Source organism: Callospermophilus lateralis, chromosome 13 (assembly GCF_048772815.1).
Source record: "Callospermophilus lateralis isolate mCalLat2 chromosome 13, mCalLat2.hap1, whole genome shotgun sequence".
Taxonomy (NCBI): Eukaryota; Metazoa; Chordata; class Mammalia; order Rodentia; family Sciuridae; genus Callospermophilus; species Callospermophilus lateralis.
This window is the reverse complement of record NC_135317.1, coordinates 107,646,868-107,709,143: the sequence shown is the minus strand read 5'-3', so window position 1 is coordinate 107,709,143 and position 62,276 is coordinate 107,646,868. Positions and strand designations below refer to the sequence as shown.

The 62,276-nt window shown below is 55.7% G+C and overlaps 1 protein-coding gene across 1 annotated transcript; it reads left to right on the top strand.

Annotated features, from left to right (window-relative positions):
- The first annotated feature begins 16,807 nt into the window (after nt 1-16,807).
- Styxl2 (serine/threonine/tyrosine interacting like 2) lies at nt 16,808-45,613 on the top strand. The gene is made up of 6 exons (XM_076831993.2): nt 16,808-16,914; nt 17,889-18,013; nt 32,709-32,803; nt 36,172-36,403; nt 37,923-38,140; nt 42,431-45,613. The coding sequence occupies exons 2-6, from the start codon at nt 17,904-17,906 to the stop codon at nt 45,223-45,225; spliced, it is 3,450 nt and encodes a 1,149-aa protein (XP_076688108.2). The 5' UTR covers nt 16,808-16,914; nt 17,889-17,903; the 3' UTR covers nt 45,226-45,613.
- Nucleotides 45,614-62,276: the final 16,663 nt, after the last annotated feature.

The window sequence follows — 62,276 nt, the reverse complement described above, 5'->3', positions numbered from 1 at the left end:
TGGAGTCCTGGGAAAGGGCAGGGCAGTTCAGCCCCCGGGGCACACGTGGGCAGCGGGCTTTCTGGGATCCCTGGGCCTCTCTTGCTGATCACCCGCCCCTTGTCTCCTCCCATTCAGTCAGACAGCCAGTGCTTACTGAGCACCTGCCGCGTGCAACCACCCAGCGCTCCCAACTCACTTTCTTTTCTGTTTTCTTTTACTTTATTTTTATTTTTTTGATATTGAGGATTGAACCCAGGGGCACTCAACCCCTGAGCCACATCCCCAGCCCTTGTTATGTAGAGACAGGGTCTCACTGCGTTGCTTAGGGCCTTTCTAAGTAGCAGAGGCTGGCTTTGAATTCGGGACTCCTGCCTCACCGCTGAGCTGCTGGGAGGACAGCGTGCAGCACAGGCCCAGTTCCCTGTGTTTTCTTGACTCCTGGCTTTGGAAGTCATTTATTTGCTGATAACTGATTGTTGGCCTAACAGCACATGGCGGAGCTGGACCCGGACATTCCAGCCAGGCTGCTTGTCTTCTAACCCCAGTTCTGCCACTCACTGCACGGGTGACCTTGAGCATGTGCTTGACCTCTCTGTGACCCCATTTCCTCTTGTGCCTGCCTCCGAGAGCTGCAGTCAAGGCACAGCAGGTAGCTCAGGCAAGGCAGCAAGGGTTTTGACTGGGCAGCCTCGGCCTTGCTGAGCCTCTGCTTGGCTCCTGCTTGGCTCCTGGCACTCGGGGGTGGGTAACTCGGGGGCTCTTCCCCAGGAGTGATGGGCTGGCGGGCAGCCACACTTGGCAACCTCTAAGGCCAGCGCTGGGACTGCCTAAGACAGGCATCACTTCTAGGCGTGGAGGTCGGGGGCCTCCTGAGAGAGAGGCTAGGAATCCTGAAAAATAACAAAGAACTAGCCAGCGGAGGGCTGGGGGCTGGCTGTGCCGGGAGGAGCCAGTGGACGTTTGGGGCAAAGGGACCAGTCGGTGATCAGTGTGAAGGAGCTGGAGGGAGGATGGCAGGGAGGGGGCGGGGGAGGCCAGGCGGCTGCTCCTTGGACAGTGCCTGCCCCGCGTTGGCTGCGTCCCGGCAGTTGGCGTGTGTCAGCTCACACCCCACGCGGTGGATCTTAGGATTCCAGCTGCAGCACGTGAGACAGAGCGCACCCCGAGCTCAGGCCTCTTCCCAGGCTCGTGGCCCAGGAAGCAGCAGAGCTGGGGCTCCAGCTGGGCACCTGGCTCTGGACCTGAGCTCTGGAGCCCTGCCAAGCCAGCCCTGGGGGACGCCTGCGTGGGGCCGAAGAGTTTGCATCTTACCTGGAAGGCTCTAGAGTCTCAGATTTTAGGAGGTTGGTCCTTAAAGTGGGGTACAGAATGAATTGGAAGGGGAAAGGGGATCCACCAAGAAAACAGTCCCACAACTCAGGTGGAAGGCGCTGGCCCCAGACCAGGTCGGGGTGGTACACTCGGGTGACGGGGTGGAGCGTGGAAGAGGCAGGTCCCCAGGTTGGAGAGGGTTTAGAATCCGGGCGTGGCAGCCCTCCAGGGTCGGTGTCCTTTCCCAAAGAGGAAACACGAGGAAGGGGGTGCTGTCAGAAGAACTGCTGGCTCCGTTTCCACAGGGGCTGCCTGGCGTGTCCGAGGATGCCCCGGAAGAGCAGGCCCAGCTGGGTGAGGGTTTGGGGGCAGTGACATGCAGGTGTTCTCCGACAGGCAGGCTAGATAAAGCCACCCAGTGAAGGAGTGGAGAAATGGCAAGCCTGGTGGTGTCACTCAAAGGGACCAGGGGGGTTTGGAGAGAGCCAGGGTGAAACCGCCCGGGTGCTGGGGGCCCTCTGGGTCCCAAAGGCTAATAGTGAAAACACAGGCGAGCTCGGTCGACTGTGGGGGTGAAAGCAAGCCACGGGGGCAGAGGAGCACCTGCAGACAGTGCCACTGTTCAGGGGGACCAGGGGACCAGGGTGTGGAGCCGCGCAGATAAAACAGGGGTGAGGTGGGAGCAGGTTTTCAATGGACCCATTTTATAAAGTTCTGACTTTTGAACCATGGGTTTACACCATCTATTTATACGTAGAAGTAGAAAATAAAACAGAACTCCTGCAAACTCTCCAAAAGAAGCGCCAGGAGGCAGGGAGGACCCCATCAAATGACCCGGCCTTAGAGTGAGGAGTGTGCTAATCAAAGAGAGGACTGACTCTAATGGAACAATCAGGTCATTCAAGACTGGCCAATGGAGAGATCTGGGGACAGGTGACTTCGAAAATGAAGATGATGTACTCCAGCGGTCCTTCACCTGACACTCCTGCTCCTGCCCGGCCCACCCCGCAGGTGCAGTTGATTCTGCTGATGGAATCAGAAGACCTTGTATTGCTGGCCTTCCCAGGGGTCACGGTCAGGTGACACCCATCCCCGTGATGCCCTGGCCTTTCATGGAGCCTTACCGAATGAGTCCTTAGAAGCTTGTCCCACTGAATAAGTCCATCTCTGTCCGGGACAGAAGTGTGGTAGGTGCACGGAAGGGTGGCACTCTTTCCCCTGGCAGCCCGAAGAATTTCCTGCGGGGTTTCCACAGAGATGGCATTGACGGTCACCCAGACTGGAAAGAAAGCAGGAAAGCCATGCAAAGGTAATGACGTGGACGTCACCGTGCCCGGCATGGGACCTCTGCCAGAATGCCCAGCCCTCCTGTCCTGATGGCCTCGGGTACAGCTGCCACAACAGCAATGGTGGCCAAGGACCTCCGCTGTCCTCCAGGGCCGGGAGGCCAGCGCCTGTGCCTGGTCCATGCATCTCCACCCCGCAGCATCACGAAAAGGTCTGGTGGCCAAGCCTGGCTGCCACCTCCGCCCCACCTCCTCCCATCTCCGCAGATTTTCTAAGCCTCATTTTCTCATCAGTAAAACAGGAGTCTTCATACTGACTTCCCAGAGCTGTTGGGGAAATGAGAAAAGAGACCGTGCATCCATGTTTCCCTGTGCCTGGTCACAGGAGACCTCGACACACATTGCTGGCCTCCCATGGGACTTCTTCATCTACTGCTGACGTGTGTGGTGAGAGTAAAGGGATGAGGGTGTTCCCGGGAGTGCCTTTCAGTTCCATCTCTGCTGGCCAGGATCCATTCAGCAGCCAGAGATGGGACACAGGACTACTCTGCCAGGGCTCTCCGCTCGTCACTCCCGTGCCAGCTTCACCATAGCTTGGCGGCTCAGCCCCCTGTAGGCATCTTGCAGTTCCCTCATGTATTCCCCCAGTTTCCTTGACAGTAGAGACTTGTTACCCCTGCCACAGGGTCAGGGACGTCAGGCAATGTGCTCTGCTTAGCAGCTGACCCAGCCACGGCAGCCAGCACCTGGCCAGCAGGCAGCACGGCCATCTGACAGGCAGCCCCAGGGGGCGGGACCTTCTTCCGTCCCCCTCGAGTAGTTAATATGTGCCTACGGTGGGGACCAGGCCCCTGCTCTGCCCACCAAGTGGTCATCTCCCTGGGGCACAGTCTGTGGACATGAAATGAGCTCACACGAGGATTAATTCAATGACCAAACTCCAAGGACGACTCTTACTGGCAGGAGGGAAACCAAGAAGCAGCTGGGAACTGCGGGGCAGCAGCGTCCACCGCTGGTCTGGACCCCCCGGCTCTCGGGCTTTACACACGTGGCAGAGGTGTCACCTCCAGATACAGGACACGCAGGGCTGAGGCAGTGAGCCTCGCCTCCCGCAGGGCAGCCACCCTCTCCCAGGCCCTCACTCTTCTAACCCGGAAGCGCCCTTTGACCCTGTATCCTCTGGTCTGCGCCCCACCGCGCTTATCACACGCCCCTCCAGGGCCACTGGGGAAGTAGCGCTGCAGAGAGCTGAGGGCAGGGCTCCAGACCCTTCTCTGTTCAAACACGGCCTTGGGCAGTCCACTTAGCTCTCTGTGCCACAGGGTCCTCACTGGGGGGTGGGTTGTATGGGGACTAAGTGACATGAAACGCAGACTTCGTTTAGGGGTTCCTAACTCAAAATTGGCGCTCAGCAGATGAGAGCTGCTACTCCAGAGCACACACCTCTCCTTCCCCGGCCGTGGGCTGCGGCCGAGGTGCCCCTGGGTAGGAGTTAACCCCAGAAGACAACCACCCACCACCGTCCCAGGTGAGCTCTCAAAAGGACTGGCGATTGCTACTGATTGTAACCAGAGAACAGATCAGTCTTAGAGATCATGACAACAGTGAGTTAGATCCTTTTATGCTAATAGATTTGCGAGGGAAGACAGGAACGGATGAGAAAGAGCTCGCAAAGAAAAAAAGGAAAAGGGCCGCAGGCAGACTGTAAACCTGAGAAGGACATTAGAGGACTGGTCCCAGCCCTGGGGCTCACTCACGCTCTCCACTGCCCCAGACAGGTTTAAGAACTTGTTGCCTAAGGCCACCTGGTCATCTGCCTGGTGGAACCTCAGCCCTCCTGGGCTCAGACACTGCCCCTGCTCTGAGGTCGCTGGCCGTGACACATCCTCACGATCCTAACCTGTTCCTTCTTCCCACAGGCCTCAGGACCCCTGTCCCTCACTTTCTCTTCTGTGGGACATTTTGGTCCCCACTCGAATGTGCCAAAGTCACCAGGAGGGACAGGTGATCCATGACTGGAAAACTGGGAAGGGGGGAGATTCCTTTCTAGAAGCTTCCAACTGCCCCCATTTCTGCTTCCTTGTAGGGGGATGGTGGGGGCACCTTCCCGCTGCCCAGAGCCGCTTCTCCGACCCCGTCTGGTGCTGCTCCACCTGCGCCCCTCCTGCTCCAGAAGTCTCCTTCCTACTCTGGTCCCCTCTCTCCTTAACTTCCCACGCTAATGACCATCGTGTCCCCCCAGGGGCAGGTGGCCGGCAGAGCAGGGCCCGAGCTCCTCCTGCTGCAGGGCTTGGTGGGGGGCTGGCCAGCAGCCTCCTCCAGGAGACCCCTCACTCTCCCATGGAGTCCTTCTCCTGTTCCTGGCTGTGTGGCTCCTCAGCCTCATTAACTTCTCTGTGCACAGTTTCCTCAACAGTAAGGTAGGAGACCACGCCTCTCACTCAGGGCTGCTGCAGGGCAGGGCTGCAGCTGGGCAGCAGAGCACCTGCCTGGCACTGGCCAGGGCCAGGCCTGGGTTTCCTCCCAGCACTGGGAAAGGAAAGATGGAGGGCGCCACCACCGAGTGGATGTTTATCCCGGCCCAGCTCTGCTCTCCAGCTGCCACCCTGCAACTGCACCTCACCCAGCTCAGCCCAGGCCGGGCACACAGGGGGCGCTGCAGCAATGTTCTGGGCACGCAGGGGGGCTGCAGAAATGCCCTGGGCACCCGGGGGGGCTGCAGCAATGCCCTGGGCACGCGGGGGGGCTGCAGCAATTCCCTGGGAACCCAGGGGGGGCTGCAGCAATGCCCTGGGCAGCCTAGGAAGGAGCCTCGGGGAACTAGGCTGAGGAAGCGCAGAGCTTGCCACCGGAAACGAAGAAAATACCTCAATAAATACCTCCTGGAAAATACCTCCTGGAAAATACCTCAATAAAACAGAGGATCCGAGGAGCCCGAGAGGGCACATGGAGTGTGCCAGGTGCCCCAGACAGAACAAGAGTCACCTAACCACCCGAGGAGGCAGGGAGTGGAGGCCCAGCTTGAGGCCTCCACGGTTGCTTGTAAATAATTAAGGTTTGTTAAGAAGATAGTGAACTGTCTCTTGAGACCAAGCAGAAAGGAGTACCTCGAAGGAGGACGATGAGGCGCTCCACAGACTGCTGCTTAGGCCTCCACAGCACATTAGGGGGCCCTGGGGAAACGGCCAGCAGGGCCTCCATCAGGAAGATCCATTTGTTCAGAGAAACCACTTCCTCGGCTGGGGAGGAGATGCCGAGGACCAGCAGCCCCCGAGCGAGACGCAGGCTCTGGCGCTGAGAAGAGCCCCCAGGGAGAAGTAGGCAGGTGTGTTCTGCATCCCAGGTGGGAAGTCCCAGGGGCTCCCAAGCCGGCAGCCGAGGGACAGTGAGAGGGCAGGGACTGGCGGCTTGAACAAGCCCATTGAGATGTTGATCGACACGGATCCTTAGGATCCACAAATTAGATCAATTCAGTGAATTTCTTCCCAGGTCCTGGCTTTGGCCCCTGCCCAGAAGGCCCCCAGGACCGCCCAAGTTGTCTATGCAGAGCCGGGCGCCAGTTAGTCTGGTGAGTGAGTGACCTGGGCACCGTCCCTGCCTGGGAAGCAGCCAGAGGTCACCATGAGCAGCAGCCTAGCCAAGTGCTCCCCACGAGTGTGAAGGGGGCAGAGTCCAACAGAAGGCTCCCTAGAGCTGGGCCTTGGCCTGGCCCCGGGCTCAGTGCACCGTGTCAAACTGGTGTAGATGAGGAGGGAAGCCGGCTGCAGAGCCGTCCATACAACACCAACCCCCACAGAACAAACCCAGGGTTAGTAACAGTCATCCTTGGGTTGGGGACCGCGGCACCCCGGGTCTCCTCCTGGAGTACTTTACTCCCCACACGCTCCGTACTCTTGTGGCCAAGCAGGAGGTGAAGACCAGGAGACCTGGGGGCCGCCTTGGTGTCGAGAAGCTCGCGTGACCCGGAAGGTGACAAAGCTGAAACCAGGGGCTGTGAAGGGCCTTGAAGGTCCTTAAGTCCCCCAAACCAAGGTGGAGAGCCTTGGGTGGCCCGAGGTTCCCGGGAAGGCGCTCCCAGCAAGGACAAGACTGGGAATGGGGAGGAGCCAGAGGAGCAGGCCTCAGGGGGAGGACCAGCCTGGCCCTGGGAGGAGGCGGCCGTCCACCCCTCACGCCCCTCTCCCACGGAACTTGTGACGGTCCCAACCAGGAGCGGCAGTCTGAGGCAGGGCTGTGCTCGCCAGGAGTTTCTGGCCCCTGACTCCCCAGGGCAGGTCACGGGGCGGTGAGGAAAGGGGAGCGCCCAGGAAGAGGAGGGCTCCAGGAGGGACCGTCGGTGCCCTGGGCAGAGAGGCCACTCCAGGAACTGGGCAAGGGCCACACCAGCCGAGCAGCAGGGAGGAGGCCCCAGGCCCCAGCCGAGCGCTCCCAGCAGGGGAGGTGTGAGAGCCACCAGACGTCCCCTCCACGCCCAATGTGCCCTCCACTATGTGCTGTCCACGGGCGGGAACGCCCACACGGAGTGAGGGCACCAGCTCCTGCTGGACACAGGTGCCAGCTGCAAGGGCGGGGCACCACAGGGCTGCTTCACCCACAGGGTCTGTCCCCTCTGCACCCCTCCCCCACAAGCCCTGGGAAAGAGGTAGGCACACTTCACACTCGGAGAGAAGCTAGTGTCCCAAGAGTGGGACCCCCGGAGAGGAGCAGAGGCAGCCTGGGGAGACAGGGAGGGGGGACCAGCAGGAGGGAGGCAGGGAGGGCAAGCCGCCCGTCACCCCGGGGGGTCGGAGGGTAAGGTGCTTGTCCCTCAGCACCTAGCCAGCAACGGGCTGGGCGCCTGTGTCCAGGCTCCCTGCCAGACGAGGGAGGCGTGGCTGCCCCAGTGGTGTCCAGCCCTCAGTGAGTCAGACAGTAATAAACAAGTCGTCACAGAGTAGAGGGGAAGCCACCATGGTCACAAGTGTCACCCATTGAACAGAGAACAGAGCTGGGGACTCGGGAGGAGGAAGGGCCCGTCCAGCCGAGGGTGGAGGAGGAACAGGAGGAGCGAAGAGGAGCTAGGAGGAGGGTGTGGGAGAGAGGGCTGCGCAGAGGTCAAGGAGGAAAGGGTGTGTGTGGCCCAGAGGTGCCGACAGGCAGGGTGTGGGACGGCACCAGGGGTGTGGCCAGGGCCTGAGCCCCATCCCCCAGTCTTCAGCCCCCAACCCTTCCCTCAAAGACACAGGTAAAATGGCAGACCTGCCCCACCCGACAGCCAGGCCGCACACTGCCACCCCCAAACCCCCCTACAAAGGGACTCCAAGGTCACACCACGACTCCACAAATGTGGACTGGGTCCAAGCCTAAGAGTCATCGGCAACAACAGGAGAAGAAACAGAGGAAATGAACAGAGACCCTGAGAGCGAACATCGTCAGGCACAGTGGGCATCTGGAACCAGGACTGAGAGACAGGGGCCGTGAGTGGCCAGGCCGTTTCAAAAGCTAGTCCCAAGACTCTTTGAGACTCCTACCCTCTAGAGGCAGGGGTAAGCCCCCTCTCTTGACTTGGGGTCTGAGACTGACCCCAGGCTGTGTTCACAGGGTAGGGCGGTCCGGTTCTGGGCCTAGGCCTCCCACTTCCTGCCTCTTGGGTAGTTTGCTCTTGGACTCCAGCCACAGCCCCGAGAAAGCCAGTTCCCTGTGGAGACCCCCCGTGGGGAACGGAGTCAGCACCAGCTTGCCAGCCGCCCAGTGCCCATCTTGGAAGGGGATTTTCCAAACTCAGGGAAGTCATCCCGGCTGAAACTGCCAAGCCCCATCCCAATTGTAGATTTGTGAGAAAAATAAGTGATTTGCATGGTTTTCAGCCACTACATTTGGGGTGTTTTGTACATAGGAGCAGAAAATGGTTTTAATTCTTTTTTTTCCCTCTGAGCAATAGTGAACATAGCAGGTGACTCTTAGGTCTCTGCCCCCTGATCCTGGATGGGTTGGGTGACACCTAAGGACCGAGGTCACTGGGAAGGACCCGGTTAGGGGGCCGAGGCCATGAGTTTGTTTTGTTTTGAGTCTGAAGTGACTTGGGACTCCGGGTTGGCCAGGAGAGAGGTGGCGCCTGAAGGCCGGCATCTGCGAGCCAGCTGCGCCGGGTGCCAAGGAGAGCGTGGGGAAGATGTGGACGCAGAGTGAAGCTGGAAGGGTCGGGTCTGAGCGCGAGGAGCTCTGACCCTGGCAAGGCCAAGGAGGCTGCAGAGGAGCCGTGAAGGAGCACCGCAGGGAGGAGGAGGAGACGACAGCCCTACAGGCCTGCCGCCCACCTCACAGCGAGCGGTGTGGCTGGGTCACCAAGAGCCCTGGGCTGCAGTCCCGGGGCCAAGGCACGGTGTGATCACACCCGCACACAGGAACAGCTCCTTCCCCCGAGCCTTGCCCCTCAGCCATGGTCCTGCCACAGCTGCGCCACCAGGAGCTTGTTAGAAAGGCAGACCCCAGAGCCTAGCCTGGGCCTCCTGCAGCAGCCTGCACCGTAAGGAGATCTCCAGGCAACCATGCGCACGGCTGGGCTCCTGAGAGGAGGCACCAACCAGAGGCTGGGCAGACACTCGGGGAGGTGGTAGAACGAGGAAGACCGAGCTTAGAGAGCAACTGATCACTTCTCCTCAGGCTCCAGAGTGCAGCTCTGAACCCAGAGCACACACCAGAGCCACGTGGGCAACTTCTAGAAGGTCAGAGAGAAGTCCCGACCTCCCTCTGGATCTGGACGCAGAGGGTTAGGGAGGCTGGCCTCTGTATTTTTACTCCCCAGGTGATTCCGATGGGTGACCAGAGTTAACAGCCAGTCCCTAAATGGCCACTCCTGCCCACTTGAACACATGCCCCTGTTAGACTGACCATCCCCACATCCTCTGCCCTTCAGGACTGGGCCTGGACTAGCTGGGGACGGACTGGGACCATCAACCCCTGAGTGCACTCTGACGGACAGAGGGCCGCGTCTGTGAGTGCTGGCTTCTGCCTAGTGCCCAGGTGCCAGCAGCTGGTGCCCAGTCCCTGGGGAGCCAGGGTCTGGAGTGGCACAGGACACAGGGCCGTGGCGTGGATGGAGGGCAGGTTGCCTCCCTTGCCATTGCACCTGCTGTGGACACCCCTGACTCTGGCCCAAACGCCACCTTTGGGGACTGAGATTCACTGGGCACAGGACACTCTAGCTCATCTGAGAAGAGCCCCGCGGACTGCCTAACCTGGGCCAGGCCACTGCACAGAGCGCCGACCGTGGGTGACGCTGGGCTCAGACATGCCTGAGGGAGCGCCCCAAGCCAGCCAGCCAATCGGACGCGGCGCTTCAGCGTGGGCCTGGGGGGCAGCACATTCAGGAAACCTGTCCTTCTGGGGATCGTGCCTCTCACTGAGGCCCAGGAAGGAGGCTGATCAGCCTCAGAACGTCAGCAGCTTGGACTCCACTCTCCTTGAAGACCCAGCCGGGTAAGCCCCATGGGATTACTGAGGTTTACGGGGAAGGAGACAAGGCCTTCTTTTCTCATCGGGTACACTTCGCAGTGATGGATTCCTCCGTTTGTCTGTGTAAAGCAGTACTTCCCTAAACTTTCCTAATCAACTTGGGAAGACAAGGAAGCTTCCTATAGTTGTCGGAAGGCGGGTCGTGGGGGGGGGGGGCGGGGGGGGTCAGGTCTTCACAGTCTTCACGGGCCCTGGACAGAGCTGATCAGTGGCCTCCCAGAGCCTCCCCCGCGTGTTCCTTATGCACGTCTCTCAGTCCTACCTTATCATATCAGATCCTTTGGCATGGAGTCTGGTGGCCTTGTGAGACCTGGAGTCTGGTGGCCCTGTGAGACCTGGAGTCTGGTGGCCCTGTGAGACCTGGAGTCTGGTGGCCCTGTGAGACCTGGAGTCTGGTGGCCCCGTGAGACCTGGAGTCTGGTGGCCCCCTGGCACCTGGAGTCTGATGGCCCCCTGAGACCTGGAGTCTGGTGGCCCTGTGAGACCTGGAGTCTGGTGGCCCTGTGAGACCTGGAGTCTGGTGGCCCTGTGAGACCTGGAGTCTGGTGGACCCCTGAGACCTGGAGTCTGGTGGCCACCTGAGACCTGGAGTCTGGTGGCCCCCTGAGACCTGGAGTCTGGTGGCCCCCTGAGACCTGGAGTCTGGTGGACCCCTGAGACCTGGAGTCTGGTGGACCCCTGAGACGTGGAGTCTGGTGGCCCCCTGAGACCTGGAGTCTGGTGGCCCCCTGGCACCTGGAGTCTGATGGCCCCTTGAGACCTGGAGTCTGGTGGCCCTGTGAGACCTGGAGTCTGGTGGACCCCTGGCACCTGGAGTCTGGTGGACCCCTGAGATCTGGAGTCTGGTGGACCCCTGAGACCTGGAGTCTGGTGGACCCCTGAGACCTGGAGTCTGGTGGACCCCTGAGACCTGGAGTCTGGTGGACCCCTGAGACCTGGAGTCTGGTGGACCCCTGAGACCTGGAGTCTGGTGGCCCCCTGAGACCTGGAGTCTGGTGGCCCCCTGGCACCTGGAGTCTGATGGCCCCTTGAGACCTGGAGTCTGGTGGCCCTGTGAGACGTGGAGTCTGGTGGACCCCTGAGACCTGGAGTCTGGTGGACCCCTGAGACCTGGAGTCTGGTGGCCCTGTGAGACCTGGAGTCTGGTGGACCCCTGAGACCTGGAGTCTGGTGGCCCTGTGAGACCTGGAGTCTGGTGGACCCCTGAGACCTGGAGTCTGGTGGCCCTGTGAGACCTGGAGTCTGGTGGACCCCTGAGACCTGGAGTCTGGTGACCCCCTGAGACCTGGAGTCTGGTGGACCCCTGAGACCTGGAGTCTGGTGGCCCTGTGAGACCTGGAGTCTGGTGGACCCCTGACACCTGGAGTCTGGTGGCCCTGTGAGACCTGGAGTCTGGTGGACCCCTGAGACCTGGAGTCTGGTGGCTCCCTGAGACCTGGAGTCTGGTGGACCCCTGAGACCTGGAGTCTGGTGGCCCTGTGAGACCTGGAGTCTGGTAGCCCCCTGAGACCTGGAGTCTGGTGGACCCCTGAGACCTGGAGTCTGGTGGCCCTGTGAGACCTGGAGTCTGGTGGACCCCTGAGACCTGGAGTCTGGTGGCCCCCTGAGACCTGGAGTCTGGTGGACCCCTGAGACCTGGAGTCTGGTGGCCCTGTGAGACCTGGAGTCTGGTGGACCCCTGACACCTGGAGTCTGGTGGCCCTGTGAGACCTGGAGTCTGGTGGCCCTGTGAGACCTGGAGTCTGGTGGACCCCTGAGACCTGGAGTCTGGTGGACCCCTGAGACCTGGAGTCTGGTGGCCCTGTGAGACCTGGAGTCTGGTAGCCCCCTGAGACCTGGAGTCTGGTGGACCCCTGAGACCTGGAGTCTGGTGGCCCTGTGAGACCTGGAGTCTGGTAGACCCCTGAGACCTGGAGTCTGGTGGACCCCTGAGACCTGGAGTCTGGTGGCCTTGTGAGACCTGGAGTCTGGTGGCCCCGTGAGACCTGGAGTCTGGTGGCCTTGTGAGACCTGGAGTCTGGTGGACCCCTGAGACCTGGAGTCTGGTGGCCCTGTGAGACCTGGAGTCTGGTGGCCCTGTGAGACCTGGAGTCTGGTGGACCCCTGAGACCTGGAGTCTGGTGGCCCCATGAGACATTTCCCAGAGTGAAAGAGCCTCGATTTTGTGCACAGATTGGCGCCTTTTCCTAGCAAGTTGGGGAGGGTCAGGCTCAGAGTGCCTTTTTGGGCGACAACATGGGGCTCATCCACAGTGACCTCCAACTCCATTTCTTGCAGGCGTGGGCCAGATCAGACCTGAGATGAACGGTCACCAGAGCCTCAGTCAGCTCCTCGGCTGAGGAGGAGGGGCTGGGTGGGTCCCCAAGACCTGGTGGCAGCGGGGTGCCGAGGTGGAGGGCAGGAGCATCCCACCCACTCTGCTTGGAGACGGACCCGACCCGAGTTGGCGTCTAAATATTCCCAGGGAGTCTGCTGGAGCCACCTGTACACAGACGACGTGACACCTTCTGCTGCCAGAGGTCCACTGAGCCAGGGCCTGTCTCACCAGCCACCAGCAGAGTCATTTGTGGGCACAGCCAGTGCAGGAAGGAAGAAGGGAAACAGGCCCAGGTCCTCGAGGGCCCAGCTTGAGCTCCGCCTCCTCCAGGAAGCCCTCCCCGTCCTGCTCCTTCCCGGACCACCCCTGTGTACAAGGGGAAGTTTGTCCTGAATTGGCCAGAGTGCCGCTTCCTCCGCCCCTTCCCCTAGAGTAGGGGTGGGGAGAGGAGAGGGGCGGGCTCGTGTTTCTGGCTGGGAGGGAGGATTGAGGGGGGTGAGGGCAGAATGCACTTTATGAGGATGTGGGAGAACATGCCCAGAACTGGTTCTGCTGGTGAGTTCACCAGGTAGTGCCTCCCCGGGAAGAGATGAAATGTCCCGCTCCTGGCAATTCAGTTAATGCCCCTTCTGGTTCCCAGGGAGAGCAGGGGTCTGGCTTCTCACATGCATGGGTGGCCACCAGACCACAGAGGTGGGGACTTGCCTGGGGCAGGGTGCGGAACTCCCCAGGGGACAGTCCTGGCCCAGGAGACAGAGAACTAGGCCCGACTAGGAGAGGATGGTCATTCTCTTTCCGCCCCCTCCCTGGAGCCTGGAAGCATCCTCCCGTCTGGAACTGAAGGCTCCCGGGCCTAGGGCGCCCCCACAGTGATGTGCTCACTAGAGAGTCCATTGCTGAGGAAGGAGCCAACCAGGCCATCCTGGCTGAGCTCGAGCCAGCTCATCTTTCCCGTGACCCAGCCCTCCCCAGCACCAGCTGGCCCTCTGCTCAAAGGCCCCCAGGCTGGCTTTTGAGAGACAGGGCAGGGAGGGAGCGGAGGCCTGTGGTAGCCCAGGTGGTCCTGGTATGGCCGCCACTTGTCCCCATTATCACCGGGTCCCGGGAGCCCACGACGTTCCTGAATTGCAGGGTGATGATCAAGCACATTGATCTGAAGTATCCCTAAAATCTCCCACCTCTCAGCTTCCTCTCTCCATCGGCTTCCTTCCTAGCAGCGGTGCCAGATGCCACGCCCTCCTTCCAACTCTCGCCTGCTCTGTGGGACTCTCCCCATGACTTCACTGCTCAGCACTTGATTTGGATACGACCACTGACCCATAAGCGTCTGATTTCCATCGGGGGTGTCCCCTTAGAGTTTTCCATGCCCAGAGCACCAGGAGCTGCAGAGCTTTGACCTCTGGGAAGGGCCCTCTAGTTGGTTATGCACTGATCATGATGTTGGTTGAATAAAGTCACCCCCCTGCCTCAGTTTCCCTCGGTGATGGAGGTGAACACTCCTACCATTGTGCCTTTCTCTGGTTTTAAGGCAGCATTTAAAATGCGAGGTTGTGAGTGTGTCTAGATTCACATCCTGGATTTTCCAGGACGACCCTGGTTTCAAAGACTCTGTCCCCGTGGTCAGATCTTGTGTCTGAACTAAGATCTACTTTGGACATAGTAAAAGGTGGACTGACTCCAGCAATGGGCTGGGATTTTACTTGCTCATATGCAGACGAGAACCACTCTGACCAGGCACTGGCCTGGAAATGCTACCCAAACACGGAACGGGTAGTTCTGCCCAGTGGAGCGCATGGTGCTGCAGGAGCCCTTCCTGGGGAGCTCTGGGAAAGCCTGTCCCTCAGCCCTCAGTCCCTGTCTCACCCGCCCCTGGGCACTGGTCAGGGCCACTCACCGGCACAGAGTGTCAACAGTGTGGGCCGCATCTTTCCCACCATGGTCTTGCTCCTGCTCTGCCCAGACCCGGCGGGGCCCTGGGAGCACCAAACGAGTCCGGCTGACCAGTTCAGGAACAGCAGCCTTGGCCTGGCCCAGCCCGAGGTCTCTACTCTTCTCCCTCCTCCTGCCCACCTCTACCCGGCCTGGCCCCATGCCACGCCCTCAGCTGGATGGGCAGGTGAGCTCACCGGTGGGTTGGGCCATGCTGTACCTCTCTGCCCAAGGGACCCAGCATTCTGCCCTCCCCTCTTCGGAGCCAGTCACCTACCCTGCAGTCTCCCTGTTGAGCAGGTGTCCAAAGTCCTGGCCTTCTCTAAGGTGTGGCCTCTTTTATAACTGACACAAAGCTGTTGCCTGGCCATAAAAGGGGGATGGTCTCGAGACAGGATTCTGATCTGGTGAAGAGGGGAAACCTGCACTGGCTGAAATACTTCAAGATCCAGTGTGACCGTCCCTGGGCTTCCCTCCTGTGCCCAGGACAGCCAGGAAGCAGACAGGGAGTCCCTTCCCTCAGCGCATAATCTAGTCTGGAAAGTAGCAGATAGATGACCTTGGAGATAAGTGACCCCTGGGACTGTCCTGGAAATCCCCTCGGTTACAAGCAAGTTGAGATGCTGGTCACTTGCTGGGATGATGGCTGGGAGCAGGGGCAACTGTGTAGGAGCATCCAGTGGCACAGGTTCTTCCACAGATATGTGATAAAATGTGCACAAACGATGGTGTGTCACATCCTCTATTCTGCAGTGAGGTTTGCTTTTTTATTTTTTACTTAACAAAATACCTTAGAGTTTTCTGTAGCAGTACATGTAGCATCATCAACTTCTGTTTAATGGGTCATAAAATTCTGCTGTATGAAATTTCCTTTTCTGAATCTGGGTAGTCCATTTCCCCCTATATCTGTTATGTTGTTGATTTCTAGAAGCTCTTTGTGTATTAAGGAAAATGTCTTTTGGGAGTGATAAGTATTGCAGATTCTTTTGCTGATATTTGTTTGTATTATGAATTCAGAATTTCCTACATACATTATTTTATTAATCCTTTATGGCTAGTAGGTTTGATTGACACACAAAATTTATTTGATTTATTAAAATTTACTTGGGGGGCTGAGATTGTGGCTCAGTGGCAGAGCACTTGCCTAGCATGTGTGAGGCACTGGGTTGATTCTCAGCACCACATATAAATAAATAAATAATAAAAGTACATCAACAACTAAAAAATTTTAAAAATTCAAAAAATCATTTTAAAAAATAATAAAATAAAATTTACTTGGTCACCTTACCGAATTTTCTTATTGTAAGTAATAATTTTTCAGACCAAATATTTCACAACACCATTGCCAAGTTGTCCTTAGATGGTCACTTCTCTGCTCAGGTCCTCTCACTGACTGCAGAACCTACCAAGTGAACCCGGCTCTTTCGTTGGCTCTTAAGTTGTTCTAGCCTTTGTTCTCCTAAACATCGTCTTCCAGACTATATTACTTTGCTTTGAGCAAGTAAGACATCCCACCCAGAACTCGGACTTCCTGGGACAGAACTCTATCCACACGTCCCTGTGTCCTTCCTCCCCTACCCGTCAGCTGTGGTGACGTCACGGTCTTAAAAAGCCAGCTCGTGGGGCGCCCCTTCTCCTAGGACCCCTTGCTGCCTTCCCCGGCCTTCGAACTCGCCTAACTCTGGGTCTCTTCTGGGGCCCAGCTGCCCTCTGCCTTGTGCTGAGTTATTTGGGGTCTGTGGTTCACTCCTCCTAATAAACCGTGAGCTCACTCACTCATGTGGCCAGTTTCTAGTGGTGCTATTCCATCCAGAGAGGAAGAACGGCCGCTTCAAGCTGTGTGCCTCGCTGACTGTGGCCGAGTGCCATGCCTGATTCACAGCAGGAAACTAGTGAGTGTCTAAACGGACAGAAAAATAGATGGACGGATGGACGGATGATGTGTGGGGAAGGGGGAGAACCCTGGGCTCTGGGCTCTGATCCTAGTGATGGGTAGAAGGTGGTTATGAGCTCATTTGACGTTTATGAAGCCCACGCGATTTTTATCATTGGGTGTGGAGGAGCACAGCTGCCACCTCTGTGGAAGGCAGCCGTCCCCGCCACCGGCAATGGCCCTCAGCCGCAGTGTGCTGCTCCCCTACCTACCTGCCGCTCTCTCAGATGCCGGGGGCTGAACTAAGGCTCTTCTAGGTCTGATGATTCCGACCGTCTGGGGAAGGACTCCGAATGGACAGGCCCAGGCAGGAGGCCGGGAGAGGGCCTAGAGGAGGCTGCCTCCCGAGGCCTCTCTGTCCACAGTGAGGGTCCTCCCACTCCACAGCTGAAGGCCACTGTCTGAGGCTCACCGGGAGGGAAAGGGTTAAGCAGGCCTCTTCTGGGGACTGGCCCCAGCCTGCATTCCTTCCTCACAGAGACCTGCCAGTCGGGCCAGAGGCTAAATTTAGAGGGTGGCTAAGGTTTCCTCCTAACAGCTGTCTTGCTCCTCAGAGAAGTCGCCTAAGCGGGGAGAGAGCTTGGTCTCTCTCACTGGACGCCGTTTCTGGACATTCCGTCTGGGTCCTCGGCCCTTGGTGTGGACACCCAGGCCGGCTGGTGGTGAGTGCTCCTCCCTGGTTTTGCCCTGAAGAACCTGGCTCAACAAGGGGCAGCAGCTCTGCCCGCACGTCGGGGACCAGCCGCCATGTTGGGACCACCTCTGTGGAATGGCCCCTCAGCCAAGGCCCAGACTCCTGCGGCCTTAGAAGGCTCCCTGGTGGAGGCTGGTCCCGCCTCTCCCCAAGCAGGCAACAGGTGTGTGCGCCAGCCCGTGTGTGTGTGTGTGTGTGTGTGTGTGTGTGTGTGTGAGAGTGTGTGTGTGAGTGTGTATGTATGAGTGTGTGTGTGTGAGTGTGAGTGTGAGTGTGTGTGTGAGTGTGGTGTGTAAGTGTGTGTGAGAGAGTGTGTGTGAGTGTGTGAGTGTGTGTATGAGTGTGAGTGTGTGGGTGTGTGAGTGAGTGTGAGTGTGGTGTGTAAGTGTGTGTGAGAGTGTGTGTGAGTGTGTGTGGGTGTGTGAGTGTGAGTGTGTGTGTGTGTGTGTGTGGTGTGTGTGTGTGTGGTGTGTGTGTAAGTGTGTGTGAGAGTGTGTGTGAGTGTGAGTGTGTGTGGGTGTGTGAGTGTGAGAGTGTGTGTGAGTGTGTGTGGATATGTGTGAGTGTGTGAGTGTGAGTGTGTGTGTGGGGGGCTGGCGCCATGGCACACGCGGAGCACCCTACCATTCAACAGAACGTCTCGTCTGGGGATTTGACTGTCCTTGGGCCTGCGTGGCTACAGTCACGGTGGAGTCGGTTCCCCTCACTGCCCCGGCTGGTCCTGTGGAAGGGGCCCAGCTGGCCCTTCTTCAGCACCAGGTCTGCAGGTGGCGGTGAACACGGCCCGGGCACTCTCTGGAGACCTGATGGAGTTGTCCACGCCGGCTTTACCCCCTGGTATCAGCAGGCAGTGACCTTCCCATTCCCAGTTCCACCAGGTGACATTTCTGTCCCCAACCAGGTTGGAACCTGGTTCTAACCACCTTTTCCCCTGCCTGGCAGGAGCTGGTGGCTGACATGGCGTCTGGTGGGGACCCAGAGGAAGAGCAGGTGGTCCCAGATGAGGAGGACGGAGCCTCCGTGCGGGCGGTGCAGGCCCACTACCTCCGCAGTCCCTCCCCCAGCCAGTAAGTGGTCGGGGGGGGGGCCAGGGCACAGCGCGAGGAATGGGGCCGGGAGCACAGGGCCAGCCCCTGAGCCGGAGCAGTCGCCAACATCGAGGGCTCTGTGTGTCCTCCTTTGAGAAGGAGGCAAACGTACGAGCCAGCTGACGGCGGTGTGGCATGTGGGTCCAAATAGCACCCTCTAGGGCACCGTGGGAGTGGGCAGGGGAAGGGACAAGTGGCCTTTGAAGGGCCAGCAGAGGCTTCCCGAAGGGGCTCTGCAGGCCCAGACTGGGCAGGTGGGTAGGGATCTGGCAGGTCTGCCCTGCAGGCTGGATTCAGTGGGTGGGGCTGGGGGTGGGGACAGTGGGGCTGGGGCTGAGGACGGTGGGGCTGGGGCTGAGGACGGTGGGAGAAGGGATCAGGAGGGGCAGAGGCCCACACGAAAATAGCTCTGCCTCCGTGAGGAACCTTTCAAACTGGAGATAAGCGTGCCGGGGGCCAAGTGGCAGGGCGCCAAGTGTGATAAACACGCGTCTTCCTGGGAAGGCCGCCTGGCTCTGTGACAAGTGATTCAAAGCTTTCTTTTCCACTGAAAGCAAGGAGGAGATGTGATGGTGTAGAATGACAAATCTGCATGAATGTTTAAGAAAAACCATGAGGCTAAAGAAATGCTGTGCTTCGTCGCCTGCTAAAATAGTAGTGTGTGCCTGTCCATCCCCTTCTGCCATGAATGGCGGCAGAGCCAAGCCCCGATCGCAGCTCTGACACCAGGTCAGAGTGACGGTCCACTAGATTCTGGAGCCCGCATCTTCTTGTCTCTGAAAGGGGAAGGAAAGGCCCAACTAGAGCACCTCCAGGTGCGCGGCGGCGGAGTGTCCCTGATTCACCTGCTGCAGGCTTCTCAGCCCTCCGGGGTCTTGCTGGTCCCTGTGTCCTGGGGTTCCAGAGGCCTCCCTGCTGGAGAGAGTGGGAGTAGGGCAGGTGCTCACCGCTCCCTGGCCGAGGCTCTTTGCCAAATGGAGCTTGCAGACGGCTCCTTTAATTCAGCACCATGTTCCCATCAGCATGGAGGGACTTGGAGCATCCCCTCCCTCTCGGGCCCCATAGGGTGGAGCAGCTGTGTGGCTGGGGTGAGACGCTCTGTGTCCCTGGCTCATGCCAGCCTTCCTAGTCAAGGGCTGTCTCTTTCTCACTCTAATAAGTTCCAAATCAGGGGCCCAAGAGAGCCAGGCATGGAGCTCCTCTGCCTTGTGGGCCACTGTTTTGAAGCAAGGAATCTAAGGTCACTGTGCCCACCCACATCGCAAGATGGGAGACCACAGAGACTATCCTGGGTGGCTTTTATGGGCCAGGTCTGCAAAAGGCCACATCCCTTCTCGGCTTATTCCATCCACCAAGCTCCGAACCCCATGAGGCCACGTGTTTTTTCTTGTAAGGGGGGTGGGAAATAAGGTCCATGGCCTGGGAACAGGAGGGAAGGAGTTTGCTGATTCACAGTGGTCTTTGCTCTGCCATAGCACCCCCCCCCCCCGGGCAGCCTGTCTGTGTTCCTCCTCCACTCACAGGACACTCCTTGGCTCCCAAGAGGGACAGCCCAATTCCCAGGTAGGGCTGCTGCTTGTCCCCTTCAAAGGCCTGAGCATAGCACCCATGGTCCAACCTCTAACTGCTAAGAAATCTCCCATCCTATCAGAGGAGTGGGAGACACAGCTGTCACGTGATTGGTGGGCATCTCCTAGGTTCAGCCCCATGTGGCTCTCTGGGGGACTTTGGCCCGTCATTCTCTTTGACCACAGCTCCATCTTCCTGGTCCATTATCCTCCAGGGACCCAGCTGAAGTAGGTGGGAGGGCAGGTCTTCCTGCAGGCAGAGCAGCCTTTGCAGACCGTGTCCTGCCTGTGGAAGTCTAGGGCTCAGAGCTGCTTTAAGGCTTGTGCCACCTGAGGCCTTTTTAAAGCGCATGGTTTCTTTGAAAACATGATCGCTTCCAAAACTGAATAGGTGTCTGACTCTGCAGGCCAGAGAACTCCGTGTGTCAGGAGCACGCCCAGAGGTGTGTCTGGATACAGGTCTCAGCCCTTTCTTCCTTGTCGGTTACTGACAGTTATCTTGAAAGGCACCTGAAGCGGTAGATGTGGGTGAACATCCAGAGTGCACATTGAAATTTCCAGTGTGACTGCTGAAAGGTTTGCAGCAGGTGCAACCTGTCATATCCCTAGTCAGGGAAGACACACAGTGGAACACAATCAACCCGAAGAAGGAAAGAGAAAGAGGAGAAGAATGCAGAAAGAGCAGGACAAAGAATAAGGAGAAGATGGGAAGTAGATTTAAACCCAGACACATAAGGCATGACCTTACACTTGGATAGACTTAAATACTCCAATTAACAGCGGAAGATTGTCTGGCTCCATTTTTTTATAAAAACCTACCTACCATTTATAAGAGTTATGCCTCAAAAATAAAGGGACACAAAGATCATGGAGAGTGGGAAACTTATGCTGCAGGGTTTCAGTCCCTGTTGTGACTTCACGGTTCAGTGACACAGAACAGCCGTCCTCCACAGTCACCATGAGGCCCCTGGACAAGGCACACTGGCCAGCTAGTGTCTGCTGTAGGTTGTGTGAGACCTCAAATGGGAAAATCTGAAGGGTGGCTTTAGGCTGAGGGTGCCTCAAGAGCTGGGGGCTGGGACCACAGAGGCCTCTCTGGACGATGGCAGTTTGTGTTATGGCTCACCAGGGCTGTTGGCCCAAATCCCGAGGATGGCCTTTCCATGGTGGTCACTCTGGGCTTCCTCAGAGCACACTGCTGATCCAAGTGCTGCGTCCGAAAGAACGGGCCACAGGGCATCGGCTGTGCGTGGTCTAGACTCAGCAGTCGCACAGTGGCACTTCTGCTGTGCTCACCGCCACAGGGTCCACATGGTTCAAGGGGAGGACCACAAACTCGCCCTGTCTACCTGTCGGAGGAGGTGCCAGGGTCACAGAAGAGAGAGTGGGATGGGCACTCTGTGGCCAGTGGAAAGCCCAAGCTGCCCCGACTGCCATCACCAGCGGAAGGCCAGCCAGTGGGGCGGCACCGAGAGCAGGACAAGCGTCCCTGGACCAGAGAGGGACCCTTCACAGGGATGGAAGAGCATCGTTTTAGATATCTGTGATCTAATGACATCCTCAGGATTCACAGCAAGAACCAGCAGACTCAGGAAAAAATCAAAGTCTGCAGCTTTGTCAAATATGTATTTTTAAAAATCACTAAGAATGTAGAGGAGCGGGGAATACCTGTGAGGACCTCGGGAGGCTGAGGCAGGAGGGTCACGAGCCCCCGCCCAGCCTGGGCCACACTGTGAGCTCCCACCCGAGAAAGATACAGCAAGTCTGAACAAACAACAAAGAAACTGGCCTGGCCGGCACGGAGAGAGTGTGTGCCCCGCAACTGCAGGGGCAGGTTCTGATCACAGGTGTGTGGCGTATTTACCAAAATGGATCATGTACTGGGCAATGCCTGGATCCACAGACTTCTCTGACCATGGGAAAATCAAGGTGGAAATCGATGAAAACAGGAAAAAAAGATTAACAGTAAATCACAAATCAGAACCACTTTATGCCACCAGCATACCTAAGACTGAAGAGTGACCACAGCCACTCTAGCACTGTGAGGCTTTAGGACCCCCAGTCGCTGCCGGTGACAGGGGCTCGGACACCGGTTTTTACAGTTCCTATGAAGCTGAGGAGAGCTGAGCCCTGGCCCAGCAGGCTGCTCCGGCATGCACTGACCAGGAGTCATGCCACGTGCCCTCGCCAAGGATGTGGCTGCCCGTGGAGGTGGAAAGATAAATACAGTGGCATAGATTCTTGAGTAATTCCCCTGGGAATATGCTTGTGATGAGCCGCCTGTCCCTGGTGAGACTAGCTCCTGAGAGCATTGGTGGGGAAGGACAATGGTGAGTGCCCTGCGGGGGTGGGGCGGGGGGGAGGGGCAGGAGAGCAGTCTGCCAATCGCATGGCTTCACACAGTCCCCTGCCCTGGGACAGAAGCGCTGGTTCATGGGGACGTCCCAGTGGCACGGGGCCCTAAGCCTTCCGGCAGTCACTTCAGGGAAGACCTGAGGGCTCTTGCTGAGCATCTCTCCCCACAATGCCTTCCTGGAATCCTAGGATAAACGTCCCAGCTGCAGGGGCTTTTGTAATTCATTGTTCCTCCCACTGAGCGACATCCCCAGGCCGTTGGGTTTTCATTTTGAGACAGTGTCTCACTCTGTTGCTCAGGCTGGCCTTGAACCCGCCATCTTCCTGCCTCAGCCTCCTGAGGGGGTACTGCACTGGCTTCTGAGCTCGAGCAGATGAGGCCCCCTCCATTACACAGAGGCCGACCCAAACGGGCCCCTTGTGGGTGGATTTCCAGAGTTTGAAATGAAAAGACAGCCCTCAGACTGGAGAAAATATTTGTAAATATCTGATAACAAATTTTCATTCCAGATTTTTTTAAAATCAGATATCAAAACCTGATAAGAAAACACGATTTAAAAATAGACGAACTTCTGAACACCTTCTTCAGTGGATAGTAAACGACCATGTGAAAAATATGCTCAAAGCCCTTAGTCATCGGAGAAATCCAAATTAAAGCCACAACAAATTGCCATTATATATTAATTAGAGAACTAAAATATGATTAGAAATTAAGAAGACCGAGAATATGAAGTAGCTGAAATGATCTCTTCTTGCCGGTGGGAGGATAAGATGGTGCCACTGTTTCACAAACTGTCAGCATCTCACAAAGTCAGAGACGTGAAGGCCTCTGTTCACAGAAGGACTTGTGCATGGAGGTTCATAGCAGCTGTATCTACAATTGCCCAGAAACTGGGACAACCCAGATGTCCATCAGCCAGGGAACGGCTGGGCACACTGTGGCAGCTGTCAAGGGTGCAGTGCTGCTTCAGCCCCAGGGTGACCCTAAAGTGGCCGTGAGCACAGAGAAGGCCATGCTACAGGGCTCTGATCACATAAACTGCTAGAAAAGGCAAGCTGATCTCTCCAGCGACAGACAGCAGGGGACACCAGGGGAACACCAGGCAGGCAGGGAAAGGGGAACAGAGGCACGAGATAGCACCGTGGGTTGACAGATGGGTCACAACCTGGATTTGGTGATGTGTCACAGGTAAGTCTGTGTGTTCAAACTCAACGGCGGTACATTTAGAATCGGGGTGGGTCTGTATATCAATTTACCCCAAGTGTGATTCACTTTGAGAAACAGTCATAGAACCATCAGTGAAGCGGCAGCATGGTGTGGGGGGAACTTCCTGGCGGAACTGAGACCAAGGCTGAGGTCAGATCTGCTCCTGGCCACCCGAGCGCATGTAGCCGATTGAATCACAGCCTCGGAATACTCGCTCCACCCAGGGTAGAGATTAAACCATGCGCCTGTCCAAAGGCACGTTAGGTATTCAACAGATGGTGGTTCTGTCCCTTTTCCCTCCCACGAAGGCTCTCTGCCTACCAATCACTCTCAGGACTCAACCAGAGTCCCACGAGCGCTAGTCAATACGTCGGTCGCGTTTCTCTCATTCTGCCAAAGCAAATACTGTCTTCTCAGCCACGCAGGGCCACTTATTCTACTGTCCCACCCCAAAGAGTGCTCCCTGTGGTTGGCAGGTCCCTGAAATCCCGTCCTCTGGCTCTATCGCTTTAACTAGAGGCTCGGATCCTTGTCAACTCAGGTCACACCGAGTCGCAAGCACTTCGCCTGCAGACTGATGGCTCTCCTTCTAGTGGCCTAGGGCTGATCAGCACAGAGCCACAACCACCTTGCTTAAAAGCATCGTAAGTTCACTGTGTCACTGTCTGGGAAGGCAGCACTCAGTCAAAGCAGCAGCGGAGCCACAGGCCCCTGAAGGCCCCAGGGGAGAGCCTCTTCTCCTCCCAGCGCACGCGGTCTGTGGGCCGCATTCCAGTCTCTGTCCCCACCTGCTCTGTCTTCTCCCCTTCTCTCATAAGGACACTTGACTTTGGAGCCCACCCAAATCTAGGGTGGTCTCATCTCAGGATTTTAGCTTCATCACATCAGCAGTGATCCTTTTCAAAACTTGGCGTTCATAGGCCCCGGAGATGCACCGCTGTGGAGGCCCACCACTCACTCCCCGCCGCCCTAGCCCCAGTCACAGGAGAACTGACGTACGCCTTCCCGTGGAAGGGGAGCGGGCCTTGCTCCAAATAGCTGACGACTAAGTAGATCAGTCAGGGATGGGGCCTGCTTGCGGTCCTGGCCGGGGTCTTAACGTCGTCTCAAGCCTCCTCTGTAAGTCTCGTCCTCGGGTGAATGAAAACCTGAGAAAGTGAGTAGTCAGTGGCTGGACTGTCAGGCTCCATGTTTGCCTGAGCGAGGCTCTGGGAGTCCAATCCTGCAGCTAGTTTTCCACCTCCTGGCCAGGCACTTTCCCCAGGTGAGTGTGAGTTAACACTCAAATGCAAACCCCTCTGCCCCGTGGGACGACTTGGCAGGGCTGTCCTTTGCCCGTCACCTGCAGCAGGCCTGCCCAGCGACCCAGCCAGAGGCAGCCTGGGCATGGCATGCTTCTGTGCCAACCAGCTCTGTCTGCAGCCTCCTCCTTGGTGATGACCAGGCTCCTCCTCCTTCCTAAATCAGGGAACAGGGATTTCACTCTCCTTCTCTTGTTTCTGATCTGAAGAATTCTTTTTCTGTGTCCCTTTGTGCCTTTTAAATCAACACCCAGGCCTTGCTTTGGATCCCCAGACTGTAGCCCTCCCTGGTGATCTGGCCGGGCTCCTCCTGGACAGCATGTCCCCCTCAACCTCCAGGAAGCTCCTGACTGTGCGGCTGTCCTCCCCAGTGTCCAGCTGCCGTGGTGGAGCGGGGGAAGGAAGTGTGATTTCAGGGTGTCCACACTGCTTCCTTGGGCCTCCCGTTTCTCTTACATTTCTTCCCATGAAGACTTCTCCACCTCGTCCTGTTCACTGAGCGAGCTGGAAACTGCCTGTTAAAAATCACTTTTCTCTAGTTACTGACTCCGTTCCTTCCTTAGTGCCTGAGCTCCGCCTGTGTGTGGTCACTTCCTCTGAAGTCCTGCACACTTGGAGATTAGAAGGCGCTCAGAAACCTGAGCTCACAAAAGCCACATCAGAAAAGATGCCCCCTCTCGGGCCTCTGTCTCCACTCGGTCCCAGGGCCTGCCGGACTGGAAGCGATTGGCGGTTGGGCATCTGGGAAGGACCCCAGTCCACGCCATCCTGTTTCTGCGCAGCCTGGCAAGTGGTTGAAAGCAGGGGCTTCCCAACTCTGCTGAGGACAGGCCTCTTGGAGTGTGTGTCCAGGCTCTGCTCATCCCTCCCGTGAGTGGTACTGTCCTCCCTCTCTCTTTCCTCCCTCCCTCCTCCCTCCCTTCGCTCTTCCTTTCCCAGACAGTGGGCACCATCTGTTGATGCAGGACTGGGCCCAGCTGCCGTTCTGAGAAGCACAGGCATGAAGAGGCTGCCCGGGTCCTGCCTGGGTTGGGACGTCCATCCTGCTCCCCTGGAGACTCACCCGTGGGCGTCTAGCTGCTGCCCCCCATCCTGCGAGGAGCCATGTCTCCATCCTAGGTCCTCCTTCCCCTCCCATCTGCTTGAACAGCGGCCCCTGCGGCCTTCCCATGGCCCCAGTGTCCGTCTCAGGTGTGTGGCTGGGGCACAGGTGTGGCCGTAGGTCACAACCTCTAGGGCTGCCATTTCACCAGGCTGCCAATACCCCCGGCACAGCATCTCGGGCTGCTCCTTCCTCGTTCTTTTTCTGCCATCCTGCTTCTCTGCAGAAAACAGGGTCCTCTGGGGGCCGCCGGACCCAGCCCTCTTCATTAGACTTAATAAACTGTGTCGGGGCTGAGCAACTTATGACGACCAGGCTCACGTCCTCCCTTGTGGCAGTGACTCGTGGAAATGTTCATGATCCACATTCCACACTCGCTCCCGTGGAGCGGCCTGGGACGGAGACGCCCGACTGGGTAGAGTTCACGTGTGCTTTCTCAGATTTGAGAAGTTTCGTCTTTACGCCCACGAGAAGGGCAATGTTTCCCAGTCATTTCTGTTTTCAAATTTTAATTTCAAATTCTCCCCTATCAGACCCATAGCCTCAGAGTTCAGGTATATTTTGCAAAATCCCTCAGTCCTGAGGATTTTCACCTAAAGCCAAATCCTCACAATTTGAGGTCGGTGTGTTTAGGGAGAGGGAGTAGAGGATCCCAAGCCAGGATCCGGGCAGCACCACCTGCCGAGCCCCCTGTGGGGCTGTTCTGCACACCTGACAGGTGGGACAATCTGTGTTGGTGCTTGGAACACTGCTCACACATCTGAGAAATCCTTTTTGGAATGCAGGGCCCTGGAGACCCACAGAGGAACAAAGGAGGCTGCCCAGGGGGAGAGAGGGGGAGAGAGGAGCGGCTCTTCAAAGCCTCAGTCCTAGTGCAGCCCCAAGATTCTCAGGGTGGATTTGCGTCGCTTTGTTTTGCCCCAAACCTCAATTTACATGTTAACTGACCCTTAGCACATGCAAGGACTCATATTTTATTAATAGTAATGTAAGCAATGTTAATACGTGAAATTTAAAAATCTCTTAATATGGAAATATGACTCACGATAGTACAAAACTTGAGATGCTGACGGCCCTGTGGGGCGTGGCTCTTTGGAGCAGGCTTGGTACATAGGGCAGTCCAGAGCAGGCTCTGCTGGCCATGTTGGCATGGTCTTGTGGCTACTCCCAGCCCCAGCAGACTGGCCGGCCGTCCTTGATCAGGCTGTCTGAGCTGTCACTCTCAGGACAACGCCCTCACCTGCCCAGAGCTCACAGCACAGCCCCAGGAGTCACACCGCTCCCTTGATTTACTGGGACTTAATGAACGATCCCAAAACTTAGTGACTGAAAATCATCCACTTATTTTTCTCCGTTTCTGTGGCTCAGGAATTTGGACAGGACTTCACTGGGCGGCTTGTCTCTGTTTCACAGGCATCAGGCTGACTGTGGCAGGGAGGCCAGCCCTTGCCCGGCATGGGCTGGGAGTGGACTTCAGGGACAGTGCCAAGAGCCAGGCAGGGAACCCGAGCTCAGGGAGTCCGAGGTGGCTGTGTGAGGCTGGGCAAGCCACCTCCTCCAAAAGAGTGACCCTCCGAGAGCGAACAGCTGCCCTCTGGCTGGAATGTTCAGGGGAGAACTCTGCACGCAGCATGGACAGAATGGGGTACGTGGAACCTGGTGACTCCGATGGCTTAGGGAAGAGGGGACAAAGGGCTGCAGAGACCACCCCTTGTCCCAGTCAGGATCAGTGTGACCAAAGAAAGTCCTTCCACAGTGGGAGAAGTACCAGGGAGGCCCGCAGCCGTCCACCTGGCACCAGGGCTACCTCGGGCTCCCCTGCTGGGCATCCTGCACCCCCGTGGCCCCAAGCCCCACAAGGGTGTTACGGAGTGCACCCCATCACTGCTCCAGAAGGGCACCCACTCACCCTGCACCTCCCCCACAGGGCCGTGCCGCAGGCTGCTGGGTCCTGCCCCCCGGGTCCTGCCCACACTCTGCTGTGCCGTCCCGGGCCGTGGCCGCGGCCTGACTTACACACAGTGTGTAGGGCCTGCCAGGCATGTGCTGCGTGTGCTGCACCCCATCACACAGGCACGTTGACACCTGCATGCAGCCACCAGAGACTTACAGGTACGCGCCGGCCACCCAGGCACCCTGCCCCTCCTCCATGCAAGTTGTGCCTCACTCCCCCGCCCCCACGCTGGAGTGGCTCACTCCGCACAGCCTCCAGAGACTGACAGGTCACTGCACCACGTAGGCACCCACTGCATGCAGGCTGCACCCCACCTGCCAGGGCTCGGGGGAGCAGTCCCACCCTGCACGGCCTGCAGAGACTGGCTTGCATCCTGCCCAGGCTCACTCCAGGGCCTCATGCCTACATGGCCCCCAAAGGCTGACCATCATACCACTGTTGCCCTGTATCTGCCTGAGCCCACTGGGGTGGACGTGAAGAGGACGCCCACCCCACTGCTGTATGTGCCACCCTGTGTGGCCTGCAGCAATGCATAGGCTCTCCAACCCTGCTGCCACATGCACCATGTCAATCAAGGACACCATGCCATCAATGACAGCTGAAGAAGCTACACAGAGACGGAAGAAGCCTGCCTACTGACCCCCACACACTGCTCCAGGACCGCCTTTTACTGTGAAAAAGTGACAGACCCACCCCATGTGCAGACATCCACACAGGGCCACAGGAAGTGCAGAGAAGCAGGTGACATGGCAGCTGCACAGGACACTAACTCCAGCAGCAGACACTGGGGGGAATCCCTGAGACACTTGAGTACAAATTCAGCAGAGTTGTTCTAAGGAAGCTCAATGAGACACTGGAGGACACAGACAGACAGACAGACAGCTCGACAACACTGGGAAACAATCTCCAACATACATGAGAAATCCGGCAGAGAGAGGTCACAGAGAAGAAGCTAACAGCCACCTCGAACTGAAGGCCCAGGGAGCCAGGCAGGACCACGGCGAGGCCTTTGCTACAGAGGAGACCAAGCCAGTGAGGAACTCCTGAACCCGAAGAGTCACATAAGTAAATAAATGAAAGTGGGGGGCACTTTGAGACTTACAGGAAACTTTCAAACAAACATTAGAATTACGGGTGTTCTGAAAGAGAAGGGGAAAGGCAGGGAAACTCAGTCAGTGAGATAAAAGCTGGGAAATTCCCAAATTGTGGGAAGATCTGGACATGCAGGGAACTCTGAAAGCAGCAAGAGAAAAGCTTCAGGTCACATTAGAGAACCACCATTAGACTAACAGCAGGTTTCTCAGCAGAAAACGCACAGGCCTAGAGGAAACGGGGTGAAATATTTGAAGTTCTGAAAAAACATCTGCCAACCTCCAGAGCAGCCAGACTTTAGAAAGGAAGAGGAATTGGGACTTTCTAAGACAAACCCAAACGGAGGGAATCTGTCGCCACCAGACTGGCGTGTGAAAGATGCTGAAGGGAGTCTGACATCTAGGAAGACCCCTACCACAGGAAGCTACCAAAGTGCAGAACCCACCAGGAAAGCAGATGAACAGGAGAAAAAGAACCAAACCTTATCAACACAGAAAACCCCAAAGAGAGAGAGAGGAAGGAAGGAAGGAAGGAAATTCAAAACCTCCGGAGGAAAATTAACAAACAACAGGAGTAAACCTTTACCCATCAACAGTCGCCTGCAATGCAGATGGCGGAATTCTTCAATCCACAGACAGACTGCTTGGATGAATTCTAAAAAAGACCTGACCACAGGCTGCCTAGAGAAAGCCACTTCACCAGTGAAGACCAGAGGGTGGGAGGGAAGGAATGGGAGAGGCACGCCTCCAAAATGGAACCCAAGAGCAAGACCCACCACGATCACCCTGGAAAAAGAGAAAAGGAAACCACTTAACACCTAAGAGATCAATTCAAGGAGAGGAATAAGAATTGTCAATGTGCAAGCACTTAGTGCTGAGGCACCCAATTTCATAAAGCAAATGCCATTAGGTCCAGAGGGAGAGGTGGGCCCCAGTACAGAACTTGAACACTCCCGTTCATCAGTACTAAAGTCCAAAACAAAACCCAGGAGCAAATGGACTAAGAGACCTTCCCGGGGCATTTCATCCACAGCAGTGGATGCACTTCCCATCAGCACGTGGAGCGCTTCTAGGGCAGACCCGAGGGCTCAGCAGCCCAGGCCACCAATCCAACCAAGCTGACCAGAGGACCAAACCAGAAATCAACAAGAGAACTTTAGAAACTGTTCAAATTCATGGAAACTAGACAACGTACCATTGAGTAAACAACAGGTCATCAAAGAAGCTCAGAGAAAGAATTACTGAAACAAATGAAAATGAAAAGGGACACAATATACTAAAACCTGTGGGACACAACGAAAGCTGTACTAAGAGGTGAGTTTACAGCAATATGAACCTATTATTAAAAAATCTCAAATAAGAAACCTAATGATGCAGCTCGTGGAACTAGAAAAGCAAGAACAAATCAACTTAAAATTCATAGAAGGAAAGGAATAAATGAAGAGTATAAATAAATAAAAAAATGAAGAGTATAAATAAATAAAACAGAGATAGAAAATACAAAAGGTTAACAAAATGAAGAGTTGTTTGTCAAAAACATAAAATCACCCAACCTTTAGTTAGACTCTCCTAGAAGAGAGAAGACCAAGTAAATAAAACCAGGGATGAGGAAGGAGGCGTGACATCGGGTAGCACAGGAATCTGAGGGTCACCAGGGATTGTTGTGAGCACCTGTACATTAACAAATTGGGAAGTCTAGAGGAAATGGGTACATTTCTGGACAAATACAACCACCACAATTGAACCATGAAGACAGAAAACCTGAACAGAACTAATAATGAGAAATAATACTGACTCAGTCATGAAAAGTCTCCCCACAAAGAAAAGCCTGAGATGAGTGGTTTCATTGCTTAGTTCTACCAAACTTTTAAAGAACTAACACCAGTTCTTCTCAAACTATTGGAAAAAAATGAAAGGGAGGAGCTCTTCCAAACTCATTTTTCCCAGGTCAACATCACCCTGATACCAAAACCAGACAAGGACACAGCCACACACTCCACAGACCACTGATGCGCGTGACGCAGAAGTGCTCAGACACACCAGCAAGTTGAACCCAACAGCATGTGGTCAAGAGTGGTGTGTCCTGGGGATTCCAGGAGGAACAGACATGACTCATCAATAAACAGAATGCATCGCAGCAAAAGAATGAAGGACGGAGTGCAAATGCTCTTCTCTATAGATGAAGAAAAGCGTTTAATAAAATTCAACAGCTCTTCATGATTAAAACTCTGAATTAGGCATAGGAGAACCGAACCTCAACAGAACATAAGCTGTATGTGATAAACCCACACATCGCCGATGGAGCAGAGAAAAGCTGTAGCATTTCCTCTCAGACCTGGAAGGAGACAAGGGCACCCATTTCCATGATTGGGATTCAGCATGGTGCTGGAGGTCTGAGCCAGAGCCAGTAGGCAAGAACAAGAAATAAAAGAATACAAGTAGGAAGGAGGAAGTCAAATTATCCCTGTCTGCAGGTGGCATGATTCTACACCTAGAAAAACCTGTAGACCCCACCTGAACTATTAGAACTGATAAATGCATTCAGTGAGGATTCAGGATACAAAATTAACATACAAAAATAGACAGCATTTTTATGTTCCAAAAATATGAACTTTCTGGAAAGAAACTGAGGAAGCAGTCACACTAAAGAGGCTGTCCTTTCTCCCATGCGTTTATTAGCTCCTTTACTGAGATTCAGTTGGCAGCAGATTTATCTGTGTGGATTAATCTCTAGGCTCTCCATTTTGTTCCGTTGGTCTGTGTGTTGGGTTTTAAGCAAGTACCACACAGTCTTGGTCACTTTGGATGATAAGGTCACGTTGTGCTGTCCCTCCAGCTGCAGGGACAGATGTGGCTGCATCCTGGGGACAACCGCAGGCTACTGCTCTCTCCTGGCAAAGGCGCTTTCTTTCTCCTTGGCCTTGCGGGTGCCAGGCGCACCCATCTCCCGAGGGTGCACCCTGGTGTTGCACACACTCACTTCAAGGCAGCTGTTCTGCTGATGAGCTCAATTTAACTCCATTCTGATTCGTCTTAGCCCGAGTTGGCTTTGTTCAATTATCCAGACTCAACTTGACAACTTTACCGAGCCCCATCAGCCCGTCCACACTCTCAGCAAGTATTTTAAAGTACTTTTCTGTGTCGGCATCTCTATGGGGCCTTGGGGCTCAGGTTGCTTTCTGAGCAAGTGGTCTCACTTCTCTGTTCTGACCTGAGGGTGTCAGTGTGTTGTGGTGAAGAGATTCCAGCAGGACGTGGAGCAGGACTGCCCTGTGTTTTCACCCAAGACCTGCCCATTCTTTCTTTATCTGTAAAGCGGGAATCGTAAAACCTACTCTGTGGGGGATTTGTCAGAATTAAATTCATAGAAGGCACTCAGAAATGGTATCCACTAAATCTTCCCACTTCTCTGGTCCTAAAGGAAAGATTAAGAAACCCAACACACACACACGCACACCAAAGCTCATCCAACACATAGAAAGCAGAACCCACTAGGAAAGAGTCCGCAGGGACCCATGGTGGTCCTAACCTTGTCTCTCCCCACGCTCCTCAGGGGTCCCTTTGGTGCCTGCACTGAAGTTCTTTTGGAAAACAGCCTTGACATTTCTCCAAGTTACTGGAGGGCACCCCTGGGCTCAGTCTGACCCTTGGCATTTCTCTTGGCCTGTGCCAGGGCTTCATTATTACCCACCCCTCAGGAGCCGGGAAACGACCCAGGAACAGAGGGGATGGCCGCAGCCTCCCCGCCAGCCAGCCAGCAGACCCCTGTAAGGCCCCGACAGGTCACCCTGCAGTGTTGACCGCAGAGGACAAGACGGGAAAGAACCGCTGGACTCTAAGAGAGCGAGGTGGCGTCAGGGTGGGTCCCCCAGCCCCGGGTGCACTCCTCCCCCACAGCAGGGCTGCAACCTCTGCCAGGCTCCAGGACACGGCCGTGGGCAGTGCGGGTTCTGCAGTTCCTGAGGCCCAGCGCCTTTCCTCTGCAGCTCACGGTTCGCCGTTGGCGCTCATTCCAGGTCCAGGCTGCACCTCTGCCAAGAGCGGCCTCCCTCAGAGCTGCGCAGGGTCGCCTCACCTGCATGTCCCCCTCTTTCAGGTTCTCGATGGTCTCGGATGCAGAGACGGAGAGCATCTTCATGGAGCCCATTCACCTTTCCTCGGCCGTGGCGGCCAAACAGATCATCAGTGAAGGTGACGTGGTGGGCCCTGGGCGGGGGGTCCCCACATGGGGGGCCCTGGCCTGTCCATTCAGGAGGGCAGCGTGAGAGGGCAGAGCTGCCAGAGCCACTGTCAACTCTGATGGGAGGGAGGAGGTCAGCAGTTCTCCTTGGCTGTGGGGAGGCAGCCCCAAGCTGCCCCCGGCCTCCTGTTGAGCTGTTTTGGTTGGCTTCAAGAGTCGTGGGCCAGTGGCTTATAGGAGAGACCAAACCTGAGAGCCCACATGGCTCCAAACGGATCCTAAAGGGATGTCTGCATCCTCCGAGCTTCTGGTGGTCTTCCACTGAGGGGCTCGTGGGAGCAGGCAGGAAGGGGCAGGAGCGAGGTCCACACTGTGCCTTTGCCCTTTGAAGGCGACGGCAGACTGTGCTTCACTCAAGGATGTTCATCCCAGTGGGAGGGATTTTTCCTCCCGGTCACTTTTGGACAGATCATCATTCACTTCACTCCTTGGCTTTCCTGGGCCCCCACGCCTCTGGGGGAGGTGGGCAGAGCAAGGCAGCACTGCTCAAGAAGCACCCTCTGGCCCTTGGGCTTGATCTGGCTCCTGCCACTGGTGGCACGGTCCCTTCCCTGGCCTCGGTCATGCCAACCACCCATGCTGCTCCTTGTCCACCTTAACCACAGGTGCTCTTGGACCCCTGGCCCTTTGGGTCCCCACCAGGGGCTCTGGAGGACATTGGAGCTCTCACACCTCACGGAGAACCAGAATCCAGTGTGCCCTGGCTGGGCGACCTGGCTGGCTGCCCTGGACACTGGGAGGCCCCACCTCCTCCCAACCCCTCTGCTCCACGCCAGGCCGGGCCCTGGGCCCGGGCAGTGCCTGCACCTTGATCTGGCTCTCTCGGCATTTCCCCTGCACACCCTCTGCTCCACGCCAGGCCGGGCCCTGGGCCCGGGCAGTGCCTGCACCTTGATCTGGCTCTCCCGGCATTTCCCCTGCACACCCTCTGCTCCACGCCAGGCCGGGCCCTGGGCCCGGGCAGTGCCTGCACCTTGATCTGGCTCTCCCGGCATTTCCCCTGCACACCCTCTGCTCCACGCCAGGCCGGGCCCTGGGCCCGGGCAGTGCCTGCACCTTGATCTGGCTCTCCCGGCATTTCCCCTGCACACCCTCTGCTCCACGCCAGGCCGGGCCCTGGGCCCGGGCAGTGCCTGCACCTTGATCTGGCTCTCCCGGCATTTCCCCTGCACACCCTCTGCTCCACGCCAGGCCGGGCCCTGGGCCCGGGCAGTGCCTGCACCTTGATCTGGCTCTCCCGGCATTTCCCCTGCACACCCTCTGCTCCACGCCAGGCCGGGCCCTGGGCCCGGGCAGTGCCTGCACCTTGATCTGGCTCTCCCGGCATTTCCCCTGCACACCGCAGCACGGCAGGGCCTTCTTCCTCCTTCCTGTGTGGGAGTTCCTAACCTCCGCCCGGGTCACCTCGGCCCTGTGCTTCACTCCGCAGGCCGCTCTCCAGGCCTTGATGAGTTACAGTCCAGCTTGAGGAGTTGTAGAAACCTCCTTTTCTCTTTGAAAGCTGTACTTTCAAGTCTACAGAATGCTGTGCACATTCAATGTCTAGTTTGAAGCAAAAGATGAGAAATGGCTTTTTTATTCCGGGTCTTATCTTCTCTCCCCTTTCCTAAGGCATTAAAACTAACTTGCATCAGCCTTAGTGCCTGAAGGACTCAGAGGAAAGGAAAAACAATGTATCGTGGAGAAAGGACAATGTATCAGGTGGCAGGTTAAAATGTTACCAGCACTAGGGATCAGGAGGGCAGAGTTGGGCTGGCCACCTCCCGGGAAGGGCCAGCAGATGGGTGTGGCCTCGGCTTTCTTCGGAAGCCAATTATTACAGGAATAATTAGGAACCTTGCTCAGGCAGTGGGTGTACTGTAACCAAGGTGAGGGAAGTGCACATCTTATGTTCTCCAACCAGAGGCCCAGGGAAAGCAGGAGGGCCAGGCAAGGAAAGGGACATTTGTTTGTAAACCGAAAAGGAAGGAAATCAAAACAACTGCTGCTCCAAGGCTCAGGAAGACAGTGCTGTGTCTTCCACTGAGCCCGGGAGAGCCCTCCGTCTACAGGCAGCAGAGGAAAGAGATCTCGTTCCTTGTACTTTTATATCTGTAGGAGACCCCAGGGAGCCAGGAGAGAAATCTGAGTGGTGGGGAAAATAGGAACGCTTCATCTATTTTTAAACAACACAGAGCTCTGGCATTGCAGTCTCCTTCCTGCTTTTGAAACAGAGATCAGAGAACATTTAGAGTGGGACCTGCTGGAACTGCAAGGGGCGGGTACTCCTCACTTCAGACAGACAGAATCCTCCGCCAGGGCCCAGGCACAGCCGGACTCCCTGGACTCCAGTCCTGGAACAGCAGCCCACTTCAGAAACCTGCCTGATACTTCCCTGAAGGGCTGTCCCTCTTCCACAGCCACCACTGCAGGAGGCCACCCCTCAGGGAGGAGGAGGTGCAGGCCAGAGGCCATGTCCATCGCAGAGGCCGCACCTCTCCTCTCTCTTCTTCCCTCCGTCAGTGCATTTGGCTGCCCGGAGAGGCTTTTCTCTCTCCTATTCCTTCCCGCCTCCTTAGGGAAGGAAAGCATCTTGCTCCCTGGCCCCTCCCGTTGGCTAACTTGTGAGCTGGTATATTATCAGGAGATAAGGTCGGCTCAGACGGATGAGTCAGACTCTGAGCTGGTCTGGAATTTGAGCTTTTCTGACCTGGTGTCAGAGAGACACTGAATCTGGTTTGAGATTGGTAAACTCACTTGTCTGGAGTCAGGACGGCTGGGGACTCCAGGTGCTCAGGCTCTGGTGCGGGGAAGCAAATACTAACTGAAACAGTTAAAGTGAACACTCAGGTAGCGCAGTATCCGTGACTCCTGAAAGCTTTACTTTCCCAGGGTAATTTGCATTCCACAGGTAAGGGAGTCCAACTAGCAGAGCGAACCAGGTTAGGGAAGAACATGGTTCACCCATTTGGTAAATAACTCGGATCATCCACTTCGTGCTGAGCGCCATAGGACTCCTAAGTGTGACTCAGACAGACCCTAGTTCTCAAGGACCATGTCTAAACTGTGAGCAGCCAGCGTTAGAGAAACCAAGGAGAGAGAGTAAGGGAACCCAGCTTCTTCCCATCACCCATGCCCACCTGCAGCTGACCCTGACCCTGACCCTGTCTAGCTGGTGCAGAGGGCCATTGGGGCCTTGCTAAGTCCGTCCTGGCAGATCCCCTGGCATTCAGCTCATGCCCACAGTCCCAAGAAAGCTGGCCAGGAGCAAGTTCTCCAAGGAACAGGGAAGGCTACGGTGTCCTCACTCCCTAAAGCAAATGCCACCTGTTCCCTGTAGAACTCAAGCCTCGGGGGCTCAGAGCAGACGCAGAGTGTGCGGGCCTGCTGGAGTCCGCTGAGCAGCTGCTGGTGGAGGACCTGTACAACCGGGTCAGGGAGAAGATGGATGACAGCAGCCTCTACAACACGCCCTGCGTGCTGGACCTGCAGCGGGCCCTGGTCCAGGACCGCCAGGAGGCCCCTCGGAACGAGGTGGACGAGGTCTGGCCCAACGTCTTCATAGCTGAGAAGTGAGTGTGACCTTGGTGGTCGTGGTGACCTTTGTCCCCCTCTGTTAGTGCCTGGGAGAGGTGACATTCCTTCAGCTTCCGCCCACGGCCCTCGCAGCTCCAGCCCCCGAGGCTTCCTGACCACGTGCCCTGCCCTGGCCTGGGGAGAGACTCCCCAAACCCGCCAAGAGAGGTGCCCAGGCTCCCTGATCTAGCCTTGTCCCGTGGGTGCCTCCTCTGAGCCTCCTTTCCTGACACAGACTCCTGATACCATGTCCACCTCTCTGGACATCCACAACAGCCATCGGACAGAACGGCAGGAGCCGTCCTCAGCGCTGGTCTGCACGCGTGCTCACCAACACACGAATGTGTGTGCCACACAGTGGGCGGGAAACCGGGTTACAAAAGAATACTGTATGCTCACAGATAGGCAGAGGGGTGTGTGTGTGTGTGTGTGTGTGTGTGTGTGTGTGTGCTCGCATGCGCGCTTTTCCATCAACAACAAGTTAGCAATAGGAGCCTCTGGGAAGTGGTTTTACAAGTGGCTTTAGTTTCCTATCTAGGTTTGTTATGAATTTTACAAGTTCCCAAGACATTTATTGTCTTCGTAATCAGAAAAATGTTATTTTTTAAAAGTTTATGAATAGTTTCCAGAACAAAGACAAAGACAACTTCCACATTCCACGTGTTATCCCTCCAGGCCTTACCAGAGCATAATTGGTACCAGCAGGTTAATATAAGAAACTGATTCTGGCTGATCCACTGCCTGCCGAATGGATGTGCTCCCAGTGTAATTACCCATTTGTCAACAAACACAGGGGGACCCGGGCCCGGGCGGGCAGTAGGAGATAGCTATGGACATGAGGTCTGACGGGTGCCTGGGGCCTGATTCCCAGGGCAGGGACCAAATCCTGCGTGTTCACCACCAGAAGCACTTGGCTTGTGGCCCCAGGCATCTCCAGCTGCCCCAGCTCACTGTCCTGCTCCTTCCCAGGCAGGCCTGTGCTCAGAGCTCTCAAATCGAGCCCTTCAAACTCAGCTGCAGCACAAAGGGCTCAGAAACACTGGTTCTTGTTCCATCTTTTTCTTCTTTCACGGTCTTGGGCAGTTATTCATTTTTAGAATCTTTGAATGGAGTTAAAATTGTTGCCTTGAGTTTACTGTAAGGAGAAAATGAGATGATGAACATGAAGGGATTTGGGCATTCCGTGTGTGTTACCCGTGCACAACACACCTAATGTCTTGTCTGCCAACTTTGTGCTTGGGTGAGTGTGCATTCCCAAGGTATGGGATTCGCAACTAGAGAACCCTGGACCACCCTAAAGATCCCTTGCACCCCAATCTCGTTCTCCCCACCCTGCCCATCCAGCTCCATCTCTTCTCTCTCTCGTGCAGCAGCCAAGTCAGGCCCCTTTAAATACAGGTGTCCACGGTGAGCCCCAGACCTCCTGGGGAGAGGAGGAGGCACTCACCTGCTGCTTCTCCAGGCCCAGAGGCAGGCTCCCACTATAGTGGTCAACCTGCCCGGCTCTCCCTGCAGGAGCGCGGCTGTGAACAAGGGGCGGCTGAAGAGGCTGGGCATCACCCACATCCTGAATGCTGCACACGGCACCGGTGTCTACACTGGCCCTGAATTCTACACTGGGCTGGAGATCCAGTACCTGGGCGTGGAGGTGGACGACTTCCCCGAGGTGGACATCTCCCAGCACTTCCGGAAGGCTGCGGAGTTCCTCGATGAGGCCCTGCTGACCTACAGAGGTGAGGGGCTCTGCTGCTCAGGCTGTGGACTCCCCCTGGGTAGAAGCAAGGGGGTGTCACGGTTATCTGAGGGGATCTGACAACACGGCTGTTTCTCTAGGAAAAAGGACAGGATGATCATTGACCCCACAAGCGATCCCGGGGGCCTCTCGTGTGCCAGTGCTGTGGTGGCACCCAGGCAACAGATGGACACGCTTAAGCTAGCCAAGGAGAGATGAAAGGGAGGGCGGGAGGTGTGGGGTGGTGACAAGCACAAGGTAGGGACTGTCCTGCGATGGCTCCCAGGGCTGACCGGCTCCTTGGAGAGGCCATCTGGGAGGTCCTTCTGAGTGCCTTTGACCCAACTGTTTCTGCCCTGGTCCCCAGGGGAAGTGATCTGAGAGTAGCCACAGAAGAGCCTGGAGGACAGGCTGGAGCCAGGACAGTGGCTACAGAACGGCAGCCAGAGGGCAGGGTCTCAGTCCAGGATTCGTTCGGCTTTTTCCACCTGGACTGGGCTGTTTCCCTGTCCCAGGGAGCTCCGGTTCTCTTCTACATAGAACAAAGATTAAAACATCTGATTCTAAAGTTGTCATGAGGGGCTGGGCTGTGGCTCAGCGGGAGAGCACTCGCCTGGCACGTGCGAGGCCCTAAAATAAAGACGTTGTGCCCAACTAAAAAATAAATACTAAAAAAAAATTTAAAAAATAAAGTTGCCATGAAGGATAAAAATCTTTAATGCATATCAGAGTTTATTTAGCACAACACGCAGCTCTTGTTGAATGCCTGAACGTCATGCCATTATTGTAATAAACCATGTGGCATTCCTGGGAAGGGCATTTCCTGTCACCAGCAACATCAGGGATAGGTCACATCTAATGGGACAAGCACACACGTAACGTGTGTGTCGTAAATACACACACACACACACACACACACACACATGCAACGCTTAAAATCTCCTACTTTAAAAAACATGGGCCTTTGGACACATTAGGGTTGCTGGCATCTGTCCAGGGTCTGTGGGAGGGGACCTGTTCCTGCCACTAAACCTGGAGAGCAAGGCCAACCTCCCTGTGGAGAGGGAGCCAAGTGCGTCAGATACAGGGTGGGTGGCAGGTCCCCACAGCATCCAGGGCGAAAGAGGCTTCAACTCATTTTTGGGGCCACCAAGGTACCACAAGAGCCTGTGGGGAGGCGGAGGGAGGATGTTGCATTGGGTACAGGAGCTGCGGCTCCGGGAGGAAGCTCCTTGCTGTGTCCATGAGGGGCCAGCCCACATTGAACACCCACGTTGGTGTCAGCAGGCATGCACCCAGTCTGCCGGTGAGGTGGCCTCTCCTGCCAGGTTTCTGTTCTCATGGCTAAAGGCTCAGGGATCACTCCAGTTGAACTGGGCTGACTGGGCTATGCAAGAGACAAGAGACCCAAATACCTTTTTCTTTGGGGTCACTGTGACGGCTCCTCTGACCTTAAGGGTCCACAGGAAGAGAGAGAGCGAGAACATGCGCTGACCCCTTTTATTGAGGAAAAGCTACTCAAATGAGGCAAGGGGTCAGGTTTCAGGGGACTGAGTATCTTCATGATGTCCACTGTCAGCAGGTTGATTGACACCTGGGTAGGCCACACCCAAGGGCACAGTAAGAGAAGGGGACACACACAGGCACTTCCATGGAAGATTCTACCCTAAACAGGCAAGGGGTAATATTGCAAAGGAACAGGTGAGCGTAGCTCCACCCACGGGGCTGTAGGAAGATACACCTGTGCACGAGACACCGACCCATGAACCCAAGAAGGGTGGGGAAAGCTCTGCCACATTTCTGAGACTGAGCGCCTCAGTACTCAGCTGGGGAGTGTGACTCAGTCATGTGCAAAGTTGGCCTCCCACACTCTCCTGTCCCTCCAGCCTCGCTCTTGAGCAGGCAGCAGAGGGCCATGCCCTGACTCTACCTGTGGGGTAGGTCCCACTCGTGAACGCCCCTACTCTAGAGCCTTCTTCCTGTGGCTTCCTCTGCTGGTAGATGCTTGGACACTAGCTGCTAACAAGGAGGAGGGTGGAAAGGGACACCCCAACCCCTCAGGGCAGTACTGTTATCCACATCTAACCGTCCTGGAAGCCGAGACCCGCCGGCAGTCTGGTGACTTTGCCAGATGTAACAATCAAGATGCCCTTGGTTGCTACTAATAGAAAACCACCCCAACCCTTCACAGCAGCAGAGGCCTTCAATAGGAGGCCACGGGAGGACCCAGAGACCACAGGAGTGTGGCACAGAGTGGCCAGGAGCAAGGACAGGCAGGGCACTCTTGGTCCCACCCTTCCTCACTTCCCTGGGTGGCAAACGCAGGCTTGGCATTAGCTGATCACCTGCCTCTGCCCATTGTCATGGGCTTCTACCCACCAGCAGTCCCTCAGGCCACCCCGGCTCCTCGGAGGGACCCCAGGGTACAGAGTAGGCCCAGAGACACACGGAACCTGCAGCCTCGTCTGAGTGGGCTCTGATGCCCTTATGAGGAGGACTGGGTGGTCACGTCCTGGAATGCATTGGCAAGTCCAAGGTGAGGCCTTGGTCCTCCCAGATGGCCCAGGAGGGACCATGGAGCCCTGGGCTGGAGTGGGAGGGGCAGGCAGCCCATAGGTAAGCAGTGGTCTGAGCCCCTGGACTCTGCTCTCCTGTGTCCCCAGTGGCTACGGGATCTTGGCAATAGTACCTGCAGCATCCCTGGGCCTCAGGGCCCATCTCATCTCTGACCCCTTGTGTGACAAAGGCATGGCCTTGGCTGGCAGGGAGACAGAATAAGGAGCCTCGCCTCCCATCTCATCTAATCAGGGCTCTCAGCCGACGCTAAAGGTCCCCAAGACTGTGGGCAGACAGACAGTGTCGGCCAGGAAGAAGGTCTCCAGGGGTCTGGTCTGCACTATAAGTCAGCATTAGAGGGGCAGGGTAGACGTCAAGGCCATCCCGTTCAGGGCAGAGGGGAAGCACAAGGGAGGTGGCAGATAACTGACGTGCTGAATGGCAGGGTCACAACCGGACAAGCCTCGCAGACTACAAGCAGATCACAGCTAGCGCAGTACTGGTAGGAATCTGAGATGCTATGAGATAAGGAAGACAGACTTAGTGATTTTTTTAAGTGTTATAGATTTAGGTTGATACAGAAGACGACTTGAGCTCATTGTGTGACATGCCCACCCACACAGACCACAGGCCCGGGCACGTGGTGCTGTGGTTCAGGTTGGTCTGAGTGTCGCCCAGCATTTCCCGTATTGGAATTTAATCCCATTGTGAGGTGTTAAGAGGGTGGGAACTTAATCAGAGTATGGTGTTCAGAGACCTTTGGGAAGTGATGAGGTTCAGATGCAGGCATTAGGGTGGAGCCTCATGATGGAATCCTGGAAACGTTTGAAGAAGGGGGGAAGATAAAGGGAGACACATATGCATGCTCCCTGCCTCTTATCCTGTAATGCTCTGCACTGCCTTGGGACTCTGCCAGTAGGCAGGCCATCACCAGATGAGGCCCCTGGATGTCGTACTTCCAGAACCATAAGCCCAAATAAACTATTTTTCTTTGTAAAGTAGCCTGCCTCAGGTATTTCATTATAGTAATGGATAGCTGACTAATACAGAATGCATGAACGAAGGCTATGTTCTTAGAGCCAGAGTGGTGAGGGTTCCACCTACTGTATGCCATTCAGTCAAACGTGACATGTTTGGCTCCATCCTAGATCCAAACTTTTCAGTGAGCAACTGATAAATTTAACTCTTAACCTGGAGGAGAGTGTCTAGAATAGCATGGAAATATGAAAAAGATAGTTTGAATATTGATTGAAAGACACATAATAGCCAGAAAAAAAATCCTTAGGGAAGAATATGATAGTGATCCTCTCGAGGATTTTTGCACCTAGGTCGGGATCACATGGACGTATTCATTCTTGAATCCAGAATGTCAGAATAGGAGCGCTGGCTGCCATTGCACTGTTAAGCTTTGCCCTAGATAAGAAAGAACTTCCAAGACTCGAGTGATCCCACATGTAGGGGGCCATGTCCACTTGTCTCCAGGAGCCAGTGAGCTCCAAATCGCAGGAAGCATCCTGCAGAGGCTGGTGGTGGCCAGCCGGCATGAGGACCCTGTACAGGGCAATCCCCAGCTCCCACTGACTGGGGTGCTCTTCAGCCCTGGGATCTGCTCTGACTCGGGGACGATGGTGAACAGCAGCTCCAAGCACTGGGTCCAGCACCCCAAACAGCACTTCAGAGAAGCAGGACCGGGCAGCCCACGGTGGCATCACGTCTCTGTGTGTTCTCTTTTCAGGGAAAGTCCTGGTCAGCAGCGAAATGGGCATCAGCCGGTCGGCAGTGCTGGTGGTGGCCTACCTGATGATCTTCCACAACATGGCCATCCTGGAGGCCTTGATGGCCGTGCGCAGGAAGCGGGCCATCTATCCCAACGAGGGCTTCCTGAAGCAGCTGCGGGAGCTCAACGAGCAGCTGATGGAGCAGAGGGAGGAGGACTGCGGCCCAGAGGGAGCCGGCGAGGGCCTGGAGGCGCGGGGCACCCTCGGGGCGCGAGCGCAGCTGACGGTGGAGGAGGAGGACGAGGCCACCAGCCACCTCAGCGGCTGCTCCCTGGGGAAGGCCAGCCAGGCCTCCGAGCCCCTCATTGACGAGGAGGAGGAGGAGAAGCTGTACGAGGAGTGGAAGAAGGGCCAGGGCCTCGCGGCGGGCAGCGCGGCCCGGGGTGGACAGTGTCCAGGGCCGGCCTCTTTGCGCCAGGCCAGCCAGGAGCAGGAGCCCGAGGACCAGGGCGTGGAGAGGACCGTCCGGGAGTGGCAGAGCCGGAACGAGAGGTACCACGCCCAGGGCCACCAGCGGTGGGCCTCGGAGGAGGAGGACGAGGAGGTCCAGGAGGAGGGGGGCAGGTCCGCGTGGAGGCGCCGGCGCGCGCGGAGCCAGAGCAGCGTCTCCGAGAGCGAGAGCGCGCTCAGCCGGGAGGCGCGCGTCCTGCGGCAGCTGGAGCTCGGCGGCCCCAGCCCAGGCGCCCGGCGCCGCTCGGACTCGGTGTCCACCGAGAGCACGTGGGACCTGTGGAACGAGAGGCTGCTGGAGATCGAGAGGGAGGCCGCGCGGGAGTTCCGCTCCAGGAGCAGGAGGGAGGAGGAGGCCGGGAGCACGGTGCCCGAGGATGACCAGCAGAGCGTGTGCTCCGAGGCCAGCTCCTTCTACAACTTCTGCAGCAGGAACAAGGACAAGCTCACTGCCCTGGAGAGGTGGAAGATCAAGAGAATCCAGTTTGGATTCCACAAGAAAGACCTAGGGGCCGGGGACGGCAGCGGTGAGGCGCAGGGCCCCGAGGATGCCCCCGGGGAGAGGAACCCCTCAGAGGTCAGCCTGACCGCCTACCAGGCCTGGAAGCTGAGGCACCAGAAGAAGGTGGGCAGCGAGAACAAGGAGGAGGTGATGGAGCTGAGCAAGGCGGAGGACGCCGTCCTGGCCAAGAAGAGACAGCGAAGGCTGGAGCTGCTGGAGAGGAGTCGGCGGACGCTGGAGGAGAGCCAGTCCACAGCGAGCTGGGAGGTGGACGGCTCCGTGGCCAGCGGGAGCATCCCCCTGTCCGCCTTCTGCTCTTCAGCCTGCTCCGTCAGTGCTAATGGGGACACAGGGTCAGTACTGAGCGCCCAGAGCCACCACTCCCACCTGTCCCAGGCTGCCAGCAGCATTGGGGGATGCTCAGCCGCCAACCCCAGCACCCCCCTGCCCAGCCTGCCAGTGGGGCCTGGAGACACCATTTCCATCGCCAGCATCCAGAACTGGATTGCCAGCGTGGTCAGTGAGACCCTGGCTCAGAAGCAGGGTGAAATGCTGCTGCTGTCTCGCTCACCGTCCGTGGCAAGCATGAGGGCAGGGCCAGCCACCAGCTGCCTGGGGGACGACCAAGTCTCCATGCTCAGTGGACAGAGCAGCTCCCTTCTGGGTGACCGCCTGCTGGGCCAGAGCCAGGCAAGGCCCAGCTCCGACTCCCAGTCCGTGCTGTCCTCCAGCACCTCACTGAGCTCCAGGGCCGAAGGGGCTGGGAGCAGGGTCAGGGGGACCAGCAAGCCCATCTACAGCCTCTTTGCTGACAATGTGGACCTAAAGGAGCTCGGCCGCAAGGAGAGGGAGATGCAGATGGAGCTGAGGGAGAAGATGTCCGAGTACCAAATGGAGAAGCTGGCCTCCGACAACAAACGCAGCTCCCTGTTCAAGAAGAAGAAGGTCAAGGAAGAGGATGATGGTGCCGGTGATAGGGATGGGGACACAGACAGCGCCATCGGGAGCTTCCGACTCTCTTCCCGCAGTAACTCCCAAAAGCCTGAAACGGACGCCTCTTCCTCCCTGGTGGTCTCTGACCACTGTAGGAGAGGCAGCAGAAATGGCAAGGAGATGGACAGCAGCATCAACAAGTGGCTCAGTGGCCTCAGGACAGAGGAAGACTCTCCTCCCCAGAGTGACTGGTCTGGCAGCTCCAGGGAGAGGTTCACCAGATCTTCCCTGCACCGGGAAACCGAGTCCACGTCCTCCAGTTACAAGTTCTCCAAATCCCGGTCAGAGGAGCAGGACACCTCCTCCTACCACGATGTGGACGGCAGCTCTGTGAGGAGCACTTCCCGTTTCTCCTCGTCCTCCACCAGGGAGGGCAGAGAGACACACAAGTTCTCCAGGTCCACATTCAGTGAGACCTCCAGCTCCCGAGAGGAGAGCCCGGAGCCCTACTTCTTCCGCCGGACCCCTGAGCCCTCCGAAGGGGAAGAGTCCCCAGAGCCACGGCGCCGGGACTGGGCTAGGCCCAGGGACTGGGAGGACGTGGAAGAGTCATCCAAGTCGGACTTCTCTGAGTTCGGAGCCAAGAGGAAATTCACCCAGAGCTTCATGAGGTCTGACGAGGAAGGCGAGAAAGAGAGGACAGAAAACAGAGAGGAGGGCAGGTTTGCCTCTGGGCGGAGGAGCCAGTATCGGAGAAGCACAGACAGAGAGGAAGAGGAGGAGATGGACGACGAAGCCATCATCGCTGCTTGGAGACGCCGGCAAGAGGAGACCAGGTCTAAGCTGCAGAGGAGGAGGGAGGACTGAACAGGGCCTGGGCCACCTGCCGCTCAGCGGAACACAGGGCTCAGCACACTCTGCCACCACCAACAGGCAGAGTGGCAGTGCCCGAGTGGAAGGACACTGGGTGCAGGGTGGGAGGAGAGGAGCCATGCTGGGCCAGCTCGGCCGTTTTCTGTCGTCCAGGGCCCTCTGTGCTTTGGTGCTTATGTGTTCGACAGTGTGTGTCCTGGACTGGAGAGGAGAGCGTGAAAGGAATTGCAGTTTGTTGGAGAGTCCAGTGTACATCCAGAAGGCCATGAAGGCAGGACTTGGTTCTGTTCAAGTGGTTTCGTAACAAGTCCCAGGAAATCTGTCAGCAGTGCCCAGCTCTGTTTAATATCTTGGATCTCCATTAAATTGGTTTGTTGTGAAACCTTCCTTCTGCACTCTGGTCACTTTAGCTCTTTAGATGTTAGGGGAAACTCATTTCAGAAGTCATGGCCAACCTCACCTTGCTCCACAAAATCTGTGCCTCCAGGCGATGCCACCACCGTCCCGTTGTTATATAATAAAAGAAGATTTGGTCCAGGATGGAGGGCAGCTGAGAGGCCATTCTAGGACCCACCCCCACCTCGCCCGGGAGCAACAGAAGGAACTAGAAAGAGTGAGGTTAGTGTGTAGGCGGCAAGGTCTGGGGTACAGAGAGGGTCCCTTGGAATGACAGGAACACAAAGCCAGCCCGAGGGAGACCAGGAAAGCCCAACAGTACCAGGTGGAGATGAGTTTTTATAAAACCTCGTGGCCATCCTTGCTTTCATTTCTTGAAGGCTGATTGGATAATGAGAGTGTACTTGGTCCTTCCTTGCCCTGTGGGTGGGCTGAGCTGGTGAGAAGTCTTTACCCTTGTCACCAAGACATTTCTGCCCCTAAGACACAGGTTGGGTTGCTGGAGCAAGCACAGGACTTTGAACACCTTACAACCTCCACTGGTGGGCTGGTCTCCAGAGCTCCTGTGGGGCCGCAGACCCTGGTCGGATTTGAACAGGCCTGTGCCATGCAGGGGTCTGAGATGTCTTGAGTAACCATGAAGCCCAGCCCAGGGACACAGCTGGCAACGACTTGATTATCGAGAGGGCAAGAGTAAGGAGGAATCCACCAGTGGGCAAACAGTAACTGGTGATCCTGGGATCCCTTCTCTAAAACCTGAGCTGCACGGGACGTGGAGACAAGGCAGCCTTCCTGCATGGATTGGCTCAGCATCACGTGCCTCATGGGCTCAAAGACGAAAATGCTAAGGCGAAGGGTGCCAGCATGACGCCCGATCCCTGCACGGCACGCAGCTGCTGTTGGAGCTGCTGAGTTCATTTCCTGCCTCCCCCTTTCTGTACCCACAGCTCAGTTTCTGCTGGCCCATCTCCCCTCATGACGGACAGGAGCTTGGCGGGGCGGGGCAGGGGGCTCAGTCTTCGTCCCATTCCCCCCCTTCTCCCCTTTCCTTCTTCCTGTTCACTGTGGCCTCAGTGGGCTCCCCTGAGCCTGTGTACTCCCACTGTGTACAAAGGTGCCCTCCTGGCACCCTCCGCACCAAGAGGCTGCTCCCACCGGCCCTGGGCCTCCAGGAGCTCGGGGCTGCCTCTCCTTCGTGCTGTGGGGAGGCTTCTGACCCAGGCGTGAGCAGCTGGGCACCCACAGAAGGAGCATCTTCTGAGGGGAGGACTGAGGATATCACTGGACGGGCCCTGTGCCGTCTCCACGGAGCCAGTTAACCCAGGTGTCTGCCCTGGCCTCGTTTTTAACATCACTCACACAACACACAGATGGGTCCCCGTCATGTCAGGAGACATCTCACAACTCACTCCTGGTCCATTCCAACTCCCTTCTCTGAAGGTGGACCAAGCCGTTGAGGGGTGTGGAGCTGAAGAGTCGCCAGCCTTCCTCCAGCCGGGATGTACACTGCCCACTTGTGTTGAGTTTTTAGGCTTTAGGGGCACCTGTAGACCAGCTTGCTTACTAGCAGGGGAAGCCAGAGAGGTCCTTGCTGGCCTTGCTGGGGACCCTGCCGCCCAGGGAGTCTGTCTGAGAATTCAAGTCTCTGGATTCGGCTTATTCCTGGAGTCCAGAGTCTATTTTTGGAAACCACATCAATAACAATTGTATCTGATTTATGATGAACTTGAGGAAATATCTGGGATTGAACTGTTAGACTCCCAAGTGTGACTTCTGCATTATACCTAACCGAGGGTGACAGTGGCAATCCCGCGTGCTGTCTGCCTGTTGGTAAAAGCCCCACAGGAAGCAGCGGGCACATCTACAGTGGTGACCGAGGGGAGCTCCAGGTGGGACGTTTGCAGAGCACCAGAGGGAAGGGGTCAGAGGGAGAGGGTGGTCCCACCCTGGTGCTGAGGGACAAAGTGAGGAAGCTGTTTCCAGAGCCCCACAAGAGCCATGGCCAAGGGAGAGGGGCCCCTGACCACCTGGAGGTCAGGGAAATAAATGTCCCGACCCCTGTCCCCTGGTTGTGGTCTCATGCTAGTGGCTCCCACCAGCCAAACCTGACTGAAGGCAGTAAGTGGAGGAGTCTGAGGAGGGACAAAGAGTGGGTCTGGAGAGGCCGTGCCACCGCACAAAGGGTGACGTGCTGAGAGGAAAGGACATCTTGCAGCCCTTTCCAAGGACGTGTCTTGGATGAGGGAGACGCTCTGCACTGAACACAAAACCCACCCGCCCTAGGATCAGCACTTGGCACCAAGTTTCAGCTACATGGAATCAGCTGTTGGAGACGCTGAGTTTGTTTTACAAGAAAACAAATAAGGAGAACAAATCTGAAGTTCGGCCTCTGCCCCCTCCTAAGGCACTAGAGCTCACTAGGAGAAAACTCCCGACTTCCTGGCTGTGAGCTGGTTTGGGAGACCCGGAGGCATCCTGTGCACCCAGGGCTGGGCTCCACCTCTGGGCCAGGAGGGGCAGCTCCCTCAGGAACCCCAGCAACAGAGAGGGCTGGGGACGGAGTCACAGAACTCAGCCTCTCCTACCCGCAAATCCATGCGTCAGTCAGCCTGTGACAGTGCTGATAACAGGGTGGGGAGAACCTGATTTTAGTGTTTGGGATGTCACCAGAATAGAGAGTGTGGGTTTCTCTGGGCTCCCTGAGGCGGACCCCTGGAGAGTCATTAACCAATGACAATTGAAGAACACATTCGTGCCACCATCTGTCTTAAAGCACGCTGTGTAGAGCTGCCTTGTGAGAAGACCCTGAGTGCCACACCTGTCCCTTAGGGCCATCTGCTCTGCTGCCACCAAGAGAACACCATATGAAGCCATGGAGAGTGGACAGTCTCAAGTCAGGGAAGGGCTCAAGTCCCTCACAAGAAGGAGCTAGGTGCCGCGGTGCAGGCCTGCGTCCCAGCTACTTGGGAGCCACAGCAGGAGGATCACAAGTTCCAAGCCAGTCCCAGCAACTTAGTGAGAGCCTGTCTCAAAATACAAACTCAAAAGGGCTGCCTCCCAGAACCAGCAACAGCAACAAAAAAGAGTTGTCAAGCGAATCAGAAGAGCCCGGCCAGGTCTCCCACCTCCTCACTCCCACCTGCACCTGGGCTGCGCGTCCACTCCCTTCATTCTGCCACCACCCCCCAAAACCAGGCCTCTTCCCCGCCCCTGGCGGTGGCAGTAGACCTATAAACTAGCTCCACCTCACCACCCCTTCGCTATCTCAGGACCCAGTTAATCTCCCCACGGCTCCCAATTCTGTTTCTGTTTGCTGCTGTGTGTATGCACTCTGAGGGCTCCCGACCCGGGAGTCTTAAGTTCCTGTGCATGGCCGCCATCCGTCCCCCTCTGGCTGCGGGTGGGCCCCATCTGGAGCACTCTCAGCTGTCCCTCTGTGTGGCCCTGCCCTGTTTCCCTGCTGGGGTGCTGCCCTCCAAGTCCTTCTAGCAGCAGCCCACACATAGATCCCTCCCAGCCACTGGGCCACACAGTCTCCTCCTCCTCCGACGTCACACAGCACTCTGTGCCTGACTGTGGGCTCACCCAGTCTGCTTTCCTTCATAGACATCTGGTACTTCGACTTCCCTAACTTTTACCGTGTCTGTGGTGCTACAATTAAGTAAGATTATTTTAATGTGCCGAGGCTGTTCATGGCACGCAGGAGAATTCACTGGTTCCACGTTGCTCCATATAATTCTATACAGTGATCAGTTATAATTGTTATTATTATAGGCATGGTGTGGTAAGTAGTTAAGAACACAGCTTTGTAATCTAATTGAAAAACTGCCAACACTTATACAAAGTGTTTACCGCGTTCCAGGCACTACACTGAGAGCTTTAGCATGGATTATCCACTTTGTGTCTACTGTTATCAACTTGATCTCTCCCAAATCCTATCCTTGATTATTATTAGTTTTTGAAGCACATGATGTACAAACACCGTGCCAGGCACTGGAAATTCAGCAGAAATCAAGGCAGATCAAACTTGGCCTCAGGGAGCTGGCCGCCCTGTTACAGGAAACAGTGGACAAACAGGCCTTTAGAGATCTAGAACACCGTTCACGTCTGTCGGCCCGTGCATCGTGTCTGTCCCCACTAGCAGGGAAGCTCCCGGGGAGAGGGTTATTCTGGGCTTTGTCTCCCACAACTTGATACCAAGCTTCTCTGGATGAAGACAGGAAATGCTCTGAAGGAAGTGACGGGGACAGGCATGGGGTGGCTTTAGGCAGGTGACATGAAACCTGGACCAGTCAGGCCAGGGCCCAGGGGAAAGATTGCTCCCCGTGGGCAACCCCTGGGGACCCTGGGGCTCTGGGAGGAGGAATGATGAACTGCCTGGGCCACAGGGCTACCTACGCCCAGCCTGAGGAAGTCCCCTGGAGTCTGACTTCAGGCCACCCACCTCACAGGGCAGGCAGCCTCTGAGGGTGCTTGGGAGAGTGCCTGTGCGTCTAACTGAAAACACCGGCTAAGGGTCCGCTGGTCGATTCAGCAAGGATCCTGGGGCCCGAAGGAGGCAGCTTGGCTCTGCTGAGGCTCCGAGTGCCTGTCCGTCCGTCCTTCCTTCCTTCTCTCTCTAACTTGCTCGCTCTCTTTCTTCCCTATGGGTGAGCAAGACGGTTAGGTGTAATAGGAAGAGAATGTCACAGGATTCACAGTTGGAGGGGACTCCAGGCGGGACTCAAGTCCAGGGTGGAGTGGTTCAGCCACCTGCTCGGGAGAATAGCCGCTTCTGCTCACCGCGCTGGCCGTGGAGCCGGAGCTCCTGGAAGCCTCACTGTCCGGGCCGGGGGACGCTCAAGCTCTCCAGCACAGCCTGTCTTGACCCATGTCCTGCTCTCCAAGGCAGAGCAGAGACAGGGAGGAGGAGGAGACAGGGGGGAGCTTGGCTCCAGAGGCCATTGGTAACAACTGTCCTGCCCTGCTCTGGTCCTCACGCCCAGGGGACTGCCAGGGGCCTCTGGAGGAACCAAGCCTTCCTCACAAGAACCCAGAGTGACTAAAAGCCCATTCACAGGCAGAAGGGCAGATAGCAGGCAGGACTCCCTGTCTTTTGTGGGACATTGAGACCATGTGGATCATTTCAAGACAATGCCAGTAATGTCCCGTAGCCAGCCCCAGTGACCCCAGAGAAGGGGCACAGCAAGAGAGACCCTCCTGGCACTGAAAAGCCCAATGACGACCACGTGGTAAGATTCACTCAGCTCCACTGCCCAGCATGGCAAGGCTATGACACGGGTTAATGTCCCCACCTTACAGAGGGAAGACTCCGATTGAGAGAGGTGCTGTGCGCTGTGTTCCCAAATTCATATATTGAGAGCTATCCCCAATGCAGTAGTCAATAGCACCCAGAGGCAGGTCCTCCACAGGTGAGCAGGCCCTGAGGACCGTCCTTGTGGACGGGGTTATTGCCCGTGGGATGGCGCTTGCTCCCCATCCGGCCTCCCCTGCTGCGTCCTCCGTGAAAGCAGAGTCCTCCCCAGAGGCAGAATCTGCTGGCTCCTGGGTCACAGCCCCTGGAGCTGTGAGCGGCACAGGCTACTGTTCATAAATTACCCGGTGTACGGGTGTACGGGGTTTTGTTACAGCAGCACGAAGGGACTGGCAAGGGCTGAAGTCATGTCCCCAGGATCACACAGGAGGGGGACGGCAAGAATCTGAGCCTAGACATATCTGACTTTAAAACCCCTTTCTACCACACCATTTTGCCCAGGGAGAGGTTAACACTGTGATCATAGAGAAATCTGGATGTGGAGGCAGGGCTGGGGCCGGCTGGCCACTCAGAAGACCCGGTCCCCCGAACAATGCACGACTGGCCTTCCTCCCGGCAGCATGCGGCCAACCCACTAATAAACAGCGCAGCGCGGGAAGATGGCAAGCCCGCAGCCCCAGGGACTGCTCCAAACAGGAGCTGTACTCAGAGACGGGATGTTCAAAGAGGGTAAGATTTCTGTCTGCACCCCCCCCCACCCCGCTCCCGGGAGAGAAGCTCTCACCGCGGGGAGTCACAATATTTGTGCGTCGTCGTTCAGACAGCTCTGTCTCTTTTAAAGCTGCCAGCACAGGTGCAAGGTAGCTCTCCATCTACTACAAAGGCTGCCGTGGGCGGCAGGGAGTAGGAGGGGCTTCGGCAGGGCTGACACAGGACACAGATGTTCTGCGTGTGTGTGCATGCACATGTGCGTGTGTGTGTGCGTGTGCATGCATGTGTGCGTGTGTGTATAGACAAAGAGAAATGTTAGGACAGTCTTCATCCCCCAGCGTCACTGCCTGTTGGATAGTAGTGGAGTCAAGAAGAATGAGGATCCCAAGCAAGACCAAAATTTAGACAATTAGGTCTGCAAACAAGCCTATCAATAGACATGCACTAAAATGTATTTTATTCATAAACAAACAAGAAGTGATTTTAAACCAGCCATCGAAGACCTCCCTCACCAGCCTCTCCATCCCCTTCTTTCCCCTGGTCAAGCCAAAGAAATGCAAATTCTGAGCCCTGAGCCTGGGTCTGTCTTCCTCTGAGGACTTTGCTTGCAAATCTAGCGGGTTCTTCAACAGAGGAGCACGCTCGGAGCCCAGAGGCCCTGGGCTTGAAATCCCAGCGAGGCTCTTCCTTTTGAGTTAAAGCCCTAGCCACCGCTAAGATGGCAGTGGATTTGGGATCATCTGGTAGCATGCGTTAGCCAGGTTCCTTTGGGATGACAAGGACACGCAGAAAGTGAGTTACAAGGAGGAAAGTGGAGGGTCTGGAGCCTGTGACTTGTGGAAGAATGACAAGGACAGCCGGGGCCTTGCAGGTCAGGACAGGGCTCCGACCTCCCCTGTCCTCCCTTTGTTTTAACCTTCTTGGTCTGCAGGGCCTGGGGGGTTGCAGGACAGAACCCAGCTCCCTTTCCTCATCCTGGCCCTCCAGTACCAGAGCAGACCCATTTCTCAAGTCCAAATGTCAGCTGTTGAGCCACAGTGATGGAGGCTTCCGATTGGATCAGAGAGCGAGCAGTTGTAGGTGAGAATGGTCACTGGACCCTTTTTCTCAACACGATTGCAAACCGGATGATTATAGAAGTTGCAGGTACCACAATAATCAACACCTTTACTGCTCTGTAATAATGACCTGACCTGGGCACCCAGGCCTGGCCTGGCCTGGGAGTTCTCACTGACGTCCCAGGTGAATGCCCTCCTGACCCTGCAGGAAGCTAGCAGTGGTACCAAAGAAGACACGGGAGGCGGGCAGTGTGACGGCACCGAGATCCTTCAAGACGTCCTTCCTGCTAGCCTGGAGACGCTGTTGCGCCAACTCGTGCACCTACTTATGGAGGGCGCCTGGGACCCCGTGTTGGTGCCCTTCCAGCAGAGGCAGGGAAAAGTCAAGACGACCGCAGAGTTAAAACGCTATCAGACACGACACTCTCATGCTTCTTGTTCTTAAATAAGATTATGCTAGTCTACACCTAAGTTTTATGTCAGTGTTCAGGAATTCCTTCCCGGACTTGCCCAGGGCTCCTTAGCTACATTGGTTGTACCGCAGCCATACCTGTGTTTTTCCATAAACTCTCTCAGTCTAAGTGCCTCTGCTTTGTGACTCTACGTATCGTCCGTAGCCACAGTTGCCACAAGCAAAGGCGGAATCTTAGTCATCTAGGCTGTCAGGGTGGCTGACTGGAGCCGCCGCCTCCCGCACCCCCACGGCCTCACAGTTACCAAACGCTCCGCAGGCACGGAGTGGAGTGTGGAAGAACTCGGGCCTCTGCCACCCCCAGATCCCCAGATCAAGGGCTACCACCATAAATAAACCTGGACACATAGTTTTTAATTAGTTAATAATCTTGATGCTCCCTGGTTGGCTGTCCAGATCATATCTGGGGTTATTTCCTGCTGCTTGTTTATTTGTTTTCTCTGGAGGAAGGTTTGTATTTGATTTGTGAGCATCTGTACTTCCTGGGAAGTTTGTCTCATTTGGTTTTAAGTTCTCCGTAGGTGTCCTCCGATTTTTCATGCATGCCACAAACATTAAGACCTCTCGGTTGAGAACATTCATGTCAAGTGCGAATGGTCTTTGAGTGATCCACCGTGAGCGGGCTTGATCCAGCTGTGGCACTGGGTGCTCGGGAACCTAAGATGGACAGAGAGCCTGAGCCCCTGGTGCTGTTCTGCAGCCAGCTGCCCTGCTCCAGTGCCCAGAGGAGAGGTGTGGGTCCATCACAGACCGTTGTGGTTTCCTTGTCGAATTTCAGGAGGCTGCAGCCAAGAGTGCTGGTGCCATCAGTAACTCCTGCAGCCTTCCGCTTCACTGCGCAGAGCTCTGTTTAAAAGGGGTTAATTTATCTGCTCTGAAAAAACACACAGAAGAATAGGAAACTTCTCCTATCAAAAGGGTTTCCTGTAAGACATACAGTTTCCGGTCGGAAAAGACAAAACTAAACTGATAATCAGTTGGATCAACCAGAGAATACAGATACTGCAATGTGAGCTGCAGTGGCACACCTTCTACCTTTTTCAGTAATCTTGACCTTCTCCCCTCCAAAAAAGAGAAAAAAGAAAATTTCACGGAAACCCACGCAGAACATACAGAAAAACACAAAAAGGAAAGACATAAAAGCTACCTATAATTATACCGCTGGGCGATGACCACAATCGACATTTTTTGAGGAATATAAAATCTTAACTTTTTGAGATCATATAGGCTATTTTTAAAGTGAATTTCACTTAACATTTTACCATATAAGACATTTCCTTGCAGCATGAATTTTTGTAACTTTATAGTGCTTGATCTTTTGGCTAGGACTGAATTATTTTATCATCTCTATTACTGAGCCATGATCTCTTCTGGGTTTCTGTTATAAACAACACTGAGATGAATCGCATGGTTGTGTGTCTGCCCAATCGTTTCTTCAGCATAAATCCAGATGAAGTCACTATCTCAGGGTACACATACTTTTAAAATAAGAACAAAAACGTCTGCGACGTGAGGCCAGATTGCTTTCCATAAAGTGTGCGTAAATTCCGTATCAGCATCAGTGCCGATCCCCCCCGCTCCCGCTCGGGTCTGGTAGGAGACGGGCTCATCACGGCCGCCGTGATAATGCTAATGGTGGCTAAAGTTATGACACGCCTGCCAGGTGCCAGGCTGCGTCTGGCGCTTCCCTAACAGCTGGTGTGAGCCTACATCCCCCACGAGCCACCTGGGTTGGACCTTGGCCCAGACCATGGTTTGCTGCTCTCAAAGAAACTAAACCCCCAATAAAATTTTGAATCCCTCGGCTCTGATAATGCTCACGTTAAAACCACTCTGGTCATCAGAACGATGTACATGCAGGACAAGGATGTCTGTGACACGGCTGAGGACTTGAATCTGCCCCGTGCTGGAGTGTTTTCTTGGGACAACGTTCTCTGGTTTGGGAATTAGGGTACACACGGGCCACAGGGGGCGTTTGGCAAGTGCTCCTTCGTCCTCTTGGATTAGTATTAACCCTTCTTTCAACATTTGGTTCAGTCCAGCGGGGAAGCCGTATGGGCCTGGACTTTTCTTTGTGGGGAAGTGTTAGATGACCAAGTCAGCCCCACCTCAACAGGTCAATTCAGGTTTCCGTTGCTTCTTGAGTCAGTAGTTGAATCTGTCCATTTCCTTCAGGTTATCTGATTCATCGCGTCCTGCAGCCGTTCACAAAATTCCTTATGGTCCTTTCTTATCCCATGAGGGTGGCAATGATGTCTTTCTGTTCTCTCTCTTTTTTTCCTGGTCCATCTGGTTAAAGTTCTGTCGCTTTTGTTGATTTTTTAAGACAAGCTTTTGAAGACTGACTCTCTTGTGTTTGTATTCCATTTCAATCTTTCTTCTCCCATCTTATTTCCTCCCTTGTCCCTGCTGCTTATGTTCTACACGATTCTGTTAAACTTTACTTCTTTCTCTTCCTCAAACTGAACAACAATCAGTGTCCCACTTTGCAGCTCATTAATTCTTTCTTCTACCTCCTCAAATCTGTCACTGAATCCCTCTGATGATTTTTATTTATCTCAATTATTGCACTTTTCAACTTCAGAATTTCTTATTTATTTCTTTTCAGGGTGCAGTCTCTTTATTGATATTTCCATTTTGTTCTTACTTCATTTTCTGGATTGGGTGTCTTCAAAATAGTTGTTTTGAAGTTTTTGTCTAGGAGATCTGCCATCAGATCTTTTTCTGACACTGGCAGCCTAGGAACAGTTTCTCTTGGTTTGGTTTTTTTCCTTAAATGAGTGGGATTTTTTTCTTCTTCTTCTTCTTTTTTTTTTCCCAATAATCATAGCTAAGAATGCCTTGCGATTTTTTTTTAACTATGTTTGAATCTGATAATGTAGTAACCCTGGAAATGAGCCCCTCCCTTTCCTTGAAGTGTGCTATTTTTTTGTCATTGTTACTTTAGGCTCTTTGTGGTGAGGATCAGCCTAAGGTATGAACTTGAGCTCTTCTCAGGCCTTGTCCCGGCCACACCTGGTCACTTTCTGATTTCCCCCACACATGCAGCTGTCCTTGAACTTCTCAGTCTCTAGTATCTGACTCAAGAAAAAAAAGAGGGAAGGAAGCCTGGGTTCTGGTCTCTGGATCCTTGGAGAACCCCGGGGACAGGGAGGCTTGCACCAGAGTGAGATGTGGCCGTGAGGGGGACCCATGCCTCTGGGTCAGCATCAGCCATCTGCTGGAGCCCAGGCCCCTGTGCTGAAGGACAGGACCCATAAGCTGCAGGCAAACCGCTCGGGGACACGTGGACCCCTGCCTGCCAGGGACCGGGGTGGGAGGGTGGTAGCTACCCCTCTGCTAAGAGCTGAAATGGACTCATATTAACTGCAGTTTCCTGCCCAAGCCTCCCCGGAAGTCAAAAGCCTTCCACATACTCGACTTCCAAAATAGTTCCACAGGATAGACTCTGCCAGTGTATTTCTTGTCTAGCTGAGGACAGATTCCTACTCTGCCACCTTCCCAGAGTCCCCCCGCCCCCAGTGCCTGTTGCTGAAATCTGCACGTCTGTGCTGTCTTTGCACTACAGTAGTAGAGGTGGGTGATTCTGACACAAACTACACACTCTGAAACCAAGCGAGCTATGAGCAGTCTCAGGACATGTCTAAAGCCAACCAAACTCAGCGTTTCTCAGTCAGAAGCCCACCAGAGAGCTCACCCTGGATGCTGCTCACCCCGGAGCACACACAAAACACAGAAAGCCGCACTTCCAAGTGTCTGTGGCATACGGCTGGGTTAAACAATTAATGTAAACCCAACAACACCCAGAGGAAAATGTGCATTTTTTGAGCTGGATCACCAGATGGTGGTCCTCTCGACTGCATGGTTGGTCAGGCTGCGGCCCAGACTCCGAGGAGAAGGCCTTTCTCCCCACCAGCTTGACCGGTCGCTGTGGAGTGGTGCGGCGTGGGACACCTTCTGTGAGTGCAGTGAGTGTGTGGTGTGGGAAGTCCCAGTTCCTCTGTCCAGCTCCCTCCTCCTCCACGTCACTGATCTCTGGATTAGAGAGTGTGTGGAAAGAAGGATCAAAACCTCCTTAATGAGTCACGGGGTCTGCTTTTCCTCTCCCTCTCCTAGGGTGACACTGTCAGCCAGGGAGGGGACTTCAGGCACTCTTCCCAGCCACAAGGACTCTCAGTGGACCCTTCGGAGCAAGGCCAGCGCAGGCTCACGGTCTGTGTGGCTCGGTGTGCGTGGTGCGCCTACGGGGAGAGCCTACGGGGAGAGCGTGACCCTTTCTCAGTGTTTACTCAGTCACCCAGGAAGGAGTGGACGCTGCATTCCAGGGGGACGGGTGCTCACGTGCTCGCCAGCCCACCTCTTCCCCAGCCCAGCACAGCGTCTCTCCAGAGACCTGGGTGGCTGATCTCTCATCTGATCCCGGCTCTGCTGAGGTCCAATCCTATTTCCACACAATGGCTGAGATTGCTGTTATCTATGTTTTTAGTAATGTAATTCTGATTGGGGCAAGAGGGGATCAGTAACATGCCCAGTGGAAAAACTGCCTTTCCCAGCTTCTCTTACAGAGACCGAGAACTCTCTGACTTCTAGATCCTCATACACAGGGCTTCCAGGGGAAAACCTTACAAGGAGTGTTGGAGCAACTGAGAGGCCCCTTAGGCCTTCCCTCTTCCTCTTCCTCCTTCCAGAACAATGGACTCAATAGCGGGAAATGCAGTGTCTAACTTGTGACCCTGCGATGGCCTTGAGAACAGGAGCCACATAGGAAGATGGCTTACTGGAGGGGGTGCATCAGGACCCCGCAGAGCCAGCTAACGGTGTTGATTGTCCATATCCAAAACTCATTTACATGAGAGAAAAATCAACGTCCATCTTTTTAGAGCCGCCATTGTTCCAGGGCCAGTTGTGAACAGTGGAATGCAGCTCCCAGTGCCCCATGTGCCAGGCATGAAGTCCCAGGAGTGGCCAGTTAAGTGCATCTCCCATGAAACAATCTGCGGTCCTGATTCATACACCCATCTTCTGCGAGTCTGGTTAATAGGAAATACGCTACCAAAGACGTCTGTGCCCAGAAAACTGCAGGCTGAACTTGGGGTCTTCCCGGGCAGGGAGAATGAGATAAGAGGTTTTCACGCAGGAAAGCCATAAAGGAAACAGTCCTGAAATTGGGATCAGCTTTTAACTAAGGGAAAGTGGTGGCAAGAAAGCTCTATGTAGCTTGGAGAAAAACAGAGTCCTTCATAAAGGTAGGCGGGCCTGACTGCTAAGGCAGGAAACATGCCCGCATTTCCCACGCAGATCCCAACCGCCTTCCTCTGTCCCACCACGCCCTCCACGCCTAGACCGCACCCTGTGAGCACAGTCCGCCACGCGTCCCGTCTCAGGGTGGCAGTGCGGTGGCTTTCCCAGTTGGAAGCAGGCAGCCCTGCCAGCTCTGACTGTTCAGTTCTAGGACCCCACGGATGTCACACCCGACCCTCGCACAGCGGGCAATGGCTGGGACTAAGACACCAAACTGAGAGGGACTGGGTGGGCTAAGGACGGGGTGGGAAAGGACAAGACAATGATATTTAAGGAGAAATGCAGGCGATTTAGAGGCAGAATCTGTGTTGATACCTGATGGAAGGTAAGGGGGATATTCTACGGCTGTAGCCCACGAAAATCAGTGGTCACTTTAAAAGAGACAAGGAGGGAGGTGGAGTACTAATGGGAGTTGAAAGAGCTCTGATGACCAGCTCTGAGCCACAGTTTACCCAGCTGTGTCATATGATGGCCATTTCTCTCTGAATGACCCCTCTGGGGACCAGCTGCCCACTATCTCTGGCCATGCTCCTGATATGGCTTCCTGGTGCCTCGGGAGAGGGCCAGTCTATTCAAGAATGCCTGGATCCCGAGGACGGAGAGCCAAGCCCAGGTGACACAGCCAGTGGCCACCTTGAGGTCCCCTTCCAGCTATGGCTGGTCCACAACGACCCCAGAGAAACCCACACACTCAAAATAGAATCGCTGAAGTCATCTTAGCTGCGGGGGACGCTGGGTGCTGCGTGGGCTCCTTCGTGGCCTGGCCCACTCTGAGGCCTGTCTATTATCACCCCTGTTTTGCAGTTGACAACACACACTCGGGGTGAGATCCCACTTCAAAGTGGTGGCTCTGACTCATACCAAGTGGCCACCGAGTGGCCACGGCGCCGACTCCAGCCAGCGTACTACTCACTCACCACTGTGAAACACAGAAATGGGAAAGGAAGAGGACAAACTCACCCGGGCGGCCCCTCAGGGATGACCTGGATTAGAGACTGCAAGCCACACCTGCGGGCCGAGGTGCCAGTGCCTGTCCCGGGGAAGCCGCTGTCTCTTCCCCCCGGAAGCGAGGCCCGTCTCCAGCAACGGCTGGCGATTTCTCAGTCAAGTCTGTGTCCCCCACCCACCCCGCCACTCCCCTCTCCGAGGGGTCTCTGGACCTGTCCCCAGGCCTGACCCTCTCCCTGTTCATGGTGCCCTCTCTGCAGAGGCCTGCCCTCAGTAATGAACCGTGACATTGACTGTACCAGGCTCCTCCCCCAGGTGACGTTTCTCAGGACACTGGCATTGGTGACAGATATGGCTGTCTCTAGCCAAGTGGCCCCAGTGGAGACGTGCTGGGCCAGGCCAGGCCTGTGGGGGTCTCCTAGGCACAGAGCCCCTCCAGGGCTGCTTCGCAGTGGGGTGGAGCATGCTGACCACGAGACCTCCAGTTGGACTGTGCCCAGAGCAGAGGGGCCAGGTGGTGGGAGGTGGAGGAGAGACGCTCCACGCTCTACTCAGCGGCAAAGGGACTCTTAGGAGGTCTCAGCTGCAAGGGCAGTTCACCTCAGAGCTGTCCTGTCCTGTCCTAAAGCCTAGGCTGACCAAGCTCCTTCCAGCTCCCAGGGCAGAGACAGAAGCAGAGGAGCAGCACCTGACGCTGGAGGGTGCAGAGACAGTCCAGTGAAGCCAGCCCTTGTCCCCGAGCTGCAGAGAGGTGGCCCCGCACCAGGGGAGACACCCACTCCACACAGCACCTCAGCCTGAACCCCCAGCACCCACCACCGCAGGACCTCCACTTCCCCGGAAGCCAGGTTGCCGCGAGTCCCCAGAAAACAAAGTGGGGCCGGCCGGAGTGCAAGTGTAGACTCGGAGTTAACCGATAGCCCTGGCACTTTTCCATCTCTAACTAGCATAAATCTGAATCACTAGCATTGGCCTGAGGGCTATATAAACCCCCGACTGGCACGCTCGTGTGGCAGCACCTGTGTGGAAGCTCTTTCTGGGCTTCACTCTGGGATGACCCTACTGCTTTCCCTCTGCCCACACTTAGTCCTGTGAGCTCCAGTCTTCACATTTGCAAGATAAGAAAAAACCCAGGGAGAAGTGGGTGGTCAGCCTCTGGAGGCTGTTGCAACACCAGGGGCATGGCCTGCCACACACCACCCTCCGGCAGTGGAGAGGAATCCCTGGCAGGATCCCTTTGCCAAGGGTTGTCTGAGGGATGGCGATGCTGGCGGGACCGGACTGATGCTGCACTCCTGCTGGCTGGGGCTGCAGAGGGCTTTAGTGTTGGCTGATCCCAGCCCGGGATCCTGAGAAGTACTTCGCAGCGTCCACATTATCATCTGGAAGTGAGATTCTGTACGTAGCCTAACTACACACATAACTGCCACTATTATAAGTCCTGCTGTAACATGAAGAAACAATAAAGGAAAATGATGGGCAGTGAAATCCACCTACGTAGGTGACCACGAGTCCTAAGGCTTCATGCCCCAGAGCCCAGAGGACAAGGTGGGTCACCTGCTTGCCCTTTCACTTAAAGTCATGATGGTGCAAGGGCGGTGAGGGGGGGCTGACAGAGTTAGGGTTAAATGGGTGACTCAGTGTTCCAGAAGCGTAGCTGTCAGAGACACGGGCTTCCAAAATCCTGAACGACTCTTGAAAAATTCGAAACAAAACAAAATACTCTCCTCCCTGGAGTCACATGGTGGTTACGATACTAGAAAATCTAAGATGTTAAAACCACACCAAATGTGTTCTGTTCACAAGTAAAGCAGAGTTCCAGTCATCTGCAGGGTTTTCACGGACACGTCTCCAAGGCATGGGGGGCGCAGAACACTTGGGGGGTTACCCAGTGCACTTCAGGCAGAGGTCCCCTCTCCCTCCCATCACCCTGGTGAGAGTCTGGTGCTTAGATGCTCCCCGACCTTTCCCAGACCGTGGGAAGAACTCACTGAGAATCAGTGCCCCAGGCGAGCCCGGAAGGCCTGTCGCTTCGGCTCTGTGGGGTGGAGACAGGAGTTAAGTGCTTGCCCCCCAAGTAGGGATTCACGGATCATCTCAAGAGCCGCGAGTGGCCGCGACTATAGGAGATTGAGCCCCAGCCTGACCAACAATGGTAACACACCCAAAGGAGTTCTGGTAAACTTGATGAAAATCAGTTTATCAGAGATCAATTTGTGGGCTAGGGGTGTGGCTCAGTGTTAGACCACTTGCCTCCCATGTGTGAGGCACTGGGTTCGATTCTCAGCACCACATCTAAATAAATGGATAAAATAAAGGTCATCCACATCTAAAAAAATTTTAAGAAAAAAGATCAATTTGCCAGAAGTCAAGTCACTAAATGACCAGCTCGCCAAGAGCCAATGTGTCAAAAATCAATTCACTTCATTAGAAAGATTGCTTCACCCCAAATAGGCCAAACTGGTGCCTTAAACCAGGTCTACCATAGCTCCCCACAGCACCTCCCTCTAAGTTGGTTTGCTACATCCTGTTGGTGGCCGGCCATATCTAGTGTGGGTGACCCTCTGGGACAGTGTCATTCAGTCCTGGAAGGATCAGGTGCATTTCCAGTTTCGTGCACTGTGCACATCTCCAATGTCAACGCTTTACAAAAAATAAGGTCCGTTCCCCTCTGCCAGGACTTCTACCCTGCCGTTCCCGCCATGTCAATCACCGCCCGGAGAAGACAATCAGTCCGATATTTTGTGCGTGATTCTAATCTCAGATTCCTTCATTTAGTAGCATATACATGAAAGAATAGTTTGCCCTTTAAACACAGTTTTGTGCCAGTTTGCCCTTCCCTGTTTCTGCTGAATTTTTTCAGACTTTTGAACAAAATTTTTGTCTGCATGTCAATCTTCACACC

Bases quoted from the DNA above. Each gene is read 5' to 3' on its own strand.
- Styxl2 (XM_076831993.2), top strand. From the start codon at position 17,904: ATGGCGTCTGGTGGGGACCCAGAGGAAGAGCAGGTGGTCCCAGATGAG. The intron at 18,014-32,708 runs GTAAGTGGTCGG...CCCCTCTTTCAG, and splicing joins CGCAGTCCCTCCCCCAGCCA to GTTCTCGATGGTCTCGGATG. The intron at 36,404-37,922 runs GTGAGTGTGACC...CTCTCCCTGCAG, and splicing joins AACGTCTTCATAGCTGAGAA to GAGCGCGGCTGTGAACAAGG.